Here is a 72,089-nt window from a genome sequence, read left to right as displayed (position 1 = left end):
CCACTGAATACGCCTTATGACGGTCATGGACACAAAGTGTATCCTAAGTATGCAAATGAAAACTTTCCTTGCTTTTTTCTGGCATATATAAAATGCTTATTTTCAGACCAGCTACCTTACAGTGTCTCACAGATAGCACACAGTGTATAGTATAGGAATATTTATTATTGATATGCTGCCATTTGTGCCATGCACTCTTCAGCTAGAAAAAGAATTGACAGCTGCCCTAAAGGACTTCCCACTGAGACAGGCACTCCATAGACAAAATGTAGCTATGAGTGAAATAATGTGACTAAGCAGTAGTATTGGGACATTGTTTTATTCCTATGCGTTTTGGTTTTTTCAAATATATTTACACATTGTTATTTGGCACTCAGAACTTTGTGGAAAGGGCTAGTTCTTATAAGTCTTGAAAGAAAAGTGGATTGTCAGAAGGATTTCAAACAAGGAAGGAGTGGATGTGGTTGACTGGCCAGGAGAGAAGGTGCCAAGCTTATGGTCTACTTGGAAGAAGGCACAGAGCTGGATGTGGGAGAAGGGCACTTAAGGTATGATAACTAAGGCACATGGGCTTGGGCAGAGAGAAGCAAAAAAATGAATAAGGACAGAGAAGCAGGTCAGAAGCTGGGTGGGCTGGCAGGGCCAGGACCACATTATTTAGAGTGGACAAGCAATAATTATTAAATGCAAAGAAATCACAGTCTTGTTTTATTTTTCCAAAAGGCACAGGATGAACTCCAGAGTGTGACATACTTAGTGCCATGAGGCTGAGTCAGTTATCCAAATGAGTTCACTCAGTTACCCCTAGAACTAATTGAATAGTCATGTAAAGCAAAATGAAACATGTGTAGCTACTTTATGAAAAAAATACATGTAAGAGGATCTCTTTAATCTAGTAACTCAAAGCCACTCCTTGTTCAGAAACACAGTACCCACTACAGTGGGCATGTACCCTGAAATCAGAACAGTGTGGGCAGACTTCATGGGTGTATTTAGTATTTTGAAAAGAGGATACATCATCACATATAACAGAACACGTATTTTTCTCCAGGTAAAAAGAAATTAGAATCTTTACTAATCTGCTATGGGCTTAGGGCTGTATTATTCAGTTTTAGATAGAACAAAAACAAATATAACTTTATTTGAATGTGCATTAATGTGCTATATCAGATATTCTGTATAAAACACTGCAAATTAGGCAAAAATAATTGAAAGATGTCGTTTCTTTATTCCTGTAGTCACTAGAATTAACTGTGCATCTCCTTCAGATTCATAAAATGTAACCTTCTTGAACATCTTGACAGTGCATCCAATGCTTCACTGAAAAGTATTTCCACACCTGAGTTAACATTTTTAGCTAGCGTTAAAATCAATCTATAGGGCTGTCAATACAAGCTACATTACCAGGAGCAGCTATCAGACAGCAGAATTGCAGAAGAAACAATTGTTTGATTAGTGGAACATCAAGATTATTAAAAAGGAGAGGGTTGTGAACACCTCTGGAATTAAGAGTTTGGAAGGAATCAGGTAAATGATAATGAGCCATGAAGCCAAGTGACTCCCTCACAGCTGCCTGAATAGAAGTGCTGCTGCACCTCCCAGGCAGTTGGTTTTAAAATTTGGATGCAATAAGAATCAAAGGAGGAGTGTGACTACATCACTGCACACCCCCCCAGGTCCACCCTGACAGCCTCACATAAAGTGTCAGCATGCTGCAGCTGAAGACAAGATGGAAGCTCAAATCAGCTTTGATCTGGAGCAGATGTAGGAATCTTATGTCATGCAGAGAGCAATCTATGAATTGTCATGTCTTTAGGGAAACCATGACCTTTTAACATGTAATTACATCCCTTACATCCTTCGCCTATTGCCTATACCTGAGCCACACACTTGCTCCCTCTGAAGAGCCTAGCAAGTTATCTTTATGTTTTCAGTATTATTCACAATTGCTGTGAGCACACTTTGAGTTTTCTGTGAGTTTTGCCTAGTTTATGCACCAGCACTGCTGCTGAAAGGATTTAGCCTCGAGTTTTGCAGGATTCTGATTCACAGACAGAGGAAAGGGAACTTGTTCTATGGTTTCAATAAACACTTCACTCCCCTAGTCTTGGGGGCAGGTCCTGAACATGAATCTTGACCTGACACTGGAGGAGCACAGCACATAGAGAGCTCCCACCTTTGTTTTGGCCTTTTACAAGGAATGGCTGAAAACCTGAGCCTCAGGTTGCCTAATTGGAAAAAGTCTAGATGAACCTATCCCACTTCCTCTATGTATCACAGTGCTGGTGGAGTCTAGCAGTAGACTCCACCTATCTAAACTTGGCAGGGGTCACACACCAGCAAGGCTGATGTTGGGCACCCACACTTGTGGATAGAACTGTAGACCTGTGAAGCTGACAGAGAATATTTAGAAACTAGACCAAGCAGTATTATAAAGTGCTGCCTATGGGATGCTAGATCTGGGCCTACTGCTCAATAATCCTGAGGCAGACTATAGCAACAGTCTCAGTAGGACCCTTTCCTGTTTTTCTGGGTTCACAGTAGGCAAGTCCACAAGTATTAAATGCAGGCATACAGCCAGAGACATGGTCCTTTAAAGACAACTTTGACTGAGGCACTGGGGTCAAGCAAGACCAGAAAGATGGATGCACTGCAAAACAGCATTCAAGGACTTTTCACGTCGCTGTGAGAAACACAGACTGGGCATTAGGGCTGTGCAAAATTTCACCAGGTGTTTCATTTCAAAGCAGTTTCAATACATTTCAAGCTCAAAACAGCAAAATCGAAATGAAACAAAAGGCTTTGAAACAGCTTCAAAACTAAATGAGGGCACTCGAAACGTCTCAAAAGCTTTGAAATGTTTCAGGTTTCGAAGTCGGGCTTGCTTGGCTTCAGTGCTGGTCCCAGCTGGCAGCAGCAGCCTACTGTCATCCCGCATGCAGATATGGGGGCCTGCACCCCCCAGGAGGAGTCTGACACAGCCCTGCAGCCCTCCTGGGGGCACAGGCCCCCGGATCTGCATGCCGGGTGACAGTATGCTGCCACTGCCGGCTGGGGCCAGTGGCAGCAGCAGTCTTCTGGGCGCTTGGCACGGGCTGTGCCCAGCATCAATCCCATGTGGCAGCGGCAGCATCCTGTCATCCCGCACACAGATCCAGGGGGCCACACCCCTGGGAGGAGTCCAGCATAGCCCCACAGCCCTCCCAGGGGTGCAAGCCCCTGGATCTGTGCGCGGGATGACAGGAGGCTGCCGCTGCCGGCAAGTGAAAGGAGTTTTCCTTTCAACAGTTTGAGGAACAGTTTCCCAGAAACCTCTTCATCTGTCTCCTTGAAACTTGGCAGGCTTCATGCCCTCAGAAGGAGCTACTGTCCCTGCAATTTTCATCTGAGTCAGACAAGAAATAACAACGTTTTAGGCATTTTCATGATTCTCCATTATGGCCTATGGGCGAAACATCAAAACCCATGGAAACAGTGAAACAGCTTCGAGGAAACAAAATGGAACAGCGCTTCAAAATAAAACAGAATGACAAAAGCAAACACTGTCCCCTTGAAACGGCAAAACAGAAGTCAAAACGATATGGTGCTGTTTCTCACAGCCCTACTGGGCATGTGTTGCAGGGAAAAGAATGGCTTGCCAAGTGGGCTGCTAACAGCACCTTAGGAAGAGATTTTGAAAGACTTTTTAGGACCAATTTTGTCCCCCAGAAATTTGCAAGTGCATCAAGTGCATTCATTCAGTGAGCTCACCAGAAAAGAAAACTTTAACCTGCCTGATCTACAGCATCTCAGGATTCCACCAAAATCTGTTGACATAAGTTTTCTGCTGGTTTTGGAGCATTGTATCCCATGAGGACATAAGATAAGGCCAAAGGGCAGTGGAGACACACTGGTTGTTTTCAAGTTGTTCATAACAGGTTTGTAAATTTATCAATTTTTTTTAATATTTGATTAGAATGTTTAATTTAAAAATAAAATTCCACCCCTCCCATCCCTAAACTGCCAATGCAGTATTTTCCCAATTTGATCACAACACAAGGAGCCTTGCAATATACGGTCCTTTTTATATCTCATACTAGTCCCCTGAACAATGTAGATAACATCCATTTGGTAAAGCTATTGGGACACACTCAAAGTCACCAGGAAGGGACTCATGTAGGTACATGTATTTTAGATAAGAAGTCGAGAAGTGTTATGCCAACATATATACAGATCTGGAAATGGGGAGATTGATTATGTGTCCGTCCCCCATCCCCCCCACCCCCTTAGCCCTAAAACAGCCTTATTTTCTTCTCTAGATGTCCCTATTTTAAATAATTTCTTGTGGCAACCTCCACAAGACACAAATGAAGACTATTTTGCTCCCAGCCAGTACAGTAGAAACCTGCTGCTATTACTTGACTCAATAAGCTAAACTTTAATCATGCCAAGGATGGATAACAGCCCCTCTCATACTGACACTATTAACAGCCAAAGCAAAGAGTCAATTTGCAGCAAACAACTCTTATATAAGCTCATGTCTATCTACATTAAGGGCGATGCACATCAGAGGGCAAGAATGTGTCAGGCTAGGGTGAACCCACACCTGTCATGGTGTTATCTCTGTTCCTCTCATTAATGTGCCAGGGTTGCTTTTGGCTTGGTGCAGCTGGTAATTTGATCTCTTGTTATTTTTAATACAAGTTCTGTTTCTGTTATTACTAGGAAATGAAATTAAGGCCATGGAAACAGCCTGTCTCTTAGCGAGCAAGTGTAAGCATTGGGTGATAACTTGGAAATGAAACATTTCCTTATGCGTATAATAAGGTGGCTGATTAAAAACTATTTCTAGGGCCACTTCCCTCTAGAATCTGACATGCTGGTGCACTTTGGTACATGCCAGATTCGTTTCACTGTACTTGTTGATTTTTCCTTCATTTTCTTAAAAATGAAAGATGAATCCTCTACTCCTTCCCCACTCAAGGCACCATTAACCAAGTAGCTTTGGCCACCAAAAACAAATATAAACATTACCTAAACTCTGCTCTCATCCAGATAGGGGCAGCTTCTTGGCTCACTGAGAGTACGGAAAGACTGGGAGAGCAGCTAGGAGCATAAGACTACAAAGGGCCTCCTAGGTTCCCTGGAGTCACCACTACAGATCCTCTCGCACAACCTAAAAGGAGCAATATCTGCAACACCAAGAACTCCCTATAATATGTCAGAGGCAAAAGCAGGAGAGACAAGGGCACTGTCAATGCCTTTCCACTACAAACAACATGGATGTCATTTGTTAATAATTAGGATAAACCTAAAAATGTACTTTTCAAAAGCTCATATCCAGTTAGAACATGTTTTGGACATCTCAGTACTAGGAAGCAAAATGAACAAACTTCCTTGCATGGCCCCTGAAGAAGCCAAGGATCTGCAGCTTCCATTGACCAGAGTGGCATTCAGGGGGGTGCTCAACATCTTCAGAAATCAAGTTGTGGCTTCTGGACCTAAAAAGCAAGGTTGCCTGTCACTGTAGCACTGATTTCTTTTTCTACATTGATGTTTTAAAGGTTGTTAAGCACATTATTAGCTCGGACTACAGATAACTTTCAAAGATAGAAAAAAGTGTAGTTTTCTCAATATAGCCTTCATATGACTTGGTATACGCTGTGTGAGGTCAGATCAGTATTTGGATTGGTGAAATCCAAGGAATGAGGAGGTGCTGTATTGGAAGGCAATCAGGAATGCATTGACGATGCATAAGTGTTGACAGTGGTGGGGCACAACTCCATGCTGCCGCTGCCTCCACTGCTGCTGGGTACAGGATCTGACTGTGTTGCAGCCCTGCATCCTGTCAGTGCAGAAATCACACTTCTGCCACCACCCCTGTGGGTGCTGGGCCCTGGCTGCGGCTGGGTGCCAGCCCTTTGCCCCACACCCCACCATTGGCACAGAGATCCAGGGAGGCACATGCCCCACTGTAGCGCCCCCCGTCCCCCTCTGCATTGTGGCACCAATGCAGGAATGCATTATTTTACTCATTGCAGACAAGGTTCCTTGGGTGAATTTGATATCTTTTATTAGACCAACTCAAATGGTTGGAGAATAGTTATTAAGCAAGCTTTCGGGTTCAAAAACCCTTCGTCAGGCTAAGGAAGCTGCAGCAGTTGCTGCGTGCTCTTCCTGGATAGAATGAAAAGTAAACAAGCCAGGGGCTGAGCTGGGGAGTCAATTGCCAGGCAGATTGTAATGTATCAAAAATCCAATGTCTATGTTTAGTCCCAGGGGTTTAGGTTGTAGCCGTGTTGGTCTAAGGATATAGGCAGACAAGGTTCCTTGGGTGAATTTGATATCTTTTATTAGACCAACCCAAATGGTTGGAGAATAGTTATTAAGCAAGCTTTCGGGTTCAAAAACCCTTCGTCAGGCTAAGGAAGCTTCAGCAGTTGGTGTGTGCTCTTCCTGGATGGAATGAAATGTTTAGTCCCTGATCTCTAGTATCCAGCAGGTTGATGAAATGGAGCTCATAGGCTCGTCTCTGGGAAGCGTTGTGTAAGTTTCCCTTGAGGATCAGGACTGAGAGATTGGAGAGAGAGTGGCCCTCCTGTGAGAAATGTGCCCCCACCGGTAATTGAGTGTTTCTGTCTTTGATGGATTTCCAGTGTGCGTTCATTCTGGTGCACAGTTGTTGTCTGGTCTCTCCTACATATCTTCCATCAGGGCATTTGGTGCATTGGATGAGGTATACTACATTTCTGGAGGTGCAGCTGTAAGATCCTGGGATGCTGATGACTCTGTTGTGGGGTGTAGTAATTGTGGGGGTGGTGGAGATGTGTTGGCAGGTTTTGCATTTCTTGTCATGGCACGGTCTGGATCCTTTTGGTGTGTTCTGGGGTTGAGGAAGTTTGCTTCTGGTGATGAGGTTGGTGAGGTTCGGTGCTTGTCTGAAGGCTAGGATGGGTGGCTCTGGGAAGATCTTTTTAAGAATAGGGACTTTTTCTAATATGGGTTGCAATTTTTTGAGGACTTTCCGTACAGGTTCAAGGGATGGGTGATACGTCATAACCAGCGGTGTGCGATTTGTGGGTGTTTTTCTTCTGTACTGCAGCAGTTCTTCACATGGTATCCAGGTGGCTCTTTCAAATGTGCAATCTACCTCTCTGGAGGAGTGTCCTTGCTGGGTGAAAGCCTTTTTAAGATTGGTGAGGTGGCAATCCCGGGTGTTCTCTTCAGTACAGATGCGGTGGTATCTGAGGGCTTGGCTGTATATCACAGCTTTTTTGGTGTGTTTCGGGTGATTTCTGGTTCTGTGCAGATATGTATGTTGGTCTGTGGGTTTCTTGTATACTGTGGTCTGTATTTTACCCTTCTGGATACTGATCATTGTGTCTAAAAAGGAGATGTTGGTGCTGGAGTATTCTAAAGAAAGTCGGGTGGAGGGATGGTGACTGTTGAATTTCTGGTGGAACTCAATCAGAGATTCCAGGTTCTCACTCCAAATGATGAAGATGTCATTGATGTATCGTAAGTACAGCAAGGGTTTGATGGTGCAGTTCTTGAGGAAGTCTTCTTCCAGGTGGCTCATAAAAAGGTTGGCATACTGTGGGGCCATTTTAGTGCCCATAGCTGTTCCCATCATCTGGAGGAAGTGTTGATTATTAAAAGTGAAATTGTTGTGTGTGAGGGTGAAGTGTATAAGCTCAGTGATATCTTTGGGTCTGTATTCTGGGTTGTAATCTTGTTCCTGTAGATATGTAAGGCAGGCTTGGATGCCATCCTGGTGTGGGATGTTGGTATATAGGCTGGTAATGTCCACGGTGGCTAGGAGTGTGTTGCTGGGAAGGTGGTCTATGTTTTTAAGTTTCTGTAGCAAGTCTATAGTGTCTTGTACAAAACTTGCTCTGTGGGTGACAAGCGGTTTTAGGATGGATTCAACAAAACCTAATTTCCTCAGTTAGGGTCCTATGGTTGGATATGATAGGTCTGCCAGGGTTCCCTTGTTTGTGGATTTTAGGGAGCATGTAAAAAGTCCCCGGGTTTGGCAGCGGGGGGATCAAGGTCTGTAGTTTTTCTTGTAATCTTGGTGGAAATGATTTGATGGTATTGGTGAGTTTTTTGGTGAAAAGGGGAGTAGGATCTTCTTGTAGTTCTTTGTAGTAGGTGGTGTCAGAGAGCTGTCTCTTGGCTTCCTTTATGTAATCCTCACGGTTTAGGATGACTATGGCTCCTCCTTTATCTGCTGGTTTTACTACTATTTGGTGGTTAGATCTTAGAGATTCAATGGCCTTTTTCTCTGGTAGAGAGAGGTTGTTGTGGTGGCGCGTGTTGCTGATTATTTCATTGTTCATTCTTTCCCTGAAGTAGTCAATGTAGTGGTCAAGGTTAGGGTTTCGTCCACTGCGAGGTGTCCAATCTGATGTTTTTTTGGGTTTTTTGGTATTGATCATTTCTTGAATGTTGTCAGAGGATGAGTTGTTGTTGGGAGTGGGTTCAATTTGGTTGTGGAAATATTCTTTGAGGCGCAGGCGTCGGAAGAATTCTTCTAGTTCTCCACATTGAAGTATTTTATTGGGGTATTTTTCTGGACAGAAATTTAGGCCTTTAGAAAGGACAGATTTTTCAGTTTTGGTAAGCGTGTGTGTGGAGAGATTGATAATATTTGTGGGTTGGTTGCTGCTTGCAGTTTCATCAAGTCTGAGGTTGGAAGGTCATAAGGTGTTGGTGTTGTTCCTCTGATGGTTGTTTTGTGGCTGGGGAGCTTGTTCTTGGAGTAATTTGTTCCATTTCTTCTTTTTATGTAGGATGAATGCTGTAGAACGTTTTTCGTAGTCTCTTTGTATCCGCTGTATATTGTCAGGGAACATGCATGGGTTTCTATCTTTTAAGTTGTTGCAGTGTATGACGATTTCCTTCCTGAGTTGGTACTCTTTTGGAGTACTCATGTCTGTTCTGACTACTGGAGTCCTTGCCCCATAAATAATTCTATTAGCACATAGTTAGAAGTGCTATCTTTTAAATGAGAGAATATGGAGATCTTGGCTTTGTATAAGAGGCAAGGATTTTTGTGGGTGATATCTTTTGTTGAACAAACTTCATGGTTGGGATAGGCTTGGACACATTTCAAAAGCTTGTCTAAATCTATCCCAACCGTGCAGTTGATCCAATAAAAGATCTTACAAAAATTCTTGCCCCTCACATCTTTTGGACCATCACAGCTACATCAGCACTACCAAAATATTGGCTTTGTGTCGTTTTTCCACAGAGCTTTCCATAAAGATAAAGGTTTTAACCCTGAAGTTCTAGCCAATTTCCAGACCAGGGGATTACATTCTACCTCCCTAATTTCCACTGCTTTTTCAGTCAGACACAATATTCTTTCTGCCCCAAAGAATACATGTTAAACAACTAGTGCATTTCATCCTAAACACAGTTGTAGCTAAGTGGAGTGCACAGTGAATCATCTGAAGAGCTTCTACATCTATTTGTAAAGCAATTTGGGATCCTTCAAGATAAAATGCTCTGTTTACTTATTCATATGCTCCTATATGCACACACTGATTGCCCACATATGGCTGAGAAAATTCATGGATTTATATAGGCACAAATCCCAACTCCCCTCTCCCCTCCTCCCCCCCTACCTTTCTTTCCCATATCTTGGTAAGTGGAGCACTGGGTGGAGATGAGTCGTATGTTTAACTAAATTCTGGAGTGAAAAGCTATCTTTTATCCCACTGAAATCTAATAAATCTAATCTAATTTCAGCCCCAGTATCAGGAAGTCTTCTGTTTTCTGAGGCCTTGCATGTGACGGCCTTGTTTTTTTTAGTCTCAGTATTATAAACTAACATCTCTAACGCAGACAGTCTATAGTTGGCCCCTGGATCCTACTGATGCTAAGGGCTTTTCCCTTGTGTGTTATCTTGGCTCTTTATGAGGCTAGATTGACTATTAGAATTCACCTGATGCTGTCTAAAGTTGTACTTCTGCTGAGCCATCCTGTGCTTGCCTTTGAACATCTTCACACAGACATTTCATTTCAATCAAATGCCTTTGCACACTGATTGTTTCTTCACTTATGCTATTTATTGGGAGTTAGTTGTAGGGAGACTCTACTGGTGATTTTCTGATTATTAATTTTTTTCTCACTGTTGCACTGTGGTTGAGGTATTGCAAGTTGGAGGTAATTACATGTTTTTCTCTTTTAGCATTTGATCTTATTGTTGAGTGTGCACAAAGCATGGAAACACTATTCTTTTATTTAGTATGGTAGATATCCAAATAAATACAATGTTCAATATAGTATTTACTTGCCTGCCTTATCCTGAGAAATTTCACCTATGCATTTCTTTTTTTAGAAGAACTCAGCAGGATGATCACAAAATATCTGTTCTGCCAAAATGAAAAAAAAAAAAAGATGATCTCTCCTGTAGAAAGCCCTGGGATGTCATCACTTTGAGATTATAGACCTGCCAGTGCTCAGAAAAAAAACAGTTTGTCACCATCCATTTCTTGTGAGAAGGCACAATGCTATACTGGCAGAGCGCCAGACTTCTCAGAGACAACTTTCGCATCCAGAACTGAGCCTCTGACATGGGACTGCTTTTTTGCAGAACAGCTCTCACTTTTAAAGAATAGATTAAAATATGTCGTTTCCTATCATGGAGCCAGTTAGTAGTAGAACATTATAATGTCCTTTACACTAGATGTGCAACAAACCAATTTAGTAGAAATAAGGTTATTTTCATAAACAGAGCTGACTGGCAGAGAAGGCAGGTCTTTCTGAAACTTTTGATTATGAAATTATGAATGATAGGTTGTTGTTTAATTGTGCCTGGGGTGAGCAGGGGACCAACCCTGAATCTTTTCTCCCTTAAGACTTAATACAGATAATAGTGAACAAGTTGAATTTTGGTAACATGTTGATTAAGTTTTCAGAATATGAAGCCCAAAGTTAGGGTACAAAAACATGTAGCGATTGGTCACAAGTGCTTGGTTGAATTAATCCAGTAGATCCCAACAGATTCTATTTGTTCAGCTGTGGCTTTCTACAACCTTCTTATGTTACACAAGTACCATAAACTGAATTATCTAAGAAGTACTTGAGACTAAACTTCGTAGCGACTAATAATGAGTAACTGGGAAAATGGTCTTCAGGAGCCCAAACTATATCAGAGTGGGGGGGGGGCGGTTTCTCCATCAGTCACCGAGAGCTTGGCACCCTATTACTCATTCCTAAAGTACCACAAGCAAGGGGCACATCCATGGAAAAAGAAAAGCAAACTCTAAATGAAGATAAAAGTATTTGTATGGACAATTCCTGCAAAGGAAGGAAGGAAAACAGGGAGGGCACGATTTCTTTCCTAATTCCAAGGAGGAAACTCTTGAGAAGCATCCTGTGACCAAGGAGCCAGCAAACAGGGACTGCCAACAGGGGAAGCAGTTTGCTGGCAGTTCGCTGTCCAGTTTGCAGGTAGTAGCATAGCCTATTACCACACTCTAGGGCAGGGGTGTCCAACCTTTCTGAATGTGGGGCCGGATCATGAACTTTTTATCACCCAGTGGGCCAGCGAGCCATATTCAAACACCCTCTGTCCTGGGCCAGAGAGAACCTGCCTGTGCAGCACTACTGCACCTGTCTGTTACTGCAAGGTTCATGGTAGCTGCTGGTGGGCAGGGGCAGGAGGGACCCATTCTGCATCCAGCCAGCTACTGACTCAGACACTGAAGAGGAGAAATAAATAGCTCCACATCCCCATCCCCCGAGCAGCGCATCCCCACGAGCCGGTACTGCCCGAGAGGGGCCGGAGAAGGGCGGCCGCTGCACCGCAGCCCCTCACCTGCCTGCCCACATGGCCCTGCTCACCGTGGTGCCCGGCTACCTGCACATGCAGCCCCGGCGGCCTCAGCACTGCGAGCCCAGAGCATGGGGTCCAGAAAACACCAGCTTCTGCCGCCTCGCCCTGCAGAGGTCATGCCAGGACCCCACCTGCTGAGGCTCCCCCAGGGCTGCCCTGCTGACTGCCTGTGCCAGGCGCCATGCCCCGTTCCTGTCCTGTGGCCACCAAGCCCGGTGGGTCCTGGGAAGCGGGTGGGACATCAGGGGCAAGGGGCCAAGCCAGAGAGAAGTAAAAGCAGGCACTGTCCCCAGCTCATCCTGTCAGACATGGCTGGGGCAGCCCCGAGCCACGCAGCCCTCAGGGCAGCAGTGGCAGGACCCGGCTCATATGATGAGCCCAGCCCCGCAGGGGTGAGCAGCTCCCCTCTCCTCTCCTACCCACCTGTCCTAAGCGAGGGACCTTGGGCCTCAGAAAACGGCTTGGCGGGCCGCATGGTGGCCTGCGGGCCATATGTTGGACAAGCCTGCTCTAGGGCATGGCGGTGACTCATTGTACCTGCAGGTGTCCCAGCATCACTGAGACCTCCACCCAGACACAACCCGTGGCCCCAGACTGCGGGGGCTGCCTGGTGCAGCTGCTGGCAACTGCTCATGGGGGCATAGGCGACTGGTGCCTCCCAAGTCTGGAGGGGGCACTGGATTGCCAACGGGGTGGGGGAGCGGGGACAATCTCCAAGTGCGACCATTCACCGAATGCAGACTCACCAGCAGTGAAACCAGAAGCGTACTTCTGCCAGCACTTCCGGTTTCGCAGCTGGTGCTTCCAAGGGGTACACGGCCAATCTCAGGGGGTACACGTGCACCCGCATGCACCCCCTATGCATGGGGGCACCTCCACTTGTGAGATGTGCTCCCTGGTGGAGTCTCTGGAGGTCCAAGTGCGGGAGCTTGAGGAGGAGGTACGTCAGCTATGCACCATCAGGGCCCACAAAGATTACATCGACAGCTATGTAGCAAAACCCCCAGTTTTTCTTTTTCTTTTTTTTTGTTTTTAAATGCATTCCCTCCCCTTCCCCAACCATTTCTGACTTTGTCTCTCCCTCTCTATTCCCTTTATATAAGTGAGCTAAGACATAGAATAAGCTTCAGCATTTTATTTTGGTAGCAAGTTCTATTTGTCTTGTTTTTTCTCCTTCTTTATATTGTATAATTATGCTTAGTGTGGCGGCGAAGTGCCCCCACAGGCTAGTGAGGGAGAGAAGGGAGGACCCACAGACCCCAGACCCTGAGAGCAAGCCCCCAGAGGGGCATACGTACCGGCTGAAGAGCAGTGGGAAGAGGAGCCGCATCCGCGGCTGCAGCCGTGCGAACCGCCATTACGCCAGTTCTGGCAACATCTGTTCCCGGCGCGGCGAACAGCTGAGCCAATCCCAGCGGCCGTAGCGGCCATGGCGGGAAGGTTTAAAAACGCCGGCAGGACAGGGAGAGAGGGGGAGCCAGGGAGAGAGAGTACGGGTGGGCAGCCCGTGCTGCGGGCTCTCGCACAGAGCGGAGAGGACCCAGCCTGCGGGTCTCAAGCAGGCAGCTTATCTAAGAGCTGTACGCCTTTCACGAACAGCAGAGTGAAAGGCGGTCAGAGAGTGCAAGCCGAGGCACTCTCTCAGTATCCTGAAGCGGTTGACGCTCAGGAGGCAGGGGAGTGCTCTGCTGCCGGTAGGAGAGGGGAGACAGCGGAGGCTCCAGGAGGGAGCTGGAACCAGGGGAAGCACCCACCAGCTCCTCCTGATTTGGAGGAGTATTTTCTGTAAGAAGGGAGGAAGGAGGAATCACTCCCAGCAGAAGGGAGAACGACCGGGAACCGGGGACCCGGTCTGAGGCCGTCACACAGGGCCTGGAAACATCTGGAATGCATCACCCAGCGGTTGGCGTGTGGACGGGGTGTAGGGGAGGCGGAGCCCCATGGACCACCGCGTCACTCAACTGTGAGTAACACCATCTATCGGGAGGCCCCACCCAGGATAAAGATCTCCACTGTAGACCCCTCTAAAGGTAATTGATTACATCCAAGTCGTGGCAGGCGAGTTGAGGGGAGGGGCAACACCCCGATAGGCCAGGCAGAGCTAGACACAGGCTCCACACTTAGATTGATTTTTACAGTTCCATATAACTGTTTTACTGGTACTATATGATTTAGGCCTACATATGTAAGTTAGCATAACTCATGTCAAGTTTCCATTTTGTTTGTCAAGTCTCCATCCTGTCCCCTGGCCCGTTGTGTAACCCATGACTCACACCTACCCCTCCTGTGTAACTTGGTTCCTGGATGAATGGGGATGAATGAGGGTGCTTGAGAGACAATGGCAGTAGGTCTAAAAATAGCTCCCTCTGAATGACCAAACCATCAACACCAATACCTGGACCAATGACCCAGCCCTTGGAACCACCCTCAGCATTCAAGGAACAAAAGATGAGGCAACCCACCATTATGCCAAGGCTGCACATGCGCAGTATGAACACCTGGAACCCTCTGGAACAGAACTGACCTTGCCTGGACAGGCCCTCCCCATAGGAGATCAGAGATAGTCTGCCCCATAAAAGGGGTAGTGAAGACTGACTCCTGGGGACTCTCTCTCCATCTGGACCAGCACCATGCCACACCACCTATCCACCCAGAGGCCCTGCTGGTGACCCCCCTCTGGACAACACCTGCTGGACAAAGAGCCCTTTCCATCCTGGATAGGTAGCTATCACCTCCCACCCTCTCTTCAACCAAGGACTTGGACTCTGCTTCTCTTCCCCACCTGGACTCCAACCCTTCCACTGAGTCTCTTTCTCCTGCTGCCAGTGAGAGAGAGAGAGTGTGTGTGTGTGAGAAAACTAATAACTTCATGGAGCTGTGTAGTGTGTTGTCTGTTTAATAAAACTGTTATTTGGACCCCTAAGTTGTGTTTTACTTTACTATGGTTTGGCCCTGCTCCAATCTCTGCAACTCGCCCTGCTAACTTTTGTCTCATTTCTCCCTCTCCCGCTTCTGGCTCACTGCCACCTCCAATACCTGTCTTGAGCTCCTCTCTGCCTCCAAACCCCCTGTTTTTTTGCCACTATCTTATCCCCACTGCCTTTTCCTTTTCCCCTGAGCAACCAGATTTCTGCCTCAGTTTCTTTCCTGGCTGTCTCCTCCTTGCCACCACTTATCTGCCCCCCCCCCAATATCTCAGCTGTCTGCCTCAGTTTTCAGCCCCAAGCGCCCAGGTTCCTGTCTCTCTCTTTCCTGGCTGTCTCCTCCTTGCCACCAGGTTTTTTTTTTTTCTCTCTCTTTCCCTTGCACCAGTGACCTTGAGTAACCCTGGGGCCACTTGATCTTAAGTAAACCCAAGCCTCAGTTCCTCAGCCAGCTTCTCTGTAGACCACCGGTTCTAATCCTGGTTCTGGCAACTTTCACTGCCTACACTTTAACTTTCTCTTTCTCACCTTAACCTTCCCCCAAGTAACCCAGGTACCCCAAGCACACACATACACACTGTACCATCCAAGTTAGGAACTTACCTGTGTGTATGTGTAGGTGGGTTGTATGTGTGTGAACTGGTGAGTGTGTGTATATATTATTGAGTGCATGATATATGAATTAGGGGTGTAGGTTGTAGCCGTGTTAGTCTAAGGACATAGGCAGATCTGCCTGATATATGAATTAGTGATCTGTGTATGTGTACTGAGTGTGCGGGTATTGACAATTGATTTTTGTCTAATTTTTAGTGTGTAGTGTGTATGTGCTTTAATTGGTGATAGGTATGCATGTACCTAGGCTGGTTTGGATGCATATGTGCCTGAGCTGGTAGTGTGTGTGTGTGTGTGTGTGTGTGCGTGTGTGTGTGTGTGTGTGTGCACCTAATTGATTTGTGTGTTTGTATATGTGCAATTGTGTCACACCCTCCTGTCTAACAGCGCAATACTGATATCCTGAGAGTTGGCCTGACCCCACAGGGCAACAGCTACTGCCTGGCCCTACTCCAGGAAAAAGAAGAAGTAGAGAAGAAGAAGGTGGCCACAAAGAATACTGGCCATAAAGACCCTCCTGGAGCTATCTGGAAGACAGCAGTCTCCAGATCTAGAGCATGCAGAGCTAGGGCTACTCCTCCCCTGACACTGCATAACAGGTACGCTCCCCTCATCATGCATGAAAAGACTCTGACAGAGACACCAGAGGACGAGGTAAGTCTCCTGCACGCGGGACATTGCAGAGAGGATCCCCAGGCTCGTCCGTCCCTCTGACTACTACTCCACGCTCCTCATCCATGTGGGCACGAACAACACAGCCAGGAGTAATCTGGACCAGATCATGAGTGACTACAGGGCTCTGGGGGCTGGGCTCAAGGGACTGGGGCCTCATGCAGTTTTTTTTTCTGGGCTCCCTGTTGCAGGCCATGGACTCAAGAGGGAAGGCTGTGTGGAAGAAGTAAACAGATGCCTCTGACAGTAGTGCTACTGTGAGGGCTTCAGTTTCATAGAATCATAGAAGTAGGGTCGGAAGGGACCTTGTAAATCTTCAAGTCTGACCCCCTGCCTGGGCAAAAGGAAAACTGGGCTCAAATGACCCAAGTCAGGTAAGCATCAAGCCGCTTCTTAAAGACCCCCAGGGTAGGAGCCAGCACCACTTCCCTTTCATAGATTCATAGACATTAGGGCTGGAAGGGACCTCGGAAGATCATCGAGTCCAGCCCCCCGCCCAAAGGGCAGGAAGTCAGCTGGGGTCATAGGATCCCAGCAAGATAAGCATCCAGTTTGCTCTTGAAGGTGTTCAATGAAGGCGCTTGAACAACCTCCGGTGGCAGGCTGTTCCAGACCTTGGGGGCTCGGACAGTAAAGAAATTCTTCCTTATGTCCAGCCTGAAACGATCTTGTAGTAGTTTGTGACCATTCGACCTCGTCATCCCTTGGGGCGCTCTGGTGAACAAACGTTCCCCCAGATACTGGTGGTCACCCCTAATAAACTTGTAGGTGGCCATCAGATCACCCCTGAGCCTGCGCTTTTCCAGGCTAAAGAGCCCCAGGGCTCTCAGCCTGTCATCGTAGGGTCTGCTTCCCTGACCTCTGATCATGCGCGTGGCTCTTCTCTGGACTCTCTCAAGCTTCTCCACATCCTTTTTGAATTGTGGAGCCTAAAACTGGATGCAGTACTCCAGCTGCGGCCTCACTAAGGCCGAATACAGGGGGAGAATGATGTCCCGGGATGTGCCTGACCCCTTGGAAGTTGGTTCCAGATCCTAGCCGCACTAGCTGTGAAGTAGTTCTTACAGATGTCTAATCTAAACCTACTCTCCAACAACTTGTGGCCGTTATTCCTTGTTATCCCAGGGGATGCTAGGGGAAACAAGGTCTCCCCCAAACCCTGTGGTTTCTCCGACCACAGCACGCACTTCAGGGAGAGAGGATTCCTGGGATGAGATGACACCACATCACTTGGAGAGGTAAGTCCCTGTTCTCAGCCAGGATGTCTGATCTATTGGACAGGGCTTTAAACTGACTTTGCTGGGGGATGGGGAAACTCCAAGTGGAGCATGCCTGGGGACTGGCACACAGGAAAGCTCCCATGTGGAGGACACTAAGATAACTGGTTTTGAAAATGCTAAAGGAACAGTTCTCCCACAGCGTATCAGGAAGTTGCGGGTGTCAACTGCCTGTACACCAATGCCAGGAGCATGGGGAACAAGCAGGAGGAGCTAGCCCTCTTGCTCTCTAGTAGGCAATGTGACCTGGTAGGGATCATGGAGACCTGGTGGGACTCCTCACATGATTGGAACAGAGCCATAGAGGGCTACACCCTGCACAGAAGGGACCAAGCAGGGAGAAAAGATGGAGGGGTAGCTCTCTATATGAGGGAACAGTACACCTCTCTGGAGGCTGACATTGGCTCCAAAGATAAGCAGCTTGAAATCCTCTGGGTCAAGCTTTGGTGGGGTGAGGCAAAAGAGACCTAACTGTGGGCGTTTACTACAGGCCACCGAACCAAGGGGATGAGCTGGATCTACAATTCTCTCAAGAAATGACAGAGTGCAAGGGACTTGGTTGTCATGGGTGGCTTCAATTACCTAGACATAGATTGGGAGGAACACTCGGCTAGATTGGATCAGTCATGTAGCTTCTTAACTGTAATCGAGGAGCTCTTTCTGACCCAGGAAGTGCAAGGGTCAACCAGAGGTACTGCTCTCCTAGACTTGGTCATGGCAAAAGGAGATGATTTGGTGTGTGGATTGAACATCGAGGGTAGCCTGGGCGACAGTGACCATGAGCTTATCAGGTTCACTGTCCACCACAAGGCTGACAAATCAACTGGCAGGATTGAAGTCCTGGACTTCAAAAATGCTGATTTTGACAGGCTCAGAGCATTTGTAGGGGGAGGCAATGCGGGACCAGGGATGGAAGGCAAATGGGGTGCATGAAGAGTGGTCATTCCTCAAGGACACGATCCTTGAAGCACAAAAGAAAACCGTTCCCATGAAGAGGAAAGGTAGCAGAAGGGCTACCAAGCCCTCCTGGCTCAATAGGGCCATCACGGTCCTCTTGAAAAAGAAAAAAGAGGTGTACACGCAGTGGAAGCTAGGGACCGTCCTCAAGGAGAACTATACAACAGTGGTCCGCACTTGTAGGGAAATGGTTAGGAAAGCTAAGGCAGCAACTGAGTTTAAGCTAGCCAAGGGAGTCAAGGACAATAAGTCCTTATTTAGGGATGTAGGGAGCAGAAGAAAAAAAAATGGAAGTGTGGGGCCCCTGCTTAACATACCGGGACAGCTGGTAACAGACACTCAGGAAAAAAATGAACTCCTGAATGCCCATTTTGCTTCGGTATTTCACCAGACCAAGCGGAAAGACAAGCAAGATAAGGATCACAGGGGACATGGTGGGAATGACAGCTTTCCCACTGTGGATGCTGAGCTGTTGCAAAACCAACTGGAAAAGCTAGATATTTATAAGTCAGCAGGACCAGATGGACTTCACCCGAGAGTGCTGAAGGAGCTGGCTGAGGTCATCATGGAACCCCTGGGCAAAGCTCTTTCAGAAATCGTGGCACACAGGGGAGATCCCTGAGGATTGGAAGAGGGCCAAAATTGTGCCCATCTTCAAGAAGGGGAAAAAGGAGGACCCAGGCAACTATAGGCCAATCAGCCTAACCTCCATCCCAGGAAAAATCCTGGAAAAACTCATTAAAGAATCTATGTGCAATACACTCGTTGAGGGTAAGATTCTGAACAACAGACGACATGGCTTCATTGCGGGTAGGTCTTGTCTTACCAATCTTACCTCCTTCTATGAACAGGTCTCTCACCACCTGGACACAGGAGAGAAGGTCTACATTATATACCTAGACTTCGAAAAGGCTTTTGATCTAGTATCCCACGATATCCTGGTGGAAAAATTGGAAAATTGTGGGCTTAACTGCTCAACAGTTCAGTGGGTGGAAAAGTGGCTGCATGCTGCATGACCCAGATAGTTCTCATGAATGGATCTGTGTCGTCTTGGCGAGAAGTGGCCAGTGGTATCCCTCAGGGGTCCCTGCTTAGACTGATGCTTTTCAACATCTTTATCAATGATTTGGATGTGGGGGTGAAAAGTTCGCTGGCCAAGTTTGCGAATGACACCAAGTTATGAGGGAGCGTGGCCCTGCTAAAAGATAGGTTGCAGATACAAGCTGGAGAGTTGGGCGGACCAGAACCAGATGAAGTTCAACACTCAGAAGTATAAAGTGCTCCATTTGGGTGCAAACGATCCCCAACATACCTACACGCTCAGTGCCAACAATTTGACTTGCACCATGGCTGAAAGGGACCTAGGGGTAGTGATTGACCATTGCGTAAACATGAGCCGGCAGTGCAATTCTGTGGCCAGCAGGGCAAACAACACGCTGGCATGCATTAACCATTGCATCTCATGCAAAACTAAGAAAGTGATACTCCCACTGTACTTCTGCACTGGTGAGACTGCAGCTGGAGTACTGCATCCAGTTCTGGGTGCCTCATTTCAACAAGGACATGGAAAAACATGAGAGGGTCCAGAGAAAAGCCACCTGTATGATCAGGGGCTTGCAAGACAAGCCATACAAGGAGAGGCTGAGGAACTTGGGCCTCTTCAGCCTACAGAAGGAAAAGCTGAGAGGGGACTTCATAGCAGCTTATCACTACATCAGGGGAGTACATCAAAAACTTGGTGAACAGCTGTTCACCAGGGCACCCCTGGGGAAGACCAGGAGCAATGGATACAAAACTCCTGGAAGGCCGCTTCAGGCTTAATGCCAGGAAAAACTCGTTCACAGTCAGGGTGAGACTGTGGAATAAACTCCCTCCAGTGGTGGTGCAATCATCTGCCCTGGAAATCTTCGAAAGGAAACTGGAGAGACACCTCACTGGGGTCACTTGACCCCAGTTGTCTTTTCCTGCTTAGTGTAAGGGGACTGGATCCGATGATCTACAAGGTCCCTTCCAGCCCCTAACAATCTATGAATCTATGAATCCACTGAAGGCCAAAGCATGGACCTCTGTAAGGGCTCCTTCCTTTTGCTTTTTTCCAGACCTTAGGTCATGAACAGACTCCCATAGATCACTGGGGAGATTCAATGCACAAAAGTATAGCATCTTCTGCTCCTACCAATAGCAAGTCACTGGTCCTTCAGTGATCTGTTACCTTTGTTGTTTATTAGAACAAGTCAGGCCCTGACCCATAAATAATAAATTATAATAAACCAAAAAGTTACTAAAGCAACTGGTTACCCAAATTACTTCCTGGGACTGCTCTTTAGAGATCAAGTATTAAATATGGGCCAAATCCTAAAGTTCTTAATAATGTCCACTGAAGTCAAGAGTTTCTCCATGGCCAGCTCTGACTGAAATGGTAACAAGGAATATTTGGCTCATTGTGCATGAATGCAGCAGACAAGAAGCATAGACTGATGATCCTCCTTAATTAATTCTCCTGATATTCATCTTTCACAAGAGAAAGTCAACCCCCAAATCGGACTTTCAATGTAAATATTCAGCTGTGTGATATTTAGAGGAAGAGACATACTGGTGTCCCATTCAATTCCCTTCAGTGATAGCTTCTCAGGAGAAGACTTAGGAAAGCTACAAATCTATTGTGATGCCAGTCAATTTCGCTTATACCCAACCTTCTTTATGAGATGTTAATGGTTCTTAATGTTAATGTTGCTGACATTATCACTATAGCTGAATATAGTTCTAAAGCACCCATCACTTTAGTATATGAATGCTGGGTTAGAAATTTTACCTGCTGTCACAGACCTGCCTTATTATCTGATAGAGGAATAGTAGGAGGTTTCTTAGTTGCTGAGGAAAGTGAGAAGACTGATCCACTGATTTCAAGAGTGCCAGATGGCACTCAACCTTCCCTGGATCACTAACCAAAATCAGGAAGTTGGGTTTTGTTGTTGTTGTTTGTTCGTTGTAAGGGGGAGAGGGAGTTTAACTTAATTAGATGCTTTAGTTTTCCATTGACATCCAATCTTCAGCCTGTTTGCTTTATTAAAATAATCATTCCAAGGCATATTTATTTTAAGCATAATAGGAATATGTCTTGGCCCAGGAGTAGTATTTTTAATCTGTTTTTCTTCTTGAATAGTGGTATACATCCCTATTCAAGCAGATGAATCATCATCATTTCCATCAGCAGCATTCACCAAAAACACAGAGCAAAATAAATCCTTAACAATTAACTGCTTCTGCAAAAACTTAGATCAATCCAGTTTGGTATAATGAAACAAGGTTAAACCCTGTTTATGCTATTTAAAGTGATAGCTTGGTCTATTTCATGGCTGCTCTCTCTATCCAAAAAATGGGAGCCCATTTTGTGATTCATATCCATACCCCCTGCCACATAATAGTATGTTTAATTCTATTTTACCACCTACGTACAACCACTTGTTTTTTCACCTTTATTGTTTGCTCTTTCCTGCTTTGCCTAGGCTTTTGCAGGTCTCAGGGCTCTTTTAAGCAGCAATAACAATTTCTTTCTTTTCAAGTTGCAGGTATGAAGACGTTATATGTTCTTAGTTTGATTCAGACATTTAATTTTATATGGTTACTTTGCTAAACTTAGTGTAAAAAGCACGGCACAGAAAATGCAATGAGGGAGAAACACTTTTCACCTTACAGTAAACAGTATAGAAAGGAATTCTGGACCATTAATTTCTCAGCTAGTTTCCAGTAGATATGGCCCTGCACCAAGGACTACATGCATAAAAGTGCCACAAAACCTCCGTTCAACTTCTGCCAAATCCTTGAGATGCCTAAATCCTCTAACTGTCCAAGTTTCCTTCCATCAGCACAGTTCCCTGGGAGCTTGAATATCTTTCTGTGAGCATGAGCACCTCCACCAACTCCTCTGGAGCATGTCTACATGACACAATGCAGTGCCATGTAGAGATACCTGGGCTCTCTCTCAGTGAGGAAGCTCAGGTACAAAAAGCAGTCTAGCTCTCAGAGTGGGATTATTAAGAAGCGGTATATATTCCCCTGGGTGGAGGGCCACATTGGCACCACTACCCAAACTAGCTCATTGAGACCTAGCTTTAAGGACCTCTGCTCAGCACTGCACTGAGCCATCTAGATCTGGCATTAAGTGCTAACTATCCTGGAATTGAAGACCCAGATATTCCTAGGCCTGATCCAAGGGCCGAACAGCAGTCCATCAGCCTAGCCTGGCAGATGACTGCCAAGGTCCACAGAAAGCTGAGAAGTGGTCTCTGCACCACACAAGGTGGAAGGGACAGCCCTGAACTCAACATTATTGCCCTCCTAAGCCTGTAGTTTAACTATCAAATTACAGTGAAGCCTGTGCTTGCAGCTAAAAGTGGACCTTCATTAGTTTCATTCCAAGACAGCCATGAAAAGAAAAGAGAAGAAAAGAAAAAAAAAGAAAAAAAAGAAAAGAAAAAAGGTTTGGCCAGGAGCACAGCAGCCACCGATGATCTCCAGGGTGGGCATGTCCCAAAGCCAGAACTTCAGTCAGTTTCTGGTTGGGACTGGAGGGACTCCTCAAGCTAAATTTAGGACACACATTGATAGATCTTTGCAGGTAGGATGGTTTCTGGGACACCCCACAGTAGGGATAGGGATGGTCGGACTCCCCTTGTTCTAGAGAGGATCGGGGCAGGTAGGGATCTCTTGGCCAAGCTTAGGAATAAGGTCAAAGGGCTCTCCAAGCTAGCTTTGGTAATGAGGCTCCTAGGGGGGCTCAGGACGAAGCTGTGAATTCTCAGAACATGGATTGAGCCTCTGCAGAAAATGTAATCAGGAGAAGAGACATTGAAGATACTTTCTTTTTGCCCCAAGTAGCCCAATGAATAAGAGCACTCACCTGGGCTGTTTGGAGACCCAGCTGCATACTCTTTCTCTGCCTGATTTGGAGCAGACTCCCACCTCCCAGGACACAGAAGTAACTACTGGGCTATAGGGCTGTCTCCATTATGGTTCTTAATCCTTCCTGGTAAAGCTGTACCACTAGATTAGTATTTTATACAAAATGGAACAGCTTCAATAGGAAGAGTGAGTGACCATAGGATCTAGTCGGGTTTTTTTGGCCTTAAAATCCCTGAATCTACAAGTGCTAAATCAGTTCAGCATATCTCTGTTGTTTTGCTTTTTGACTCAACCTTACACAGGTTGGAGTATTTTCAGACTGATTTGTACTAATATAGTCATGGTTGGACATCTCTGGCCAAAAAAACAGCCTTGAATTTGTCCAAAAGGATTTTGCCCAAGGTCATTCCTTATGCTTCTAAGGAACAGGGGGAAAGGAATGCCACAGCTGCAGGTCAGTTGGGCAGGAAATCACTGATGTTTAAGCCCAGTGGTTTCAGTGTTGTCATTAGCAGTTCCATTATTCCCTAGTACCAAAAGCTGTCAGTTCATGTCTTTCAAAGAAGCTACTGTTCCCCTGACTGCTAAAACCCTGAATGGTTTGCCTTCAGTTATTTAGTTGGGACCTTTGGTTTTAATCAAAGTTCAGTGCTCAGTTAGGACAAAAATTGGAGTGCCAAGCTGTTGATCTAATGTCATGTTCAACAGTGAACTGGAATGATGCTGCAAGATGCATCAGCCAGTGAATGTGGTTTCACCTTCAGATACAATACATAGCAATAACCAAGTGTGGAGAACACACATGCACATATTACCATGGTTAGTCACATATCTGTCTGGGGGGGGGGTGTAATCTGCTAGCCAGCCATTAAAAGGAAAGAAAAAAGGGTTGTTTTGAAGTTAATGCAATGTGTGAATCTAGCAACAGTAAGGTAACCAAGAAGGGTATCATTTGAGAATTGGATCTTTGCCCAAGTAAAGACTGAATAAGTCATGTCAGAGCTTCAGAATTTGACCCACAGACAGCAACTCTGCTTTTCATGTAATGTGTATTTATATCTTTCAAGAACAACAAGTTTAACAGAAAGCTCCACCATATAAATAAAATGTCTCTGCTATTTATTCTTGAGACATCCATCATTTAATGAACAAACTGAAGTAAGTTTCCAAATCCAGCTCAGAATTTCCTCTTAATAGGTGCAGACAGAAGTGACAATTTTTGCTTGATCTGGCACCTGAAAGTGTTCTACAGCTGTGACCAAACAAGTGCACGGCTGCAGAGCACTTTAAAAAGGGCCTGATCCTGCAACAATCTGAACCCCCATTGCATGCGGGTGCAGATGAAGATGCTCCAAAACAGAGTGCCTTCATTGACAACTGTCTGCACACATTGGGAAAAGGGCTGAGCTGACACAGCTCAACTCTGCTCCCAATGCTGTCTTAGAAATGTGAGGGCGGGGAGGGAGTGAAGAGAATATGGTCCGGGTTTTGTTCAGCTGGGGCTGTAGGGTCGGGGAGGTGGATTGGAGCCCCCATGCCCTGGGTGGATTGGTGCCCCTTTGTCCCAATCCACCCACCCCATCCTCCAGCACCAACTGAAAAAGTCTCAAAGTGAACTCCTTCCTCTCCCTTTCACTCCCCCCATTCTGAAGGAAGAGCAAGGACTGGGAGGGTAGAGTGACAGCGCTAAGAGAGATTGGCTGAAGACTCACAGCTGCTCCAAATTGCAGCTGAATCCCCCAAACCCTGGGACCCAACAGCAAACATCTGTTGAGTCTGAGGGATCACTGTAACTCATCCAGCTTTCTGCAGAGTGCTATGAGTTACAGCGGGAAGCTGCACTTGTGTCTGCACCTTAAGACTGTCCTGACTTTTTTTCCACAAGCAGAAAAAGGTCTAGGTGAGCCCTGTTGGGCACTGATCATATATATTGGCTGGTGCTCAATTTGCTAACAGCCTACATCATAGACAACGAATTTAGGTCTCATTTAGATTTGATACATAGGGACTGATCTTGTTTTTCTGTAGTTTTTCTGTACTTAAAGTATTCAAAAAACAGTTTATAGGAACACATTTCAGCTTGTGTGTAGTTCATCAGATACTCATTGGATGTATTTGCTACACATTTTTCATGCAACTGAGTTCCCTAAAGGTCACATTGCATAGCATAGTTTATGCTCACTGACTGGCTGAAACACTTTCAATGGGGAAAAAAATGAATGACAAACAATGGACAGTGCAAGTCTAGCATGAATTTTCAGATGAGAAATTATTCATCTGAAAATTCATGAAGCTTCCATGATTCACAAGCATTGTTACAAATGAGCTGACTACTCATCTGACTGCTATAATAGGTCCTAAACCCAGAGAGAACTCCCCATGCTTATTCACAAAAACATTTGCCAATCGCTGTCTAATTGTGCTATGCTACATTCTAGAAATATATGCAGTGATTTAATAATAAGGATTATAAGAAACTGAGTGGAGATCATTCATACTAATGTTTTTAAACTAGAAGTGTCATTGCATTAATTTGAATAAAATATCTAAGCTCTTGAGCATTTCCCCCCCCCTCTCCCAATTTAGATGCATCAAATGCTAGACTCACCTGCAATTTATTCTCTCTGGCTACAATAACAGAAAATGTATAAAACAAACTTAATTAGGGGCTGAAGATGTTTTTTCCTGTGAGTCAGAGAAAGTAGATATTCAGGTTACAACTGTTTCTATTTTGTATGTTTTCCATAGGAGGGTAAAAAACATCACTGGCCTTTTAGATACATTTTGTAAGTCTTAGAAACTTAAATCTAAATGCTACCAAGGTGGAAAGCTCTTAAAGAAAAAAAGGGAACCAATCATTGTTTCCAAAGTGACTACACTGAGGTTCATTCCTTTTAAAGCATATTAAGTGAAACTGATCAGATCAGCCTGTTTGCCAGATTCGTGACTGATGGAACTTTTTTCAGTTTTTACCCAGTCTAATTTTGCAAATTTCACTATGAGTGAAACTAAATTGTGCATCAGTGGAGGCGGTGGGAAAGCTAAAGGTCAGTATTTAAATACAGCAGCTCTCAAACCTACTACGCCTCTAGAAACCAGCCCACCTTGTTTAATGAAATGTGTCAGCAGACAAAAGGAAAGGACAGTGCAAAAGGGAAACTTCTGCTTTAACAAGGCCACTCAAGTAGTACTCAGTGTTAGAATCATGGTAGGGCAGAACCAGAGGCCTAGCAGTTTATAAAACAGCCTTTACTTAGGTAAGATCCCATGCTTATTAGTCATGCTTATTATATCCCATTCAATTTCATCATGAGAAGAGCCCCTGTGTAATAGGCAGCTGACATGTGTTCATAAATGCAGTCTTTTTTCCTATGCGGTACATGCCCCTGTTAACTCAAATGGGCTTTGGACTAGGCCTGATAGGCTGGGGCAACAGTGAACAATGCAAAGGCCATTAGAACCACAGTACTCCATGACTAACTGAAGTGGACATCATTTGTGACACAGGGCTCAGGAAGTAGCATAAAATGTGACCTGGTATTTTTAGCCTTTATGCCCAGGTTTTAATTTAAAACTAGATATAGGGAAAAGGTAAGTAACAACATGCCTTACCTAACCAGCTTAATTTAGTGATGATGAGGAAACTAATGACACTAGTGCTGAGAGGTGGAATGAAACTAGCTGTCCTGTTAATGTGGATTCATGTAATGAAAATCTACCCTAAAGTTATGAAATAAACAAAAAATACTAAAAAGGAAAGAACTGAGATACATTGCTTTTACATGAACTTTAGAAAAGATGTTGGTACAATATCAATCAAAAAATTAATAAGATGGGCACATAAAACAAAACTCTTAAAGGTCAATTGGTAAATAACATATATGAAAACCTGGATTGAAACAGCACAGAACCACGAAGCTTCATGATATAAAAAATGTACTGCTGGAATATAAAAGCAGAAGTGCTGGGCTGAAAAACTGCGAAAAAAATTTTTGCACAGCATAAGAATTTGGGACTACAGAGACAATGTTCAGATGCTGTGAAGGTTACTGATCGCCTTATTAAATAGAGTATTAGAGTAGTGGAGGTGGCAACTCAAAGGAAACACAGAAGTGTACAGAGACTCAGAGAGCTGGGATGGCTAAAAAGGTTAAAGAAACTGAATCTCCAGTATATAGAGGCAAATAAAAGTTAAGCTAATTTAATGGTGACTGTATCTATCAAAACACTTGAGTGTTAAAATCTTAACAAGATGTTTTATAGTTTTCAACAGCCAAGCATTAAAAAGCCACAAAACTCAGAATTGAAGGCTAACTCTACCAGAAAAAGGGCATGCAGATCAAAGTATGGAAATGCACAGTTAAGGTGCCCAGAGCTCAACTCCACCAACAGATATGCACACAGAAAAAGCAGAAACACTAACTTTTCTAACACCATTGAGAGGAATATTGTGGCATCAGGAGCATCAGTGCATGTCAAGTATACCTACTACATAGGGACCTGCCAGTTCTTCATGTCTGGCTGCCTATCAGTGACCTACTTATAGAGCATCCCAGATGGGACATCCTTGGTGTCTTTCTTCATACCACTAAAGTTAGCAGACATAGTAGGTCCCTGATCCTTCCAATAACAGACCTTTTAAGGTTTCCTTTTTACTAGTAGTCTACTCATAGCATCTGACACAGTAGACTATTGCCTACAAAAGTCTATACATTTCTGACCTACTTAACCTCTAATGTGCCACCCTGCCCAGTTGGCACAGTACTGACAGGTAGATTTTGATCAGTACTGAGAAGGCAGATTTTCCCAGTACAGTGGGCTTTGTTACATTTTTCACATGTGAAGGAAAGGGACTTTCTAAAGAATTCAGACAACCTGGAGAGCTTTGGAGTACCTACAGAACAAAGGCTCTGCTCTAACAGACCTCAGGAACTGAGCAAGGCAGGCATACCCATTTGGAAAAGAACCTCCCATGGTCCACAGGAGCACACCAGAAAGCCACTAGAGAACGTTCCTGGAGCACACTGCCACAGAAAGGAAATTGTTCAACCTTTTACTTCTTATAGAATAGACCTCTCAGCAACCATTAGCTTTCCATGTCAAAATGCTGAGAGCAAGATGGTAGCCTGAAAACTCCTATGTACAAATTATAAGCTACTCTTCAACACTACGTGCAGTGTTGGCACTTATTATTTAATATGCAGCATGCGTTTGCAACTAAATACCATGAGCGTTTTATATGAAACCTATATGGCATAGAGTATTAGCAGATACCTCAAACACTCAGAAGAACTTGCCTGCCTTCAAAAAGTACCTGGATTTTTCCTTTACTGATCCAGCAAGGAAAATGCCTATGCTTGAATCAAAAGAAAGCTTAAGGAAATCTTGACTGGGCACCTAATTTGATTTTAGCACTTCCTCATAGTAATACCCAATAGTACTATACGGAGGGTAGAGTTGGCTGATGAATCGTAAAGGTACCTTACTGTAATGGGTGCCCAGGTTTGAACCATAATAGTTTCTTGTACCATATACCAGGTGAAGGAGTGAAGCCTATTACACATTAAGCATGTGCTTTCCTTCCCTTAAATCAGATTTCTCAATGAGAATTGTTAAAGTGTTCAACAAGTTGTGTAGTTATTTTCCCCAGAATTGTGCCGCTTCAGAAGAAGCTGAAATACAGAAGGCTCTTCGGTGATTTATTTGTAGGAAGCAGGGGAAGCCAAGAATACACACAAAACTATCCATTTCCCTCCTCTAAAGATGCAGTAACTTCTCAGTTAGGAAATTCATCTTCCTTGTCCACTGTATTTTTCTGCAATTTGTTTGATAGTTGCTAAATACCTGATGACACAGTATTTACCAGAGACAGTAGCTCCAGGACCTTTACCAGCTCTCTCCAGGAATTCCACAGATCATTCATCAAAGTTAGAACAATCCATTTTTCTATTGCATCAGAGGCCAGCTGCACTGCTTATTAATCAAGTGACCAAATATGAACTACAGAGAGCAGTCATGGCTCCTAAAACAGCCTGGAACAAAACATTGTATCTAGCAAAAGTAGGCATTTTAGCTATTGTGGGTAACTTCCAAATACCACTTCAGCCACCTCCTGATTTTCACACCACGTTTGGCAACAAAGAAGTCATAGCCCTGCAGTCCCACTCGCATCCCTTTAAAAATACAGACACTGGGTATAACTGCATTAGAGTGAATTGATTGCCAATTAAATCGAGTTAACTAACAGGCATGAACTTGTCAGTGTGAACCTCTCACACTGTCTGTTGTGGCTTATCCTTTGATGAGTCACAGGGGTAAATCCCAAGCATCTGTATCAGATATGTTTTATTAATATAAATATTATTGGACTTAGTACAAGAGCAACTGGAGGAAACTATGACCCATGTTTTCCAGATGATCTAATCATCCATTCTTGGCTTAATATATCTGAAGCTATGTATCCTGGAATAAATATTTGTACTGTCCAGACTGGCTTGTACAAAAATGTTAACTAATATGAATTCATTATTAATACAATGAACTCTAATCTAACAACCTTAGTAGAAATAAAACATCTGTTTCTCATCTGAAGGGAGCTTTACATGTTTTTTACTAGATGCGGTTTTAAAATGGTTAGCACGTTAATGCAAACCGATGGTGCTCCTTCAAAAACGTTAGGTGATCATTGCAGACCTGAGGTTCCTCTTTGGTTTTGTTCCGATACATAACAATGGCTCTCTTCCCCAAATGTGTTAGCAGTGAGCTCAGACAAGTTAGTGAAAAACCTTCTTAAGACCTAGGAAAGAAACCTGCACACCTGAAACCCTCAGCTAGCCCTAGTATAACCTACCCTCCCTATATACTTAACTCAGCTAGGTCAGAAAATGTTAAAAGCAGGAGCATTGTCTACAATAGACTTTCCAGACAAGTTTAACTCAAAACAATGCACTTGCTATCCTACTCCAAGCAAGGCCTGTACACATGCACCCCCTGAGATCGGCCGTACACCCCCTGGAAGCGCCAGCTGCAAAACTGGAAATGCACTTCCAGATTTGCCACTGGCTTGGCGATTGGCCCCTGGGAGACCCCCCTCCCTATCTGTGATCTGGTGCCACCACCACCCAGATTCAGGAGCCACCAGTCGCCCAGTACTTCATAATTAAAATCTAGTTGTGATTAAGTCTTAGTTTTGGTACCTGGCTAAGGGACTCTTAAACTTTCCAGTACTAGGATTCCTTGACAGGACAATACTGGGAAAACCATCATTTGCTGTCCATGCTAGGTTGGAAATAGTGGGGAGAGAGAAGGAGGAGCAGGGCTAATTTCTAATTCTGCCAACTGAGCATCTGCCATGAGCACTCAAAATCAGGAAGGAAACAAAAAGTCAAAAGTTCCTGAATTCCACCCCCACCCCGGTTTAAAAAACAAACCAAGAAGTACAGCAGGCGCCTACACACAATTCACACCATGTTTTCTAGAAGACACACTGGATCAGGAAAAACAATATCTCATACCCTGTGTCACAACCCAATTAAGTAGTGCCCATGTCACAAGCAAGTAAAACCATTCAAAGCAGTTTTATTTTGCACTAGGTTAACTAAGGGTTAACAAAATGATAATAACAGCCTTCTTTGTTGTATATGCCAACAAGAAATGTATTGCTGCGCCACTAACAGAGATAAAACTTTTGCCTTCTGTGCTGTACATAAATCATTATAATTGGTCAGAGTAAAAAGAGGAGTAGCCCTGTCATAACACCCTAGCGAAAACCGCTAGGTAATTGGCGATTCTAATTAAATTTATGACGTGGCAAAAAGCAATTGGCTATTACACAAATAAAACCCACATACACTTCCGCAAAGATGAAGAAGAAGGGGGGACCTCCATACGCACTTTGGAGACCTCTGAACATATGTGTCAGAGTAACTGGCAATTTGATCACTTGTCAGTGCCCCCCCGCGTCTCGACCCAATCTCAGACGTAAATCAATGATTGCTGGCCTGACCATATTTCTGCCCTACCATTTCTATCCGACCACTTATGCAGACTGACCTACGAACCCTAAGCTGTAACTAACCAAGTATCTCTGACCTCCGTCTTTCACCTCCTTGACGGTGTGAGTAAACAATCTTGCTTTGCAACCGATAAGCGTCTGCCTAATTAGTTCCACTCCAAGCGTCACAAGTACCTGCCTGACGGCCTTCTAAGGCCCCGCCCCCCCCCCGCTGCAGTGCACGGTAGCGACACCCTGTAGCCAACCCAGCTATTTTTACCAATACGTTTATACCAGCAGAGCACTATCCCTTGATTCCAAGATTTAGGATTCAGGGTTTTCCTATGCAAAAGTACTGTCAGTAATGCACATGATAGCATTTCCGTGCCAGCACCCAAAGCCTGTTGCAAGAAAGCTTTGGAATCAGCAAGCTCGTATGAGCAGCACATTAGAGCCACACATGAGGAGGTGATGCCTTAGACTGGAAATGGGGATGCCCCACCTGCTAAATCCTGAAGAAGAAGCTCTGACTATTGCATCTGTCACGGTCAGCAATTCTGTTTCTCATTTGGCCAATAGATTGAGTATGCTGTGAACACAAGCAAATCATGCCAGTCTCTTAGAAGACAGTAGCATTTGAATACTTTTGCAGGGGATGGCCTTTTTAGACTAGTTTTAAAGTTTCTGTTAATTACCAAGTCATTTACTCCCTCCCCATTATTCCCAGAATTCTTATTAAAAGGCTTTTGAAACAAGTGAAAGACATACAATTACCTTTCAGGTGCATTTATTCTGTAAAATTGTTTTGTTAAACAGGCCAAGTAATAATAAAATGCAGTTCTTTTTGAAATACTAAATCACTGCATACTCAGTACCGATGGTATATAAAATTGTCAGAAGAAAAGTTAATAGCTGGTTCCTAGCAGCTGAAATCATTTTAGATTCTCTACTATGACCTTTTCTTTGTTTTGATAGTTGACTTTTTCCGAGACACTGTGATCTATATTGCTTCGAAGTTTAACTGCATGGAAGAAAAAAAGTAGATTTGGCTTATAACAACAATTGAAATATATGGGATTTTCCACTCAGGTCTTTACTTGGAGCTTCCACGTGAGTCTAGCTGAAAAGAACCTCACCAGAAACATGATTCATATTGTAGTAAGAACAAGGAATCACATGTGGTCAACAGCCGTCTTCCCCCATACATAAAGAACCAGTACTCCTGTATTAATGGTGTTTCCCCTATCAAAAAATGAAGCAGAAACACAAAATCACGACTTTCAGATTGTAGAAACATTGCCTTTTTGGAATCTGAGACTCATCATAGGCCTACAAAGAATGTGGGACACAAACAATGGTACTTAAAAATAAATATCACCTTAGAATAATGGAGGAAGAAAACAACAACATAAATCAGTACCGTCATTTAAGGGGGAAAAAAATCACTGAAATACGTCATCAGCCTTATCTTATTCCATTTCAGCTAAGAGAAATATATAGAGAGAGTCAAAAACGTGAAAAAGTCTGTAAAGGAAAACAACATTTTCTGCATGTATGGTGAAAGACTCCAAGATAACAGAATTCTGGAGGAAAATAAACTGAATTTTCAAGACAAAAAGGGACCCATGGCAATTACATGAAGTTATAGTCAAGAGGACATTGTTTCAGTGGAAGACTGGTTAGTAAGATAATTGGTATTAGTTGTGTTGTCACTGGCCAGAGGCCTAAGATCTTGATTTTTTCAGGTCATATAAAATGGGAATCAAGGGTATGATATATGGAAATAATTATGAATAATATTCCTAGCACTTGTGGAAGATATGAATTTATTAATTTAATTTGATCAAAAAAGAGACCTGTAAAATTTGAATGAGTAAATATAAATGTGCTGAAAAGGAACCATGACAAACTGAAAGCATGTTTAAAAAGATATGCTCTTTTATTTTCAATGTGCTGCACCTTTAGATCTTCAGTGTTTAGCAACCAATTTTTTCCTCAGATATATGCACTCTGGCCTCTCATGGAGATGTTACATTTGTTCCTTCTGTTGTTTTTTTCTTATTCCAAAAGAAAAGTCATTGTAGACTGGAAGTACATGTTTTTGGTTCATTTTGTACAGACACAAAGCACCATTTTGTTCCATAAGCACTTTGCGAGGTTAAATTTTGGGGAGCAGAGACAGTTTTCAACTCTTCTGTGCATTGTACAAATTTGTCAAGCCTTAAATAATAACCTCTCTGAATGATTTTGCTTTGTTTGTCTTCTGTCACAACATACAGCAGAGCAGCAATGCATTTTTCTTAGCCTACGTTAAATTACAATAAGGAGAAAAGCAAGTACCTTTCTTAAAACAGTAGAATGGGTCTCAGTTAGGTTCTTAGGGCACGTCCACACAAGTGCGCACATGCCTCTTGCCGTGCCTCAAACCCCTTTGAGGCAGGGCAACAGGCACATGTGGGAACAAAAAAATGTTCCCCACGCTGCAAACTTGCAGTGTGGGGAGAAAATTTGACCCCTGGATATCCAGGGGTTTAAAAAAAGTGAAGTATAAAAAAGCAGGGCAGGGCACCGGAGGCTGGGTCCTCTGTAGATATGCTGTGGCTGCCAGAGCGTCTTTATGGTTGGCCCCTAGCCCTGGTACTGAAATATGCGGCCAGTTAGGCCGCGTGTTTCAGCACCAGGGCTCCAGTGCCAGTGAGTAAGGGGTCGGGGGGGCTGGAGGAGGGGGGAAGGGGCTGTGGGGGGGACCTCCACCAGCCCTGCCCACTCCCCCAGCCCCCTGACCCCCCACCAGCCCCCCCAGGCCCCTGACACGGCTGGCACCTCCCCCCCGCCAGCCCCCCCCCCGAGGCCCCCGACGCCTGGTGGGGCTGGCCCCTCCCCCCTCCAGCCCCCCTCCCCCTGCCGCAGCCAGCCCCTCCCCCTGCCAGCCCCCCCAAGGCCCCTGACTCCTCCCCTGGCTGGCCCCATCCCCCCAAACCCCTCATCCCTGCCCCCTCACCCCATACCAGCAGCAGCTGGTGGGGGATGGGGCCAGGTGGGGCAGCAATCGGGGAGCTGGGGTGGGGCATGTGGGCCTTGCGGAGGGGGTGGTAGTCTCTGCGGGGGCCATTTGGCCCCCGTTGGGGGGCCAAACCCCTTGTGTGGGGGACAAACCCCCTGTTGGGGGTCTGAATCCCTTTTGGGGGGCTGAATCCCCTGTTGGGGGGCCATAGCTCTTGTGTGGGGGCCCAACTCCTTGTGTGGGGGCCATCGCCCTGTGGGAGGGCAGCAAAATATGTATTCATGAATTCATGAAACCTGTATTTAGAGTTCACTTAATTATTATGATAAGAGACTTGCTTTAACACTGTAGATATATCAATAAAACATTGTCCAATTGATTGCTCTCTCTCTCTCTCTCTCTCTCTCTTTATATTGGTCTTTTGTTTTACTTGTGGAGGAACATGGATTTGGGGGTATTTTACAGAGTGACTTTGGGATTTTATCAGGGATTTTTCAGTTTTCCAATAGGGAACACCAGCATTCCTTCCAGGGAGGCTAGTGGCAGGGCCCTGCTTGCTCAGAGCTGGCACCTTGGACCCAGCTGGCTGTGGCTGACCTCCTAGCCAAATGGGGCCAGGAGGACATGCGTTGACAGTTCAAAGCAGGCCATCACACCCGGAACATCATCTGGGTGATAGCTGCCCAGATGGCCAGGCAGGGGGCACAAATGGCAGTAGTGCCGCACAAAGGCCAACCCTGCAACCACAGTCCACTGGCAGCTGGCCCAAAGGGGCAGATGCCTCTACTGCTCTGCAGTCCCCATCTGAGTCTAGCAGGTGCGCAGCAGGTGACAGCCAGGCAGCAGCCCCCACTGCCAGACTGCTGCAGTGGGTACAGGGTGCAGGGAACTCTCAGGGCTGCTTCAGCAGTCCAGCTGGCACAAGGGGTAGTGTCCCCAGGTACCAATTGGCTGGGCCCCAGAAGCTCCTGAGAGCTAGTAGCCCTGAGCTACTTGCCAGGGCAGCTTTTTATACTGCTGGGGACAGCACAGGTGTTGGCCCTGGGCTCTGGCTCCCCCTGGCTGAAGATCTGGGAGGAGCCAGGCAGGGTTATTTTGCCCCAAGTGGCACAATTTTCTCCACAACAAAGTGCATGTTCGAGCACATGCACTGAGGCAAAAAGCCCTGGCTCACATTTGCACTACTTCTATTTGAGCTGCTGCAAGCGCACGTGCTTGCATGTGTGGATGCATCCTTATGTGGCAAAGTACATAAAAAAATTACATACCTTGAAGCACCGTTGCCTTAAGTGTTTTGCCAGATCACAGCCATAATCCCCATTATCAACTATACCCTAATACAGGGAGTAGCACAATGGCACTTTTCTTCCTAAGTCAACAGAAGCCTCAAGGAGTACGTTTCTCAGTGTGAGTAAGGATAGCAGGCTTCCTTTATGTAAGTAGACATGCAAACTTTTTGAATTTTCCCTGTCCTCTGTCCCTCTTTCAGCCTGCCTTCTCAAGTAGTTCAGTCATCCTTTATTCGGCACCATATTCCTATTCTTTTTATCTCTTCATTCCTTTTCCATGATCTTCTTAAAAGTTTTCCCACCCTTGGGCAGGCATGGCACCCTATTGGGCTTTGGTCAGAGACTCATATCAGTCCTTACATCCTCCACAATTATACCTGTGATCAGAAGCACCCCAAAAATTATCACCCAAATACCCAGTCTCCAGAACTTGTGAGATTCAGCATCAGTGACTAGTTCAGTGGCGATTTACAGACTTGGAGCCCAATTCCATTTTCACTCAAGTCAATGAGAATCTTTCCATAATTTCAAAGCTCTTGCTGTGCTTCCTACAAAAGATTTCAGTAAAAGGAGTAGGATCAGTCAGGTGCTACAGCACTCTGAGATGCTATGAGATCCTTTTAGGGATGCTGCAGGTTGCCATGCAATATTAGGTGTACTAATATTTACATAATTCACAAGATAAACCCCAAATTTTCAAATAAAAATCCATCACCGCACCCCCACAAAGAAATGTGTGGTTTGTGATGCCTCAAAGCCTTTTGAGGCGCCGTGAAATGCACACGGTGCTCCTGATTCTGTTCACCATGCTGCATATTTGCAGCATGGAAGCAAAATTAGATACCAGGAAATCCTACTATCTAAAAAACCTACAGCAGAAAAAAGCAGAGCAGTGCATGTAGCAGCGATGTGCCAGACCCACACTCCAGCTGCCAGCCAGGCTTCATGCACCTCAGTCACCACCGCTGCAGCCCCCAGATAAGGCCACTGGGGTCAGCACAGATGCTGGTCCCAGCCTCCCCTATGCCACTCAGGACAATTTGCTACATGCCAGAGTGCACATGCAGGGCCGTGCCTGGGGACAACTAGCAGCAACACAAATCTGTGTCACTGCTAGCTGTCTCCAGGCAAACGCATATCCCTGCTTGTGGGGGTGCACCCCATAGTGTCAAAAACATTCTGACCTGTTGAGGTCTTTCTGAGTTCTTTGCAACAGAAAAAATATTCTATTATTTTCCTGTAGTCAAGAAACTTATGAGAGTTAAGAACTGGCATTTTCCAAAGGGTACCATGTGTCTAACAAGGTTAGATATCAAAGATAGCAAGATCAAAGATAACAAGAAGTCCTTTTTTAAATACATAGGGGGTAAAAAGAAGATACCAAGTAATGTGGGGCCTCTGCAGGACATGCTGCGTAATCTGGTGGTAACACCAGATGACAAACCTAATCTCTTTAACCAATTCTTTGCTTCCATTTTCCTGAGCAGGGACAGGGACATCCCCCCACTGGGATTCCAGACAGACCTAGGAGAGGCGCAGCCAGACCCAGGGTCAGTGGGGACATCTGGAGGGACTAGACATGTTCAAATCAGCAGGTTCTGACAATCTCCACCCCAGAGTGCTGAGGGAATTGGCAGAGGTCATTGTGCGACTCCGGCACAACTTTACAAGCACTTGTGGTGCTCTGGTGTGGTGCCAGAGGACTGGAAAAGGGCCAACGTTATCCCCATTTTCAAAAAAGGGAGGAAAGAGGACCCAGGAAACTATAGGCCCGTTAGTCTTACCTCGGTCCTGCAGAAGCTCTTTGAGAAAATTATACAGGAGCACATCTGCAAGGGACCAGCAGGGGAGATTATGCTTAGGGGCAACCAACATGGATTCATTAGAGGCAGGTCCTATCAGACCAACCTGGTGGCCTTCTACAACCAGGTCACAAAATCCTTGGATGCAGGTGTCACGGTAGATGTAGTCTTTCTGGACTTTAGGAAGGCCTTCAACACTGTCTCTCACCCCATCCTCATTAAAACATTAAGCAACTGTGGTGTTGATGCCTACACAGTCAGATGGGTCACAAATTGGCTGGAGGGCTGCACCCAGAGAGTGGTGGTGGACAGGTCATTTTTGACCTGGAGGAACATGGGCAGTGGGGTTCCCCAGGGCTCGGTCCTTGGGCCCACACTGTTCAATATCTTCATTGGTGACTTGGACGAGGGGGTGAAAAGCACCTTGTTCAAGTTCGCAGATGACACTAAGATATGGGAAGAAGTGAGCTCACTGAAAGAAAGGGACAGGCTACAACTAGATCTGGACAGATTACAGAGGTGGGCAGATGAGAACAGGATAGGTTTCAATACGGACAAGTGCAAGGTGCTGCACCTGGGGAGGAAGAACCAGCAGCATACCTACAGGCTGGGGAACTCCCTTCTAGTCAACACAGAGGCAGAAAAGGATCTTGGAGTCATTATTGATTCCAAGATGAACATGGGCCGCCAATGTGGGAACGCGGTCAGGAAGGCTAACCACACTTTGTCATGCATCCATAGATGTGTCACGAGCAGGTCCAAGGAGGTGATCCTCCCCCTCTATGCGACATTAGTCAGGCTGCATTTGGAGTACTGCGTCCAGTTCTGGGCACTGCACTTCAGGAGGGATGTGGATAGCATCGAGAGGGTCCAGAGGAGGGCCACTTGCATGATCAGGGGTCAACAAGGTAGGCCCTATGAGGAGAGGCTACAGGACCTGACCCGTTCAGTCTCCACAAAAGAAGTCTGAGAAGAGATCTGGTGGCCACCTATAAGCTTGCCAAGGGGGACCAGAAGGCAATGGGAGAGTCCCTGCTCCTCTGAGCACTACTGGGAGTAACAAACAACAACAGCCATATATTGACTGAGAGTAGATTCAGGCTAGACATCAGGAGGTACTACACGGACAGGGCAGCTAGGAGCTGGAACCAACTTCCAAGGGAAGTGGTGCTCGCTCTTACCCTTGGGGTCTTCAAAAGAAGGCTAGATAACCACCTAGCCAGGGTCGTTTAACCCCAGCATCCTTTCCTGCCCATGGCAGGGGGTTGGACTTGATGATCTGCTTAGGTCCCATCCGACCTTACCAACTATGAAACTATAAGGTTGAGAACCACTGCTTTAAGGTTTCAAGAAGAGACGTGGTCATTTATCCACATTTTCTCTGGTTTAAAAAATTGTTGCAAATTAAAGTTTTGCATTGTTTATTGCCCTCTTCAACAGCCAGTTCAGCCAGGCCTACTTTTTACACTTAACCAGAGCTGCATGCAAGGTTCACAATGAAAACCCAAATGATGTGGAGCTCTCTTGATTCCTGGTTTCATTCCAAACTAGAAACCCAGACAATGTTAATCCACAGGTTTACCAAGGTTCACAAATCTCTCAAGGAAACCTGAGCCAAGCTTCAAGTGAAGCTAGACTGCCTTCCGATTAGCAAATAAATCATGCAATAACAATGACGGTATACAGTTCACAATTCAAAGTGAAGCTCAGGGGTTGGTAGACTCGATTGTTTCTCAGGTTAGGTGAAGTAAGAAACCAAAATCTAGTACTATGTAGTTATGAAAGTATATATCATGACAGGAAACCACAGCATCCACCAGCTGAAATGCAATCAAACCCCTCTTCAGTGATCTCTACAGAAATAAGAGAATTCAAGCTGTTTTGTAGAGTTTATGTGGCACATGAATGCTGGTTTTGAGATTCACATCGCTGCTAATGACTGCCACCATAAACACGTATATTCTGCACTCTGCAGCCATGCACATTCTGCACATGCTGAGCAACTACTATAAAAATACACATACTATGCCATCAGTAACTACTGCAGTTTACAGAACCTGAAACACTGAATTTGGCTGGGGAGGGTAAGGAGTCACCATACTGTCATTTGGCTGACACGGTTAGTCATTGCATATGCTTCATTGGCATGACAGCTCATCACTTCCAGTGGGTGTTAAAAGGGAGAGAAGACAGAAGCTGAAGAGAAGGTGGAGGAGGAAGAACAAATTAAGAGCTACATGAAAGCAGAACAGTGTGTAGTTAGAGAAGGCTAACCCGATGAGGTTGTGCTGATTTTTTTTTTTTTTTTTAGATTTAAATAAAAACAAGCCTCATTTACTTAATAAAACCCCTTCCCTAGTACTAGTAATGCGGAGATTGGGCTACAATATGGACTTGCTGTATCTGAATAGAATTTTTTATGAAGACATGAGCCTTAATATTGCAACAAGGACCACTCAGACAGACTCCTGTACCCAAGAGAAGCCCCAGAGCCAGTACAGGCACAGGATTCTATCTGCACAATTCTTATGGCAGAATCAGGCCCAAGGCATTTAAAAGCATTGGAGATGGTCAGGACTCTTTTTTTATTAAACTGTCTTTCATCTGAAAACCAATCTGTCAAACCCAAAATGTTACATAGGAAAACACACAGCAAAGTCAATAATGGTGGAACTTCTGATCAGCCAGTACCTTTCGCACTACAGAAATAACCCACGGATTCAGATCAATCAGTCGCTCTGCTGTGGGAGCAGTTTCACTTTGAATAAATCATAATTCACTGACCAGAGAGAGAGACTGATTTTTAACCAGTTAGGTCACAGTACTCACCTGAGTATGGGAGATAAAGGGTAAAATCCTCACATCGATGACCAGGTAGTTAATTATGCAGAGTAACCAAATTCTATAGGAGAGACCAGGCACATCTACACATTCATTAATGTGCCATAATTACGCTGTGGCATTAATGCAGATGTTTTTGTGGTGCTTAATGTGCATTAGACTAAGTCTATTGTGCATTAGCCCATTAGCACACTTTTTGCGTGACAGGCTAATGCACAGTAGCCTTAGTCTAATGCACATTTAGCATCTGGTGTAGGCATGCCCAGCAAGAAAGGAGTTCAAGTCCCTGATCTGAATTAGATGGAGGAGGGACTTAAACCTAGTTCTGTCTTGTGCCAGGTAAGTGCTATAACTATGTTGTTATTAGTGATCCTGGGGTGAGTTTACTTTTTTCTAGTTTTCCATTAAGCAAATAAATAAAAATCCATACCACTGAAAGTTTGGAATTCTATTTTCTAAATATCAAAATCTTTCACAGGACAAGAAATTTTTTCCTGCTCTTTCCTAACAAGGATATCAAGTGCGAGTATGTGGGTATGTGTGCATGCACATGCATGCATGAGAATATTGGTATATTTTTTATTATTTTTAAAAATATTTCAGCATAAGAAAACGAGAGCCATAAGAACCTGAAGTAAAAATGTGACTCAGAAAAGTAAAATCATTGTTTTAATATTTAGCTTTTTTAAAATTAAACCTCTTCCAGCCTAATCTTGTTGATTTTACTGAAAGAAAGCAAAATACCTTTTGTTTCTTACAGATATGTATTTATAACATCCTGCTAGTCTTCTTTTATTATTATAATTGTGGTCTTGAGATACAATTTATATAAGCAAGAGGATTAACATAGATCATATAGAATGATTAATATTATCACTTCAAGGGATTTTTTATTCATTTCAACATCTTAGGAGAGAAACTTCATTTTTTTCCTACACATATTTATATCACCTCCAGGGGCAGATCCAGGATGGGTGCAATGGTAAAGCTGCACCCCTGTTTTATTCCTGCTCTTTCCAAAGCTTAAAACCAACTGCTTGGCAGTGGCGGCAACATTTCTGGTTAGACAGTACTGAGGGAGTCACTTGACTTCATGGCTTATTAAAAACTACCTGATTTCTTCTAAATTTTTAATTCCACAGGTGTTAATGACCCTCTTTTCTTTTTAATGGCCTTGGTGTTCCACTAATGAAGCTAGCTTTTATTCTGGAATTCTGCCGTCTGTTAGCTGCTCCTGGTAACATAGCTCCTATTTCACAGCCTCACGGACCATTTTTAACTTAGTCCAATAAAATTATATTTGTTTTTGCATCAGTCTTCAACAGAATAATATACCCCTAGGCCCCTAGCATATTAGTAAAGCTTCTCATTTCTTTTTACCTAGAGAAGAATGTGTGTTGTATTATATGTAATGATGCATCTCACTGTGTGCCCCCCTTTTCAAAATCCTAGATCCACCATGATCACTTCTCAGTTTGCCCTAACAATATTGGTCGGACTTGATGGCCTTCTCAGGTCCCTTCCAACCAACCCTGACCCTACCAACTATGAAACTATGAAATATTATACATTATACCTAGATAAATCAAATGCAAGTTGCATGCAAATGTTTTGTGGAGTAGGGGTGGATAAGAAAAGGCAACTGATCAGAAGGAGGATGAAGTTTTACTTTATTTTACATTCTTCTTTTTGTTGCGTGTCCTGCTAACCCTATCCTTTCAGTCCTTCCACAATGTAGTCCTTTTCACTACGGACTTACCAGCCTGTAACAGTCACTACAGTTTATGCCACCTCTGAATTTGTATCTAAGTTCTAGCAGAGGCCCTTAAGATACTAAGCCAAATTCACCCCTAGTATAACTGTACTAAAATCAATCAAGCTACATCAGAGATGAATTTAGCCCATTATTTGAAGATCTTTTCAGTAACCTTGTTTCTGACTCTTGGAAAGCTGCATGGCATATGGAAACCAGTGAACACACAAATCCTTCATCTGCTTCCCAAGTGCTGTGAAGATTGTAGGTGGCTCTGTACTAAAGGAAACAGTGCTTTTGACTCGCACATGATTACAAATAGGATGCAAGTCCACAGAGTGCTGGACAATTTCATAGATAAAATAGCTAGGATGAGCAAACAAAGAACATAAAGGATTTTGATCTATTTAACATATTTACATGGGCCTTTCACTACAACATGGCAACTAATTAAGCTCTGATCCAGCAGATATTTATGTATTGAAAGTTGCATGTTTGTAAAATCCAGGCTTTAAAAAGTCTTGTGTGGGACAACAGCAACAACAGGTGTCAGCAGACCCGTCAGCAATGTTAAACTTCCAGCTCTGTCAATTGTATCCTACGTGACACTGAGTAACTCACTTCAAGTACATCTACATCACAGGTGCAACATATGTCCCAGATGGGACATTCCCATGCCTGCCCTGCCCATCTGCTCCAGACCTGGAAATATGGCAGCGAGCCCAGTGTCCCCAGCTGCCCCTCTCAAGCACATTGGAGATCAAGGTCTTAACAGCAACCACAGGGCAACAGCCCCAGAACAGCTTCACCACCATATTTCCATGTTTGGAGCATGCAAATGTGTGCAGGAGGTGACACATGCTCAGAAACATCCTGGTAAGACCTGCTACACAACCAGGGTATAGACATACCTTGAATCTCAGTGTGCCTCATTTCCCTTTCTGTGAAGTTCTTCGGGGTAGTGAATGCCTCTCATCCCATGTGTTTATGCACAATCTAGGGCTCTGAGCTCAGTCTAAGTTAACTTGTCAAAGCTAGCTTCAAGAGAAAATAAACATTAAGAATAACCCACTGTGAGTGCCTAATGTATTAGATAGATTAGAAAGTGTTCTCAGAAATTTGTTTAAATCCCAGATTAACAACTCACTTTAAAAAACAATATGAAAAAGAAAAAAATACTATAGCCTACAAGAGGCATGAACACCAGCCAAAGAATTATCTATCAAAAGCTGCAGGCGGGGGGTGCGGGAGAGAGGGGATAGATCACATGAGCCACTGGGAAAGTCTCATAAGAAAGCAAGGAGAACATCCTGGAATATAGGTTATGACAGCTGGGACTGAGTATATTATTTCAGATCTGCTTAAATTGGCTCAAGATCATTTTGCTTTAGACTGAACTAGAAAAATAAATTAGGCAAAAGCTGTTTCCCTTGGCCTGAGGAGGCTGGGAAAAGCCAAGTGACATGGGATGTGCAGAAGGTATTTTGGGATTTATGGATTAAAAGATAGAATTCTTGCTAGTGTCTCAGATTGCAATGACTGTTGCCATATCACTATTTGCTGTTAACAGTATGCTTCTACAGCCCAGTGACAGGTCAAAATATTTGTAAGAGTTGGAATTTTTTTTAGGGACAGTTCAAACTGAATTTGGTTCCTTAGAAAAATCATCCAATTGCAGAAAGGCCCAAGATTTACCATTTCTGCTCACCACGCACTAGCTCCAAGATATAGCTGTTTGGAGAAAACGTGATAACACTCCTGTTTTGTTGGAATCTGTGGTTCTCCTGGAATTCAAGTTGTTTGTAAAATATGATCAATTTCCTTGAATTTGTTCTGGGGGAAAAAAAAGGAAAAAGTTTTAACAATGTCGAAGTGTCCCATCTGAACATTTCAGGAAGAAGACATTCCATTTCCATGTTTTGAAATAACTTTTAAATTTTGATTTAGCTAGGCTGAGATCATAATACCAAAAAAGAAAAAGAATCAACATTGAAACAAAATATTTTGATAGACCTAAAACTAATTTTCCGCTAATGTCTTCTTCACTAAGAATTTAGAATTTTTCAGTTTTCACTCCAATCCAGATGCATCTCCAGTGAATCTCCAATTCAGAATAAAACCAGATTCCAGAATCTTGAAATCCTTTGCACAATGGTACTGCCAGTCTCCCCCTCCCCACCCCAGCTCTACATAACATTGCTTTGCCAAATCAGCTTCAAGCTAAACCCCATGAGGGCAGGAGTTAATAGGGGTGTCAGTGTAAAAGTGCAAGATAGGTCAGAAAGGAATGTGCTTGTTGAGTGAATTAGGAGGAAATAGGTTTCCTAGCTGAACCTGAAATGTGCCTAAGTGTATAATGGGAGCTGCTCTTATCCCCAGAGCAATAATTACATTCTTGCTATGCTGAGAGCTCCCGGGCAGCATGCAACTAACTGCCCATCCTCTGCACTGGAACAGGAACAGAAAATGTCATGCTTGTATTTCAGCCCCCAAGGTAGGGTATGCACAGGACTAATGGGGCTTCTGCAGTAGAAGGATGCCAACACTGTGTGAACCACCTATGTGAAGTTTGAGCAAATCTTCAACCTGACTCGGAGGGGAACAGAATTCAGGTAGTTCTCAGAATAGCAATACCTGTAGCTGTGAAGAATAAAAGGCAGACATACTTCCAAGCCTGATTCTTTGTGAAATATAGGTCACTTTTGACATAAGATTACATCCCTTTAACTGATGGATATCACTGCAATCCTGATAATGATTTGAGTAGCTCTCCAAGTGGCATGCAGTCTACCTGTGACAGAGTAGACAGACCTATCCACCTGGACACCACTAAACACTCAAGGTGTGAGCATTTTGATTCTGAAGGAAATACTGAATGATGGATATAGTGATAGAAGATACTCAATTAAGATACAGTTTGTAGTTATCAACATCTCTAATTAGATCTATTGATGGTTTCCTCCTGGCCCAGACTGAACAACAATTGGGAATCAATCTGGGTTCACCTCACAGTGGGGCCCCATTGGCAAGTGAAGCATCCTTTCCTTACTTATTTATAATAAATGCCTGGCTTTGGAAAACTCAGGGGAAATTACTTATGGTAAATGTTGTTACCATTAAGAGACAGACCACATTGCTCATCTGAAAATTTAGCTATCCAGTTTCCATCCCTCCCACTACAGCAATTATTATTATTATTTTTTTTTTAATATCAGCATTTCTTTTTGCTTTTTTTATTCCTCCTTTTTTGAGGACTTGATTTACACAAAACCAAGAGTAAGAGTAAGTCCTTTTCAAGCAGCATTAGTAGGATTGAGACTTTGTTCTGCTCACTCAGCCTTACAACAAAAATGTATTTGCTCACTGTGCACGTTCATATTGAGGTGTGCTTACTTATGCATTTTCCCCATGTTATGCCTTTGTGCTGCATCAGAGCAGTTCTCCTTTTAGTTCTCCTCCACACATGCCTTTCTGCACTAGATAATCTTGTATTTACTCTAATCTCTTAATCCTATAGATGTACCTATGCCAAATCTTGATGTCAAACTTCTGTGTATATAAAGTTCCCCTTAAAAACAGATGTAAGTGAAGGCAAAGACAGGGGTTAAACAGGTTACTATCATCTGTGCTCAGGGGTGGATCCAGGGGGGGTGCAGTGGTACAGTCCCAGCACCCCACACCCACCCTTCCCCTTTTTTGATTCCTGGCCTACCCAAAGTTTAAAGCCAACTGTCTGGCTGTGGCAGTAGCACTTTTATTCAGGGAACAGTAAGGGGAGTCACTTGTCTTCATGGATTATTATAATTTAAACTTTTAATTCCCCAGGTGTTAATAACCCCCCGATCCTTTTTACTGGTCTTGATGTGTCACTGATGAAGCTATCCTTTCTTCTGCATTTCTGCTGTCTGTTAGCTGCCCATGCAAACTGTTTTTACTTCTAGCTAAAAACATTAACTCAAGGTAAGAAACATCAACTCAGGTGTGGAAATAACTTTTACTGAATGCACTGTCAAGATGCTCAAGAAGGCCCGATTTTATTTTATGAATTTGAAAGAGATATACATTTAATTCGAATCACAGCAGGGCTAGAGAAACAACATCTTTTGATTATTTTTGCCTAGTTTGTTGTGTTTTTATACAGAAGATATGGTATAGCACATTCCAATAAAGTTATATTTGTTTTTTGCTTTGATCTTAAACTGAATAATATCCCCTATGTCCCTAGCTTATTAGTAAAGCTGCTATTTTCTTTTTACCTGGAGAAAAATGTGTGTTGTGTTATGTGTAATGATGCACCACACCATTTGTACCCCGCCCCTTTTCAAAATCCTAGATCTGCTCATGTCTGTGTCTATATCATAGCCCCACCAGGAGTAACAAAGTCATCGATAAAGGCTGCAAGCACCTCAGTGGCAGAAATTGGGCAGAGCAACAGGGGCAGCTGCCCTGGACACCAAATTGGCGGGGGAGGGAAAGGGGGAGAAGTGGAAAAAATGCTAGCAGTGTGGCAGAAACCAGAAGTTGCTGCTGCTCTTGTGTGTGACAGCTGTCCTAGGTACCTGGCCACATCATTACACCTCTAAGGCACCTAATGGGAATTCTGATTTCATCCCTAGGCAACAATAAAGAGTTCCTCTTCTACTTTCTGAAGACAAACATACACATTTTATACAAACCCAAGCTTAGGCATGAACCTTATTATTGGTCAAGCAGTTGGTGTTCATTAACTTCAGAAGGGAAAGACTGACAACTGGGGAAATATGTATGTTTTAACTGACTGCGGACTTTCTTGTTATTCCAATGATGTTGCTTTTGGAGTTGTGAAGGAAGAGCACAGAAAAAGATGGGTACCATCATTATACAAGGCACTGTCTACCGGCGTAGCTGTCCATGTTTAGAAAATTGGATAGCAGTTTCAAAGAAGAGGGTGGGAGCAGGAAATTTAAGCACAAATGGGGATGAGCTTAGTCTGGTCTTTAACTTTTCTCAGTCTCATAGTCAGTGCATAATGTTTGCATCAATAAGGGGGCAACATTTATCCTTATCTTCAAAAGTCAGAAATATCCATTTCTGTGACCTGCCCGGTTTTCTAAGTATGGTGTTAGAGGTGTTACTCTGTTGTTCAGAAGGTACTTCTGTAAGGCAGATGGCTGCAGCAGAACAATAAATAAGCAGAGAGGAAACAACAATTAATCCAAAAGACATTTCAGTTATAGGTTAGACAACATTGTGCTACTGTATAAAGACTTGTTTACAATCCTGGAAAGCCACATAGCAGCCAGAGGCCTTTTGGGATATTTTCAGTATTCCCTTCTCACCGTTATGCTAGAAATTACATGAGAACAACATGTTTCAAGGTATTTTGATACTTCCAGTACATAGGCCAGTAGTATTTCTGTCTTCTACCAGTAAGATCTAAATCAGTTATTCTCAACCATTTTAGTAGACTCAAGGCACTCCTCCAAAACTTTTCAGAATTTAACAACACCTCATTAAAAAAAATATAATATAAATATACCTTGAATACTATACTAAAAACCTTACCACTCTGGTATTAATATGTTGTTAATACTGGTAGCTTGGCCTATAAGGGACACAGTCTGGGATGCCAGGCCAGCTGGAACAAGATGCTGGGCTGCATACACAGCATGTGGGGAGCACTGAGTGGATGGGCAAAAGGACACACAAGGTCCAGGAGGGGAGAGGGGCTGGCCAGATCAGGAAGCAGCTGTGGCAGGAGTGTGTGTTCTTGCCATAGCCCCTCCCAATCTAACCCTGCCCAGTGTCTCCCAGATACAGGAAAAATTGCCCTGAGCAGCTGTTTTTAGGAGACATGAACTGAGAAGTGGCTGGAGGAAAAAGGCCTACTTGTTTGATTTACATTGTGCAGGCAGGCACACTAATTCTGCTGCAGCATTTCCTCGTTCAGCTCTGATATGCTTCTAGAAAATGGAGGCACATGGGGCAGTTTCACCCTGAGGTGGCAGCAACTTGGAGACAGATGTGTGACCACATACTGTGTCACTGGCGTGAGTGGGATATTTTATACAGAGCAGTGGGGTGAGCTGAATAATGAATTTGGGCCCTGATCCTGCAACTATATCTGGGCAAAACATGGATTTTTTCACTCACACCAGGCATGTTGCAGAAATTCAAAAAGGCTGCGTTGCTTCAGGTTCTCTGTACAGCCTCAGGCAACTCAGTCATTTTGGTTCAGTTCTGCCAGCTGTAAGGAGGGAAAAAGGCTCCAAGAGAGTTAATGTTCACATTGTACATGGAAGACTTAAAGGTTACATAAAGTATTCTTAATATATATATATATATATATATGCTGAGTCACTGCCTCCATGGAGAGGAAAGGCTCTCAAGTTGAGATGAAGTAGGTGATAGCAGAAAGTGGGTTTCCTTTATCTGTGGTTAATGGCACTAAAGAAGAAAACATACCGTCTTAGCTGTGGGAAAACTTATTGTTCATTGTCTAGTGAACTTTTTCCTTATTGAAAGTATCATCTCCCTGACTTCCATTTATCTTTCCTTTAATGTTCTTTTTCCTCGGACCAGGTTTGTTCTCCCTTCTACCATCCACCCTATCCCTATACACCTTCAAGCATTCTCTTTTCACACTCAAAAATGTTGAATTTTAAACAGCTCCATGCCTGTCTGTTACAACCATCTCTTTTGTCAGTCTTCTGTCCTAGTTCCCATGCACCCATCATACTGAATTAGTAGTAGAAGGAGATGCTAATCTTGGAGATAATAATGGTGGAAGCAGATGAATTTTCAGCTAAACCTACAGGGGAGCAGAAGAGCGTTGGCAGAACAAATATCAAGTCTGATGGTGACAAAAGGGACAAGTGCTTATTTTTTTCCTCATAAGATCTGGACTCTCCCAGTGGGAATAGCTGCTCATTGCAATTTAATTTGAAACTGTGCAGTATGGAGGTAAGTGCCTTGTGCAAAAGAGCCATGAAAAGATCATTCTTTATACAAATAAGCTGTAAGTATAGGAACTTCTATACAGTAGACCCCTGATTTACGCGAGTCCGACTTAGGCATGCCACGTGTTCACATGATTTTTTATTAGGGTCTGGACTGGAAAACGCCTCTCAAGATGTGCATCATTCGTGTATATACATGAACGCTTGCGAGATTCGCATATATACGGGCATATATACACAAACGCCTCACAAAATTTGCAGGTGGAATCAAGTGGAGCTGTACCACCACTGTGCATCAAGATGCATAGGTGAGACGCTAGACGCACCTCCTAAAGGCGATTCTGCCGAGAAAAGGGGAAAAAAAGCTATGACTAAGGTATGTCTGGGGTACACAACCCCTCACTATTCTATTATTTCCTATGGGGAAAGTCGTCCCAACTTAGGTGAATCTGACTTGCACAAAATTCCCCCGAAATACAATACTCGCACAAATCAGGGGTCTATTGGAAAGGACTGGTTGGATCCTATTAACATGAGCTAGGAGGCAAGTTATTTAAAGATGCTGGAACAATATATTAACTTAAACCCTCATGGCTTTCTGTTTGACATCACACGGACCACACCCACGTTAAACACAACATCTACAAAAATATCATTAAAAACTGGAATTACCATTTACAATGACCCCAAGAAGAGCCATGTGGAAGCACAGCTTGTGAGAATAATTAATGATGTTGTATTTCCTTATTTAGGGTAACTTTCCCTTACAGTGACCTGTGAAGAAGAGAAAAGCAAACAGGCAAGAAAGCACAAAAGTAAAAAATGCTTGACAGACCATGTTGTGTGCATCTCCTCTGAAACCTTCAGTGTAAGAACTGCCTTTCAGAAAATAAGGACTGAACCTGCAGGCTCCTAGAAATACAAAAGGCACCGCGCTCAAAAAAAAAATAAAAATAAAAACCCCAACAAAAAAATCAAAAACCAGGGATGCACAGATGCGGCTGATAACACAGCTACAATTTTACAGGATTGGGTGGAGCATCTGGAAATCCTGACCAGAACTGAGGGAAATGTTTTGCCAAAAAAAAGAAAAGAAAAGGAGTTTCAAAGGGACTGAACCTATTGATGCTGAATGATTTTAGTGAACAGCTTCAGCCTCAAATAAAAAGAGGGAAAATTTAAATATTTCATTTCAGCATTTTTCAGAATGATGAAATGTTTCACTTCAGTATATTTTGAGGCAAAATGTTGACTTTGGTTGCAAAATGGTATATTTGGTTTAATAGTTGGCCTAAATTTAAAGAAAAAATGGTTGAATTATTTTAAAATGTAAACAAAACATGTTGAAGCCTCTCCCACTCCAACTTTTAGGTTCAGCCACTAAACCAATATGTATTATATGGATATCTGTTACACACATCTACTATTCACTCAGCTCTAGTCCTGACATATTGCACAAGAATTGTATTTTGTAGACTTTCATTTCACCATACTATGCTCATGACTGAAACAATACCCTCTCCATCCAGCATGATGTACTCAGTGACCTGGAATAGGAATTTCTAATCTCCAATTATACTGATCCCAGCAGAACCTTAAATAGAGGTCTTGGGCTAAACATGTATTTCTCCTGCTTTCAAAGGAAACTTCAGAGTAGAAAAGCAAAATCCTAATAGAATCCATTTTCTAAAGCTCTTTTAAAATCATCTTTTAGAATAATCACACCCTTTGTATAAAATACTGTCAGGTAATTTTAAAAGACATAAAAGGATGTCATTTTCTATTAAATTTCACAATATTTAGAATCATTTCTATAGCAACCTATTACATTTTCATAGAACCTGATTATTTCAGTTCCTATTGTATTCTAGAGGACCTTTCCACAATGTATAAGGCGTCCAGATTCAAGTCCAGACTGTAAGCTAGAGTAGAACAGAATCCAAATTTTACAGAGCAATTCTTGAGCTCTTTGAAACCTTGGACATTAGTAGGGGTCTATTGAGCTTGAGGAGGTGGCCAGCCAATTTTGAAAGCAGATCTCAGGGCCAGCTGCCATTTTTGCAGGCTACGCATACTGGGCCCCTTATGCCTTTGATTGACCCAGGGACCCTGGCAGTCCCACTCCTCTCCACAGATTGCCACATGGCCTGAAACTGCATCTTAATTACTCCAATTAAGCTCAGGGAAGCCATTAATCCATGTGTTATTAAATGTGAATTAATGGCTTCTACAGGTTTAAACAGCATAATTAAGCTGGCAGTTTCAGGCCATCCCCTAGTGGCAGCTTGCTGGGGGAAAAAACACAATAAAAAAAAAACCAATTTTTGTTTGTTTGTTTACACCAGTAAGCAGAGAAGCCCTGCAGTCCTGGAGCAAGGGGGTGGGGGGAAGACAGCAGAGAGGAGGGAAACAAACAAAGCAGGGCTGCTTGCAGCAGCAAGTGGGATGAGCAGCCCCATCCCAGGGCCACAGACCACGTATAAAGTGTTTGCTATGACAAACTTGCAGCAATAAACCCTGTAAAGTTATGAGGGGTGGGCAGTTTGTAGGTTGTGCCTGACTTGCCGCTGTCCTCCCCTTTCCTTCTTCTCCAGGTAGTGATGACCTCTTGCCCTTTGATGGGTTTTATTCAACTATGTGCAGTGTGTTCACCATAGCAAATGCTCTGTACATGTTCTGTGGCCCTGGGATGGGGATGGTTGCTCTGCTCGCTGCTGCAAGCAGCCCCACCCTGCACCTCCCTCCTCCCTACCACTTCTTTCTGCCTCCGCCCTCCCATGCTCCAAAACTGCAGGGCTTCTCTGCTTTCCAATAAGTTTAGGGGGGGTTTTGTCAGTTGTTTTTTGTTGTTGTTGTTGGGGTTGGTTTTGGGGAGGGTAGAGGGGGGGCTGAAGTATTGCACCAAGTTTGCCAAAAGTGCAGAGTCCACGCTTTTTAACAAAGCCTGCCCAAAATCATGGTTCCGTGAAAATCCTGAAAGCACAATTTTGGTAGGTTCCTAAACATTAGAACTTGATTTATTGAAAGGACACCAATGACATCCCCTACTCATCAAGTTGTGTGTAACAGGGGGCTTTCTCGGGGCTGGTTCGCCATTGGCCCACCCACCTGTTTCTGGGCTAACCTCCCACTTCACTCACCTGCCACACTTTGTTGTTTCATAATTGGTTCTCATTAGACAGGAGGCTGCCCGTTCTTGCCCCAATGCCAGGGGGCAATCTCTGCGGCTCCGATCCTCCCCTACACCACAGCCCAAGCCTCGCAGATGGCATCCAGGTGACACAAATACTCCCAGCCTACAGCCAGACCAAGCTTAGCCCTTGTTGTCAGGCCTCATTCATACATGCACTCATACTGCCCTCCTCTCACTGGGGCCTCTCACGCTCCACCTCCTCTCGTAGGGTCTCTTTCATGCTTCAATAACTTATACTGCCTTGCTCCCTCTTAGAGCGGGTCCATTCAGCCATAGGCTTTATCTAGTGCACACCATGGGTGGTAGACTTACCGACTTTTGGGCCTCTTCCACAACCCTCACTGGGGTAATGGCCGGCCAATTACCTGGCCGGGGCCAAGCTTGCCCTGGCCCCCTCCAAGGGCAACTCTACACAAACTCTCACACACACACACTGGGCTCCCAGCCCTCTGGTTTCTCCCTCACTAGGGCTCCACATCTCTACCCCTTCACTGGGGCCTACCCTTACTGGGGCTCCACATATTTTACCCCCTCACTGGGGCTACAGGACTTCCCTCCCCAGTGGGGGCTCAGGTGGCCGTGCCCGGTCCCAACTGCTACCCACAGTGGTGTGGAGGCTAGGGGTTACTGAGGCACCCTGACCCACCTTCCTCTGGGGTGGTAACTGGTCTGGTATTTTCCTGGAGGCTCCTGCACCACTGAGAGCCCCACCAGGTCACCCACTTCCAGCAGGGTGCAGTTTTAGGTCATGCCCAAGACCAAGAGCCTCCTGCTCCTACCTGAAGATGTTCCCATACAGCAACTCAGCCAGGCGATGTTTCTGCCTGGCCTGCCAGCAGGCATTTGCTCTGTTTATAATGGCAGCCAGTGTCTCAAAATGGCATCTACATCCTTTCCTCCCCTCCACCTGGACAGATTTCTACTGCTAGGAGCAGAGCATCAAAGCCTAGCTTCTGCCAACACAACTTAAATCCTGCATACATCTGAAAGCACAACTTTCTGATCAATTGTGGACAGAGCAAACAAGTGAGCTACTTATAATTCACAACCTACCAGATTCACGACTATGCCATTTTTGTGGAAACCACACATTTGGGCAACCTTTGCAAAAAAATGGTGGGCTCTGTGATTTTGGCAGTCTAGCTGCATTTAAAAAAACAAAAAAACAAAAAAACTTCTTGAAAATAAAATGCTGGCTCCCCAGAGGGAGCCTCTTGCTGCTGATTGGCTCCTCAGCCAATCTCACCACCAGTCGTGGTGAGAGGCAGGGCTGTATGACAGACAGCCCTTGCAACCAATCAATGGTGAGGGATGGGGCCACCAGGGCCCCTCAGTCAAAGTCATGGGGTGGGGGCCCACAATGTTCAGCCCACAAAAATAGTGGCCAGCCCCAGGATCTACCTGCAAAACTGAGCTAGCCACCTCCTCAAGTTAGGTAGAGCTCTACCTATAAATCACTGCACAGATCTTAGTGCAAATAAGCATGTTTGCGGTACTGGACCTTTGATGCCCATCTATTCCATTTCTCTACAGAATGAGTCTTTTGCTATTCCGCTAGCTGGAAAGTAAGTTTTAAAAGGTTGAGAAACACTGAAGTAAGCTGTTGCTTATGAGAACTTATGTATTTCTGAACAAGTCAGTCTCTAAGGTGCCACACTGCCCCACCTTTTGCCTAGCAAATAGAAATGAGAAATCCCTGGCCAGAATCCAGAAGACATGAGCATGGACAGTGCAATGCAAGTGTTTTCCCATGCTGCTCCATCAGCGTAACTCAGTCTGAGGTGGAGCAACAGCCTTTGCAGGATGCAAATGTACTTTGGCCCTTGTGCCCATTCCAGATTCAACTGTTTTTGTTGAGGCTACAAAATAAGATGCAAATTGTTGTGCTAGACCCCAAAACAGAAGCCAAGCCCACTTCTGGAGCTTTAAATCAACAGTCCTGGTTCACTAGTGACTGGACTCACTTCACAGAGGACATTAAAGATCCTTTTAATGGTAAAGAATGCCGATCACAACTGACCTTGGGCACTGGGAGCTGATGATCAATCAACATTTTTCAGGGCTTAAAACAAACTCCTGGAATTTTACATACCCCTTCTCTTATTTCAGCATCAATCAAAATTATTTCATGTTATTCATCTTTTAATGCACTTTTAATGAACAAAATACAAATTTTAAATTACTTGGGACAACAAGTGTTAGCTGGACTACCTTCTTGGTTTCATCTCTGAAAACAATCCTAATTTTTCATGTTTTTACTTGACCAAACTTAAATGCTTTACTCATCGAAGGAAGAAGAAAAGTTAGCATTAATTCTACTTCTTAAAAAACAAAGTTAATTTTCTTCATCCTTATATTCTTTTTTTCCTTTCCTTTCCAAACACTGGCATGCATACACAAAGTCCTTTTTTTTGGAAGGGGGAATAGAATTAATTTTTATGATGAATAAATAACATGACATTTTTTGATTAAGAAGTCATTTGTGCCGGTTCCTTTCTTTTAAAATTCTTTGTTACTAGTCATGAAAAAAATGAAGATATTATGCGAAACGTCCACCCGCATTATTATAGTATAATTATTTCTTTGTTTTTATTGCCACAGCAACCTAGGCACACCTGGTAGGCAAAAAAACTCTCTTACCTGAAGAGCAATGTTCTTTGTTGAATATCAGTGCAAACAATTTTTTTTCAAGTTGCATGGATTGAACTGAGTTTTGAATAAGAATTGCAATAGCCATTAGCAACATAGACTTCCACACCAAATATTAGAGTCTTATATCATCCTTCAGTAGTCCAAGAGGGAACAAAGGGCACACCCAAAGGTTCATTGCACCCAGTCTATGATCTCACAGCTTGCTTTAAGCTGCATGATCACAGACTGGGAAGAGCATGTACAGGTATTTGCCAGTGCTGGGAGCTGCATGGGGAACCCAGTGTAAGTAACTCAGGGTGGGGAGAGGGGCATGTGGGACTGAGGGGGTCAAGTGGATCCATGGTGGGGTTGGTGGGTCCAGGAGGGGTTTGGCAGGAACAGAGGGGAACTGGTGAGTTTGGGGGAAGGGTTTTCCCTCTGGGGGTGGGGAGGTCAGGGAGCTAAAAATAGGTCAAGGGGGTAGGAAGTGCACAGCTCCAGGACTGGGGCGAGTGGTTGAGCTTTCCCAGCCCCAGGGCTGTGCCCAAACCTGTGCTGGATTGGGTTAACCTCTTTCTGATCTAGGTTAGGTCACCTCCTCAGGTAAACTAACTTAGATTGGGCCCACCATTTTTGGTTGATTAAAACCCAAGATTCTGCACAGATGGGTGTTTAGATCAGTCTAACCCTAGTTAGGTTGCTCTAAATGTAATTTCTTTACTTACCATATACGAAGATTTCAGAAAATCTTGTATTCTGACTTGCCAAAACAAGATCATGGTGCAATATTCTAGGTCACACAAGGACTTGGACTTTTCAGACCTTTAATCTTGTAAATATGTCCACTAACTCCAGAAGAAGCTTAAGGTTTTTTCTGTCTGAATCTAAAAGATCATAATGTGTGTGTGCATGTATATATAACACACACACACACACACACACACAGGCACAGACATGCACATGGCATCACAGGGTAATGTGAGACAGAAGTTTCATTGCAGTAAACTTGGATCATTGGTATGCTCATACACAGTGAAATTAGGTTAGCCTACAGTAATGTGCATGAACACGTGCACTCACTCACTCTACTCCTTTGTGTGTTCCTCTATATGCTCATGTTACAGAAAACTATTTTTGTCATATTTTAGAGAATTTTTAAAACAAAAGATCAAAGAAACAGTCCTAGAGGTGTGATTGCTTTGCTTACAAAGTCAGAGGCCTTAGGTATCATGAATCTAGACCAATAGTTCTCAACATTTTTAGACATAAGGCATGCCTAGATAGACTTGAGGCATGCATAATAATAATAACAATAATAAAAATAAAAGTAAAAATAAAAATAGAGCAGTTTTTCTGTTGCAAAGCACTCAAAGAGACACAATTATGGATTTCTATTTGAAATCTCTGGGTTTACATTGTGAATCGTGCTGAAAAACCTAAACAATGTTAACAGTGTGTGGCGCCCTGTGGGACCCTTGAAAGGATCTCAAGGCACCTGGTTAACAATCACCGATCTAGACGTATAAACTTCCAACTGAGCCCTAAGGAACACTAAACGTGACCCAAAATAGATTTTCTAAACACAGAACACTAGTGTGCATCATAAAATATTGTGCCTCAAAGTGGCACCACTCAAACACTCCACGGCACCTTACACACGGCACTTTAGGCAGCCTAATTAGCTCTCCCTCTCAACCATGATAATTAGCCAGCACTTAGCATCATGAAAACCTGGCTACACAGCTACTAGTTTGGCAGACAGCCCACACAGAACAGCATGGAAGGCTGAAACGCACTACTGTCTGGCATAGTAAATCTGTGGTGATGATATTCCCTAAAGGTCATGGGAACTTCATCAACCGCAGCTGTCCTGAGCGCTCAGTCTCATCAAGCTGGGACTTCTCCCATTGCAAGGAATAAAAGGGTCCATTTCTAGTACTGACACATGGAGGTATCAGTCTTTAAAGGTAAGATACTGTAATAGTTATTCTTTGTTGTTACCGACACAGGACTGAATCTCACCCACCTAGGGCTGCAGGCAAATATAAACTGGGGAGACATATCACACAATGGGATCTTCATCCCTGACTATATCTCATGGGAGATGCAATAAAACTGTACAGTACAATATCAAAAGTAAAGTAGGGATACTAAATATGGAAGTACTAAAAGAAAAACAATGTAGCAGCAACCTGAACTCTGCACCATCAAGGACAAAGAGGTCACAGAGCTCCTAGTGAAGGACAATGTCTTGAAGCAGAAGGTCTTTAAGCAAACAATGGATTGCAAGACAGTAAGATCTGTCACAAACCCACAATATTTTGAGGTGTCCATGGTATGTCATGCATGTTTTCATGAATGTCATGAATTTGTTTTAGTGATACGGCATGTGTGGTCTGTACAGATAGATGGCATTAAGCTGTTATTGTTGTGTTGCTTGATGTGAATGCATTTTTATAGTTTATAGTAGGGCTAGCATTGCATAATATGATAATGATTTTTAAATGTTACTCTCTAAACAGTGAGGCTTGCACCTGGGAGATGCTAAAGGCCTTAATGGCCAATAGTAGTAATTAATGAGAATTAGCATCCAATATGGACATGTTTAATGGAACTAAATATGCCCTTGTGGACCTGGTCTGAAGCACATGAGCCAGGCCCTTCCAGACAATGATAAATAGCTTTTTAAAAAGAAAGGCCTGTAGCAAGAGTTATACTTGGAAATAGGCTATTCAAAATAGGGTATTTCTAACAGTGGGGAGAATAAGTGAGAGACTGTGGCCTTATACAGATGTTTAGTTTCTCCTGGAAGAGTCGCTGCTTTCCCAGGAGAAACCACAATGTTCAGGCTTTTGTCTCAGAGTAAAAATGGCCACTCCAGAAGAAAAATAACCCAGGAACAACCAGGGTCAAATTACTCCCAGAAGAGATTCCCCTGGAAGAGCAAATGTCTGTACATAGTGTATGTTTCTAGGATACTGGATTAGTAATTTTTGTGGCTATAAGGCTGTAAACTTTTTTTCTGGTTATAATTGGATTAGGAAAGGTGCTTGTGGGGTCAAACAGATATAAAACTGTTACAGGAAGTTGTAGACATAAGATTTATATCCCAAGAATTCCATAGAGAAATGCAGATGGCAAAATAAGAAATCATACTTAAACCAGGCCTTGAAAGGCAAATATTATATAAAGTTTCTTGTGCATAGGTTGCTTTAGTCCCCTCATGGTTTAGTTGGGCAATGCAAGCTGACAGTCAGGGCAAGGGCATTGGCTTGGACATTCTTAGATCTTAGGGCTAAGATGCAGGGATAAAGTCAAATCACTGTTCTAATATTTCCTTTTGTTCATGTATTCTAATATCTCAGCATAAGTTTACTGATTGCTTATGATTGCTCTTGTTCTTATAATAAATTTTTTTGTTATCTTTTAGAGCTTACTTATTGTCAGTGATAAGCATGATTTCAGAGCATTTGACAAAACAAAAGAGCATCTGTACTTTCTGAGCATAAGCTGAACAAAAGGAGTGATTCTTTAAACTGGAAGAATCTCCTCTCTTAAAAGCTAGCAACTCCTAGGTGAGACGGATAAAGCCAAAGTACCATAGGCCAAGGAGATGGTCACTGGCACAACTCAGCTTGTTTTTCAGTGGTCAAGCAGCAGATGATAGGGATGGGCTTTGGGCTGAAGTACACTCCTGATGGTGAGAGAGCATTCTGGCATGTGCCTTGGATACACACCTGACCTAACCCCGTAGGCTGAAGACCAGAGTGAACAACTCTGCCCAACAGAGAGGAAGCGGGCAGCCTTATAGTTTCATAGTAGCTAGGGTCAGGAGGGACCTGAACAGATCATCTAGCCTGCCCCCCTGCCACAGGCAGGAATGAATGCTGGGTTCACAAGACCCCAGACAGGTGATCGTCCAACCTCCTCTTGAATTTGCCCAAGATAGGGGCGAGGACCACTTCCCTGGGAAGTTGGTTCTAGATTTTGGCCACCTTAACTGTAAAATATTGCCTTCTGATCTCTAACCTAAACTTATTCTCCATCAGCTTATGACCAGTGTTCCTTGTCACCCCAGGTGGTGCTGGGGAGAAAAGGGCTCTACCTATTTGCTGTTGATCTCCCCTGATGAGTTTCTAGGCAGCCACCAGGTCCCCCCTCAGCCTCCTCTTGCTGAGGCTGAACAGGTTCAGGTCCCTCAGTCTCTTCTCATAGGGCCTGTTCTGCTGCCCTCTCACCAAGCGGGTGGCCCTCGTCTGAACCCTCTCTAGGCTGGCCACATCCCTTTTGAGGTGCAGTGCCCATTACTGGACGCAGTACTCCGACTGTGGCCTGACCAAAATCACATAGAGGGGGAGTACCACCTCTCTGGACCAGCTTGAGATGCACCTTTGGATGCATGACAAGGTATGGCTGGCCTTGCTGGCTGCAGTCTGGCATTGGTGGCTCATGTTCATCTTGGAATCAATAATGACTCCAAGATCCCTTTCTGCCTCTGTGCTTTCAAGAAGGGAACTCCCCAGCCTGTATGTATGCTGTGGATTCCTTCTTCCAAGGTGCAGCACCCTGCATTTGTCTACATTGCACCCCATCCTATTCTCATCTGCCCACTTTTGTAGTCTGTCTAAATCTAGTTGCAGCCTCTCTCTCCCTTCAAGTGTGTCCACCTCGCCCCACATCTTAGTGTCATCAGCAAACTTGGACAGCGTGCTTTTCACCCCCTCATCCAAGTCACTGATGAAGATGTTAAACAGTGTGGGCCCAAGGACCGAGCCCTGGGGTACCCCACTGCTCACATCTCGCCAGGTTGAGTACAACCTGTCCACCACTACGCTCTGGGTGCGCCCCATCAGCCAATTTTTTAAACATCCAACTGTATAGGCATCAATGCCAGAGTCTCTTAATTTATTGATGAGGATGGGGTGAGAGACAGTGTCAAAGGCTTTCTTAAAGTCTAGAAAGACTACATCCACAGCAACACCATCATCCAAGGATTTAGTTACTTGGTCACAAAAGGCAATCAGGTGGTGCTCTCCCCTACCCTGGGGGTCTTCAAGAGGAGGTTAGATAGGCATCTAGCTGGGGTCATCTAGACCCAGCACTCTTTCCTGCCTATGCAGAGGGTCAGACTCGATGATCTATTGAGGTCCCTTCCGACCCTAGCATCTATGAATCTATGGTCAGGCAGGACCTGCCTTTGATGAACCCATGCTGATTGGCCCTGAGCATGATCTCCCTTGCAGGCCCCCACAGATGTGCTCCTTGATGATTCTCTGCAAGATCTTTCCGAGCACCGAGGTGAGGCTTACAGGCTATAGTTACTTGGGTCCTCCTTCCTCCCCTTCTTGAAAATTGGGACCACATTAGTTTCCAATCCCCTGGCACCTGGCCAGATGACCACAAATGCTCATACAGCTGGGCCAAGGGCTTCGTGATGACCCCTGCCAGCTCCCTCAACACCCTTGGGTGGAGGGCATCTGAACCTGCAGATTTAAAAATGTCTAGCCCTTCCAGAAGATCCCTGACTACATCTGCACTGACTGAAGGCCTGACAGAGCTATCCCCGAAGCCTTCACCTTACCCATTCCCCTTTCCCATCCTGGAACCAATCCCTGAGCTATAGAGGGCACCAACCTTCCTTCTCCAATGCCTGACTCAATATGGCCCAAGGGGTCACAGGCCCTCTGACAACTTAAAAAAATAAACACAAGGCATGCAGCTAAGCCAGCATGCTGCTTGCTAAAAAGGGAGTGCCTGGCAGTTTTCATCTGACACCCTCTTGTTTCCCAGCCTAGCCCAGCCCAGCCCCTGGCCTTTGAAATGAAATGTTGCAGACAGCTGCTTGCAATCAGCAGGCCAAGAGAGATGTCACTGATATGGCAATGAGAAGCAAACTCCAGGTGTTTGCACATGCACTAGTCAAACAAAGGACAATCACCTACTAAAGACCCTGGTCTTCAGTCTGGTAGAGGGCAAATAGTATAGGAAGTGGCTAGATGACATACTACACTGGTTTAGCAATGGACAGAATACACCAAACAGTGTGCACAGGACCATGTCATGTGGCCCACAGTCTTGGAAATTTGGCAATGGTTGGGGAAGCAGCTAATAAATTGCAAAAAAATTTAATTAAATGTTGTCACGTGCCTTTGATTATCTCAACTGCCCTCTGACCACTTCACTGCTCTCCCAGGAGCTTACTCAAACTTACTCAAACATATAAAATTGTATAACCATGTCAAACAACCAATACTTTAAAAATGCTGAATCAGGGCCCAGTCCTGTACACTCCAGATTGTGTCTACAGATCATATCTGGCCTGTGGACCAACCTCATGCCACTCATCCAGCCCTCAGGGCCAAAAAGTTATGTACCACTGCGGTAGGGCAAAAGAGAGTGGAGCATTTGTTACAAAAAGGAGCAGAGAAGCCAGTGGCCAGTGGTTGCAGAGAGACTCAATGCAAGAAGAGAGGAATTTTTACATATCCTCAATGGTTTCTTGTTTAGTTAGTCTCAGTAGAGATTCGTCTTGAAAGAGATGCAGCTTCTCTATTGATATTTCAGATTTTGGTTCCTTTGCTTTTCCCCCCTCCTTTTTTCAACCGAGATTTTAACATCCAGAGGGGAAACATATCTGCTTTTTTTAGATGCCTTCTTTTGCTACGTCAAACATGCACTACAGAGGCACAGACTGGGACTAGGTGACTGTTTACATTGGTTACGATTGTGAGATATTTTTAAATAGGGCAGAGGGAATTGTGCAGTGACCTTGCCTGACACACAGGCTGCCTTTTCAGAAGCATAGAAATGCTTTCTGATGTTGAGGAGAGCACGCTTTTGTAGTCCATAGTTTGGAAGCTAGAAGCCATTTTTCCATAAAAGCTCCTCAAAGTCATAAAAATCAGATATTTGCTGGTATGACTCAATATGACAGTCCCAGGATGTTGTAAAACTTTATGCATTGACTGAGGCCCTTAGATGAAAGACATTATAGAAGTCCAATTAATTTCAAGTAACAAAGATTTCAACTTAATTAATGCACTTAAATTATTTACAGCAAAAGGAAATGTAAGGCAGAAACCTCCAGGTGTTATTACTCCTTTTGAAGTTTCCCTGTCAATAACTTCACATTATTTTGTGCTGCTAAGATGTTTTCTTAGTTAGCAGTCTCCTCATGTGTCACCTGCTGGAAGGAAATCCACAAGAACAGTACTAAACTAACCAACTGTAATAAATTATTTTCTGTAGACATGTCTTTAAGCGATTGCTATTTCACTGTTGCTTTGTCCGTAACAGGCTTCAGCCACAAATGAACAGTCATCTTCCCATCTTTACTCTGAAGTAGTTGTCACCACTAACATGCTATTCAGCATAAATCAAGCTGAAGACCTTGCTTCTTCTGCCTGAGGTTTTTACTGATATGTTGTACTCATTATTACAGGATTATAATTTGGTAAACCTTAGTACAGCCTGGCAAGAACTTGTCTGACATTCATTAGTAACAAAGCAAAGTACCGATTAAAGCTTTATCACTGGCACTGGGCCCCAGACAGGTCATGCAAGTTACATCATTAAAGAGGACTAAGCTGTGATTGCTGGGTGTCATTATAGGTGTGCGTGTGTTGCATACAAAGTTAGTCATATTTCCGGTTAAGAAATGATAGTGCTGAAAGAATGAACAGAGTTCTTTGAACAGAGATCACTCCAATGACACCCTTCCCTACCTTTGTTTTACACATAAAAGGAAATGCTAGTTATTTCCCAGGGTTATTTTTCTTTTACGAGAAGCAAGGGCTTGCATGCAGGGGATGACTACGTTCCATTTGGAATGTTCTTTGCAGTTTATCTTGAACCTTGTGCCATTAGGAGACTAGTAACTGACTTGTATGCAAATGGGCACAGGTCCTACATGTCTGTCTCTATAAATTAAGACCAGCTCAACAGAGAGACAGAACTGCTAAAATTAGCTATGTTTGGAGTTTCTTGGTTCCAGACGCAGAAAGTGGTTCGAAGTTGGTGTGGCAGAACAAACTGGAAAAGGAGTCATTTTCACGTTTCACACCAGGAAACCCTACTGTGGACGCATCAGCACGCAATTCAAGGCCCTGAGCTGTATTAGGAGCTTGAGATCTAGCTCCCTGAAAGACCTTCTCACCCTAGAACAGTGGTCTCCAACCTTTTTAAGTAGGAGATAACTTTTGGCATTTAAAAGCAACCCAAGATCTACTGTGCACCGCTGCCACCCCCTCACCCTCTGCTCAGCAGGTAAGTCTGTGGGGAGGGAAGGGGCAGGGGGGCAGATCAAGACAGAGAGCAAAAAAATTATTTGGGGGCACACCTCCCCAGCTGGTAAGTCCCACCCGGCCGGGGCCCCACTCAACTTACCCCAGCTCCTGCCTCTGCGGCACTGTCCCACACCACAGGGGCCTCGATGTAGCCCCCGCCCCTTCCCTCCCTGATAGACTAACCTGCTGAGCTGGGGCACGCGTGTGCATGCATGCGGGCACTCAGCCCTCCACCGCAGCCTCAAATTGACTCCAAGAGGTTCCGCGATCTACCGCAAGAGGCTCCAAGATCTACTGGTAGATTGAGATCCACTGGTTGGTGACCACGGCCCTAAAAGATAGCCAGAAGGCTAGTACAGCTTGTAGTCACCCAGATCTAAGGACCCAGGCACAGAGGAAAGGATATTTTTAGTGGCAGAATCCAAGCTATGAATTTTTTTTATGGGAATAGATGGGATTGCATCCAGCCATGCTACTTGTCATCAGATTGAAAATTAACCTTTTTGGAAAGCCAAATGACACCACAAAAAAAAAAAAAAGAATACAGACCTCAACATAAAAATTCATATGCACTTACTCATAGCAAATGGACTGAGAAAATTCCATTTGCCTCAGACTCTTTCCTTCTACATAATGTGGATGTTGCTTAGATACTAGTGATAGACACTTTTAAACAGAGAGAAATGCATTGTCCATTTAAGTAAGCTAGAATGAATTCCTCTGCAGTGTATTCATCACTTCCACTAATATTTGAAAAAAAGACAGAATGCTAGAAGGGTAGACTATACATTTTAAATATTGTGCTTAAAAGTTACCATTTCATGCACCAACTCCCAAACCCTTCCCAATCAATAGTGTTCTACAGAATATGACAGCAGAAAGTGACCTTCTGCAGCAGCGATTCCTGCGAAAGCAACCATACTGTGCTGCGAGATCCCATTAAGGATGCTGTGGTACCCAACCCTGTGTGAGGAGGTAAATGCTCTCCTCCCCCATCCAGGACCCTGCTTCTGCCCCAGCTATTCCAGAGGTGCCTGTGGCTGCTCCCCTGCTGCTGCCTTCTCCATCCCTACTCTGCTTCCAGATAGCTGCTGTGCCAGCTGCCCTTCCCCACAAGCTCCCAGAAGCACACTGCTGTTAGCAGAGAGGAAAACACAGATGGAGCCATGATTTGCAGCCTGGATTTTCCCCTCCACTCCTCCCATGCTACCAGGCCCAGCAGGAGGGAACTATCTCCAGCACGAGAAACCATTCAGGAGTAACCCCAGCACTGGCGATTGCCCTTGCTCTAAGGTACAAGCCAGGGACTAGCCAGTGGAAAGTGTAGGGCACAGCAGGGCGAGGTCCTGCCCCTGTCATCCTCAAGCACCCCCTGCCTCACTATATTCCTGAATTTAGATCTCTCAGTGATTTTCAGCTGGGATGCTGCAACACTCAGAAAAGTTATAGAGAGGTGCCTTGAGGCTAAAAAGTGTGAGAACCACTGGTATGCATTGTTTTGGATATATAAAATATTAAATAATTACACACACACACACACACACACACACACACACACACACACACACACTTTTTCTGGTGTAAGAGTGAAGTGTGCCACCAATTTTAATCCAGGAAAATGTGTCCCCCCAGGTATCAAAAGCTTGGGAAGCACTGCTCTACAGGTTATTGAAATCTCTTTCCTCACTATCATACCATTTCTTGCATTAAATCTCATAAGTAACCTGTCATTTCATAGCATGGTTTAAGTAGGTCATTCTGAATTTAGTTACTGTCCTCCTTTTGTATAGACCTAGTCCCTTACGTTTCTGCAGCTATGTCTTATCTGCACTCACTAATTTACTACCAGTTATTTTACTCCATTAGTGAGTAGAGCCCCAAAAGTGATCAAATTTCATTATGTAAGTCAAATTTCATTATGCAAGCACACGGTAAGACATTGCCCCCTCCCCTTAAGGACATAACATTTAAATAGATAATACAGGCAAAAGGTGGAAGAAAGAATTACTACCTCCATTCTGTAGATAGAGAATTGAGGCATAGAGATTAAGTGACTTGCCCATGATCACTCAAAATCTATAGCAAAGTCAGAAATTGAACCCCGATCTTCTGAAACACAATCATGACCTTATCTCTGAGACCTACCTACTATTGTTGTTTATTACCCAGTCAGTTTTCCATCCAGCACATCAACACCTAGGACACATTTGCTCTTCCTGACCTATATAGAGTGTGGTATTTATTGTGTTTTCATTCCTATAGTCTCTGGCATTATCAGTACTAAATAAATGTGATGCATTGACATATTTAACTATACCATGCCAGTAACACACTACACACAAAATCATAGAAAATTAGGGTTGAAAGAGACCTCAGGAGATCATCTAGTCCAACCCCCTGCCAAAGCAGGACCATGCTTGTGCCTGGGAGGAGTGGAGGCAAAGCAAAAACCCAGACAATTGCTCACATTTTTTAAAACCCATCTGGACACAAGGACAGGGGGTCAAAAAAGAGGACATGTCCAGGAAAACCCGGACATATGGTAACCCTGAATGCTCCAGTCCTGCAAGCTCCCACCAAGTCTCTGTTATTCCTGTTACATCATAGTTCCTTGACTGTGCAAAGACTTCCAGTTCTTCCTGCTGGTTTCCCAGGCTCCGCGCATTTGTGTACAGACACCAGAGGTAACTAGCCAAATGCCCTACTTTCTCAGGAAGAATGAGGAGGCCTCCCATGTTGCCCCTTCTTCTTTGTGCTTCCTCCAGGTCCCCCGCCTCCCCATTTACCATCTCAGGTGGATCCCATCTCTTCCTAGCAAGCCTTCTTGGAAGAACATCCCATGGTCAAAGAAGCCAAATCCCTGCTTGTGACACCACCTGTGCAGCCATTAATCTGCAGGATACATCCATTCCTGCCAGGGCCCTTCCCCTTAACCAGAAGAATCAAGGAGAACATCAGCTGTCCCCACCATCCCCTTCACCCTTGCACCCAGAGCCCTGTAGTCACTCTTGATCTGCTCAGGGGCACCTCTGGCAGTATCATTGGTGCCCACATGAGAGAGCAGCATGGGGTAGTAGTCAGAGGGTCAGACAAGTCTCAGTAATCCTTCTGTGACATCTCAGATCCAGGTTCCAGGCAAGCAGCAGACCTCCTGGCACGGGCAATTGGTGCCTCCTGGCTCTGCGGGGGGCACCAGCTGCCAATCACCGCTGCTGGCGGAAGTGCCAGTGGCAAACCAGAAGTGCTGGCGGCCAACAGGAAGTGCTGCTGGTACTTCAGCCCCTGGTCGGCGATCAGCCAGATTGCCGCCACTGGTGTGAGTAGAAGGGGCAAATCAGAAGTGCCGCCAGTGCTTCTCAGTGGGGGCACCAACTGGCGCTCCCTACTCCCTGGCTGGTGAGGGCCAATTTGCTTCCCATGGCTTCCTGACGCGTCACCTATACCTCCCAGGATAACAGGTCAGACTGGCAAATGGATCTCTGTCCTCCACAAAAGGGAGTTGCCAACCACCACCATCTGTCACTCCCTCTTTGTGGCAGTGGTCTTGATCCTCCTCAACTTGGGGATCCCTGGTCTGACCCCTTCCACCACCTGAATGTCCTCCTCCTCTGTTGCTAGCACTCTATATCTGTTCTCCAGGAAAATCACTGCAGGTGGACAACTTCTTACTGCCAGAGGTCACAAGCTTCCAGCTTCTACCTTCCTTGGAGTCCATGCCCTGTTCCTTTTCTAGCACTGCCTCTAGCAGTCCTTCCTCCATAGTCCTAGAGGTTTCCTCCAGCAGTGAATCAATGAAGTCCTCACGGCAGAGGTTGCTTCAGAGCCTTGCTACATCCACACACAAACATGCTTTCTATAGCAGAGACAATCATATATGTTTGTTTAGACTTATAGCAAGACTAAATACTACAGAGTCTTCCATTCTGACTGACTGTTCCAGCATAATAGCGGTATGGATGAGAATGAGTGACATTAATAGTCCCAATAAAGCAAACAGTTCTCCTCTTACTGTCCATCAGTGCCCCTGAAATGGCATAGATGGCCTCCCTGGTCCTGCTTGCTGCAAAAAGACCTGTTTCTTTAAAAAAAACCCATTTAGTAAAAAAAGTATTATACATACATACATATGCTTCAGAAAGCTGGGATGGGGTAGGCAGAGCTGCAAAGATGGTGATGCTCCTCTAAGCAGGATAGGACAGAGTGAAGATGCAGGGCAAACTGCAGCGAAACAGCATAGCTTGTGTTAACACCGCATTGCACCACTGCTGCTTACATTGTACTCCCTCAGTTGGTTCACTTCTTTCATGTAAATGCAGTCCCAGTGCATCCAGCATCCAATGTTTCCAGTATTCTCTCCTCTGACCAGTGCTAACAGAAGTGAGAGCTCAAGTATCCCTGATAACAGAACACCATACACACATACACACGCACACAGCTGAACACATTATATTGCAGAAAAATACATCATTCTTCCAGCTGTCAAGTGTTCCAGAGAATATATATTGTTTTTCTTGCAGAACTGCGACATGTATACAAAATTCTCAAAAAACATGGACCTAAGTCCTTTTAGTTAAAGGAACAACAAACTCTGTAAACTCAGAACTGGCTGGTTTAATCTGAGATTAGCTGACTTGTTTTAAATAAAAACTCTTCTAGCCTGACTAAATACTCTCTTTATAGAAATATTACTGTGATTCATTCTAAAAAAAGGTCATCCATAAAAATCCAATAACTTTTGTTTCCGTGTGCAAGGCAGCTCTAGCTATTTCACATTAGGATGACTGCGTTCAGAAACACTGCTAGCAGAAATGGAATAAACATATTTTAGTGCTATTTTAAACCTTTTCATAAATTAAGTAATTTGTATGTTATATTTGTAAGGCTACTGCCACCAAGACTTTTTTATTTTTGTAAGGCTACTGCCACCAAGACATTCTGTCAATAGATCAATTGCAGGCCCAAACCACACATTTCTACCTGGGGTCAGAATGGAAAATTCTCTCTCCCAAAGCAAAACTTTCAATTACATTTCTATTTATTGGATTTTTTTTTCTGTGTAAGGTACTTAAATGTGCTCCAGAAAAGGTTCTGTATTCCGATGTTTCATCAGATTAAGGCAGAAATTAACAAATATAATAAAAATAATTCCCTAGAAAACCTCTTTAATAAAATGAATGTGGTTCCTTGGAGGATTTTCCTTTTATAGACTCAGTTCTAAATTATGGAACTATAAATAGAGGAGTCAGAACTGACAATTAACTATCTTCCCAAAGCAGTCATTTCTTTTTTCTATTTTACTTTCACAATTTCTTGCGTGTGTGTTTGCATACTCAGCGGAAGAGATTTGTAGCCCAGAAATCCACAGCATAACTGAGACAGAGGCTAGTGGGACACCAGTTCTGGATGCTAATTTGGGGAGAGGGGTCAGCAGCGCAAAAATGGTAGCTGTTCCTGTTGCCAACCCACAGTGGCTGGCAACAATCCAGACACTGCCTGGAGCACCACCTCTGGCAAGGTTACAGAACTACCCCATTGTACTTCTGCCTAAGGATGCAGACAGAAGTGCAGCTCCACGGATTAACTCATGCAGCATCCCATAAAGTGCCGTCAGTTAGACTGATCCTCTTAACCCAATAGACATTGCCTCCCGCCATGCACCCTATCCTCCAGCACTGGCTGGGCAACCCCCAGAATGAGCTCCCTCTGCTCCCTTTCCTCCCTCCCACTTTGAAAACAGCACCAGGAGCAGACACAAGTTAAATGAAGGCGCTCCACTTTGGAGCATGTTCATCTGAACCCTCATATAATGGGGGTTCAAATTGTCATAGGACTGGACACTTTTCAAGTGCTCTGCAGCCATGTACTTGTGTTAGGTCACAGCTGTAGAATACATTCAGGGGCCAGATCAGATAAAAATTGTCACTTCTCTCTGCACCCAAAAATACTAGTTTAATAACATTTACACCTAGCTTGTGATGCTTTCAGTTGTTTTTCAATTTTCATGTAGGCTGCAGCTCTTTTTTCTACCCAGGACTTATCATACTGGTCAGCCTTGCTTTTTCTGAATGGACACCAGTCTGTCAGGAGAGTGCACAGTCTCCAAAATTGTATCTGCCGCCACCTCCCATGGTGCCATTGTGACATATCACTGTTCCCAGATCTGGGCTATTAATTTGCCCTCCCCAGATACAGAACCTTTCATCTGACAACTCACGGCAGCTACAGCCTTCAATTTAGCTACCGAAACCAAGGAAAAAAAGCCTCCAATGTTTTCCAGCCCCCAAGGTAACTTAGTATGTCAGTCTGTTGTGTGACATAGAAGTAAACTAGATATGAAGAAGCCAGATGGGGTACTGGAAGAATATAGCAATGACAGAACAGAGCACACTGCAGGCTAATCTACCCTCCTCCTTGACAAAGAAAATGAGCTCCTGTGGAGTTCACATTTCAGTTAGCCTGCTACAGATATCCAAGTGCACTTGGACACCTCTTATCTAAAGCTGCAGTTTACAAACACAGTCCTTCAAGAGTGTACTGCCCATATAAACTCTGTTTTCCCTAGTTATATTCTTCAGGGATGACATGACAATAAAGTAAGGAACACAGAGGAATACCAAGGAGAGAGTGAGATATCTACATCTATATCTACCTCTCTCTTTGCTATTTCTCCTGTGTTCCTCTGTGTTCCCCATATACACAATTCTTAAAAAGCAAGAAAATTACAGCTCTGTGGGCAGTAAAGTCCTCCTAGCAACATAATCCTCCTAGGCCCAATTTCACCCTTCCCACAAGTCTTAGGGTTTGGTAAGAGGTGTTTAAACAGTGCTGCAAATTGTTTCAGTTTTATTGGGAGCCTCACAATATATTGGTTGCTTCTGTTAGGATCCCAGATCCTGAAGTCCTTCCTTTTGGCAAGCATGTCAGCTATCATTTATTAAAAAAATTATACTTTACCAAAACAGCTCAAGCCCCCCAAAGGGCTATAAAACCAGAAAATAAAAAGGAAAACTAAAAACTGATTATCTGCTTTTTTTTTTTTTAAAGAACAACAATAACCCACATGTGATTCTGGTGCTCAGACTCATCATTTCTCCACACCTGGGAGAAAGGAGGCAAGGAATCTCTTGCCTCTGGTCTTCTGGTTGAAATGGTCCCATCTGGCTTAAGAAAGCACATTTCTTAAACTAGTCTCTTTCCCTCTATGTCCGAAGAAGAAACTGAAGTTTTCCTCATCTTGTGCTCAGGAAGGATGCCCATACCACATCTCTCCATGGAAAAGTAATTTGAAGCTGCAAGTGCTCAGCACCTCTGGAAGTCAATCAGGTTTTCCAAGCTGAGGACCTAGCAACTGAGTTACTTAGGATCAGTAGGCTTGAAAAGGGACTTGCTTCAGGCCACTGAGACAGCTAGAACTAAAACGTGCATTTCTGACTTCTCTTTGGTGCCAGTTATTTAGGCCATGCTGCCTCCTAAATGTTTTAGTAAGAACACCTTTAAGTGCAAGCAGTATTTAATACAGATGCATGCATCCAGCATTATACTAGAGCAGTAGCTCTCAAACTTCAGTCTGTTTCAAGCTGGCCGGTCACACAGCATCCAGCTCACTCTGCTCTGTTTCTAGTTGTTAAAGGTTATATGCCATCATAGATGGGCTTTTGGGCTAAGTACAGACATTTGTGAGCTTAAATTGGGTTCAAAATGGCCACTCAATTTAAACTTAGCTCATCCCAGTGCTTACCTTACACAGTGGGCAGTTTTACACATGCAAGTACCCAGCACTGCAATACTTGCAATTGTATAAGCAGCGAAATGCACGTCAGCACTGAGAAAATAGCAGCGGTGCACTTTTGAACTAAAACACATCGGAGGCGCTTTAGGTCAAAAGCGTACCACTGCCATTTTCTGCGTACTGACGCGTGCTTCGCTGCTTATACAAGTGCACAGCGCAGTTTGCCTCAGCTCATGTGCGGGTGATCTCCAGCGCGTCATGGGACAGGAAAGTATGTGTATAAATGCCCTTACAGACCCAGTCTCAGTGACCAGCAACCCTGCAGATGGTGCCTGCCCCCCTACCCCACCCATGAGTCATACCTGCTCCCCATCTCCTGCCAGACCCCCTATCCCCTCCAGCTTGCTGGACTCCCAGCCCCACAGCTAGCCCCTCCATCCTGACTTACCTGATATCGGGCAGCCATTCTGAATCAATTTAACCTCCCCCTAATGCCGTGAATGTCTGTACTTAGCCCTAATGTCTTCATTGTTCAGCAATGCTCTTGAAACGGAATTACTGAAACAAGGCAGGCAATATCTCCAACTTGTTCTAGTCACGTAACTGTAAATGGCAGAGCACAGAGGAACAAGGCTCCACATACTGGTCTAAATGGCCATCGGGAAGACAATCAGTCCAACCTACATGGTGCACCTGACCAGGTACCAGCTGAAACCTGATGAAGGTAAATGATCATCATCTTCATGCAGAGCCAGTGTTAGTGAACTGCCACTTTATACCCCTGAATTGTTCAGGGAAGTATGTTGGCACTAGATTTTCACTTGCATAATCAAAAACCAACCATTTCCATTTAAGGAAGTATTTCATTCCAAGTAGCCAGGAGAATGGCATAGCAGGGTTTCAGAACTGGCATCTTTACCTTGGAGAGAAAAATTGTTCTCAGGGTATTCATTTGTTTTAGTCACAAATTGTCATTAAAATTACAATCTACTTTTTACAGAGCACATAAGGAATTCAGTTTCTTAGCAACCCCCCTCCCACAGACAACAAGAAGAAAGAACGGTATTAACTCTGGAGTGCCAGGAGACTGGGCTCACGATACAGATTATGCTGTATGTTTACCATGGGAAACTGAGCATGAGAAAAGCTATCGCTTATTGGACAGAGCCTGCAAATACTCTGACTCAGACCAATTCCAGTCTTATCCTAAAATAGAGGACTTTGGAAACCAAGTCTTCTTTCTTCTTCCCCCGCCCCCCACACACTCCCGAGGGTGGATTAAAGACATAGAAATTCTTTGAAAAAAAATGTGTATTGTCAATTTATAAACCTACACTGACATGAAAGAAAGGAGATATTTTAAACAGCGTGTTCATAGACTAGTACATCAACATGATTTACTGGCTAAAATACACAACCATAGAGCAATTGTATTAATTGAGGCTGACCCCCTGTGAAAT

The 72,089-nt window shown here is 44.2% G+C and overlaps 1 long non-coding RNA gene across 1 annotated transcript; it reads right to left on the bottom strand.

Moving 5' to 3' along the window:
* Positions 1-45,862: 45,862 nt before the first annotated feature.
* On the bottom strand, positions 45,863-62,980 carry LOC132249560 (uncharacterized). Its single transcript, XR_009461055.1, has 2 exons — positions 47,986-62,980; positions 45,863-47,003 (listed from the first exon to the last, which is right to left on the bottom strand). It is a non-coding gene; the product is annotated as an uncharacterized LOC132249560 (long non-coding RNA).
* Positions 62,981-72,089: the final 9,109 nt, after the last annotated feature.

This window comes from Alligator mississippiensis, chromosome 3, assembly GCF_030867095.1.
Source record: "Alligator mississippiensis isolate rAllMis1 chromosome 3, rAllMis1, whole genome shotgun sequence".
NCBI classification, from domain to species: Eukaryota; Metazoa; Chordata; order Crocodylia; family Alligatoridae; genus Alligator; species Alligator mississippiensis.
Note: the sequence above shows the minus strand (reverse complement) of the source record. Positions and strands in the feature narration are given on the sequence as shown.